The sequence below is a fragment of the Cnephaeus nilssonii genome (genome assembly GCF_951640355.1).
Source record: "Cnephaeus nilssonii genome assembly, chromosome: 2".
NCBI classification, from domain to species: domain Eukaryota; kingdom Metazoa; phylum Chordata; class Mammalia; order Chiroptera; family Vespertilionidae; genus Cnephaeus; species Cnephaeus nilssonii.
In genome coordinates this window covers 26,500,335-26,572,423 of record NC_137073.1, presented here as the reverse complement: position 1 = coordinate 26,572,423, position 72,089 = coordinate 26,500,335, and positions in this window count along the sequence as shown.

The window sequence follows — 72,089 nt, the reverse complement described above, 5'->3', positions numbered from 1 at the left end:
GCTGGACGCTCCTGAGGTCTTAGACATGGGGGGCTGGGTCTACCCCGAGGCCCTGGTTGAGTTGCTCTGGGCGAGGGCCCGGCACTGCACTTCTGAGCCTGCCGTAGGGACTCCAATGAGCAGCCAGGACCCAGGTCCTGCGCCGGATCCTCCCTGCTGCCTGCCTTCGAGGGCTCTTCCTGGGAACCCTCCCGCCACCAACTCTGTTGCAAAGCCCCATCCACTTCTGTGCAGCATTAGCAGCTTAGACAGTAACTGAGCCCTAGCCGGTTTGGCTCAGTGGATAGAGCATCGGCCTGCAGATTGAAGAGTCCTGGGTTCAATTCCGGTCAAGGACATGTACCCTCCAGCCGGAGTACGTGTGGGAGGCAACCAATCAATGTCTCTCTCTCTCTCTGTCTCTCCCCATTCTTTCCACTGTCTCTAAAAAAATAAAATAAAATAAAAATCAACGGAAAGATATCCTCAGGTGAGGATTAACAAAAAATAAAACAAAACAAACAGTAACTGAGAACCTGGACCCTCAAACCACAGTAGCAGGGGTTGCAATTCTGGGCCACGGCTCAATAGCTGGTCACTTATGCTCTGTACCTCCACTTCCTCTTTTGTAAAATGGGATTGTCCTTGTCACCATCCCCATTTTACAGATGAGGAAACTGAGGCACAGGGAGCGTAAGGCGTTTGTACAAGGGTCTAGGTTTAACGGGGACAGTTTCACCGCTGGGGCTAATGGGGGTGGGCAGTCTGAGCAGGAAGCTAGCTGCGGGCCAGGCCTGCTCAAGGCTGGGCTGTGGAGCGGGAGCGGAGCTCAGCCACAGAGAAGGTGCTCCGGTCCCGGGGAGCAGCGTGTGCGGGGCAGGAAGGAGCTGGGGCTTCTGGGAAAGGGACAAGGTTCAGGGTGGTGAGGGTGTCCTGTGGGGAGTGGGAGCGGTGAGGGGGGAACAGGACCCCCGGGCTCTGAGTGAGTGTGAAGGAGTGAGGTTTTATTCTGTCCACACGGGGTGGAGAGCACGAGGACACAGTCCCTGACTCGCAGCCTTGGGTCCTGCCCGCAGACCGCGATCCCGCTCTTGGAAACCACCGGCAGCTGTGACGTGTGTCCTGAGCGGTCGGGTGAGAAGGCTCTGGGGCCTAACCACCTACTCTGGTTAGAAGCCCGGCTCCCCCACTCTCCCGCAGTGACTCAGCAGTGATGCCCGAGTGCGCCTTGGTTTGTTCCGTTGTAAATGGAGGGAACCCAGTCCCTCAGAGGCTGGTGAGGACTGACCCAGGGAAGGCATCGCGCACACTGCCTGCCTCGGTGAAGCAAACACTGTCACCACCTCACTTCCTGGGCTATGTCCCTGCACAGGAGAAGTAGAGCAGATGGGAGCTATTCCTCTTGTGGTAAGGAAGGAGGGAGAGAGGGACAGACTGAGAGAGGGAGGGAGAAGAGGAGAGAGGAAGGAAGAGAGGGAGGACCAAGCATCCTGGTTGCCTGGGGACTGAGGGGTTTCCTCGTATAAGTGACTTTCTGCCATAAAGGAAAATTCCAGGCAAAGCGAGTTTAGTCACCCTAGAAGAAGGTCTACAGGGTACCATTTAGTTCTGGAAGAAGTAGGAAAAAAAACAGTAAAAAATGAAACAAAGAAATCGGTTCAAGCTACAGCACACCTAACGGAGGTTAGATCACACACAGGACTTCCCGGTTGCTGAACATAAGGCAAGAGTGGGCGTGCTCTTTAGCAACCCAGAGGGAAGCTCAGGGCCCAGGACGGAGCCTGAGACATGGTGATGCAGGCCTCCTTGGATGAAACGTCCGTGTGGGCGGCTGGCTGCTCCCTGTGATGGATTCAGCTCAGTCTCTGCTCGCCTGTGACCATCGTCCTCGACAGCCCGCTGCACATTTCCAAATTCCAGACATCAGAGGCTTACAGAGGATGCTCAGCCGATTCCGAGCGAGCAGTGGAGGGAAAGGCATATGCTTGGCGACATGCGGCCTAATCTCTGAGAGTGCGTTCTGATGGGAAGATTCATGATCGCCATCTGGGCTGCAGACACCGGGCCTGAACTTCCGATTCCCGGAGCCCTGTGGCACACACCTCTCACCTGCCCCATCGCTCTGCATCTGCTCTTGGACCGGGAAGATGTACAGCTATTATCTGCAAGGGAATGTCACAGCGGACTGTGCTTCAGGGGGAAGGAGAGCAGTGAGAAAAGGAGGCTTCGGGCTTCTGGTGGTCCTGAACCCCCTTGCAACTGGCTGAGAGATACAGGGCGGGCCAGGGGCAAGGATGAGCCTGCAACCACTGCCTACAGACGGCACCAAAACCTTCAGAGGGGGTAAGAGCAAGCGAGGGTGCTCCAATAAAACCGGGGAGCATTCTGGGCTCCCCGCTTAAGCAGAAACAGAGCTGGGAGTGGCCACTGCTCTGGGAAAGGACAATAGCTCAGCCTGATGTGCGGCCTGGGGGCCCTGCAGTGGCATCTGAGGCACGCCAGGGGATAGACTCTCAGGTTTCCCAGCCTCCCGTCCAACTTCAGGCCGTAGGGCAGGGTCACTAAGAGCACAAATTCTGTTTTCCCTTCCTTGACTTGATACTATGAAAAATTTCAAGTATTCGGCAAAGCTATAAAAGTAATGCAATAAAGATGGCTTCCATTCAAAAGCCAGTAATTTTTTATTATTTTATTACCCATGTAGTATCTGCTTGTAGGTACCAGCTGTGTATTTTTTTTTCTGATTTAAAGTCACAGACATTCTGATTCTCCAACTCTTCATAGTTCAGTCTCCTAAGAGCAAGGCATTCTCTCACACAAGCACATCATTATTTCACCAAAGACAATAAACAGACGCCATAGCATCTACCATCCCAGATCAAATTGCCTCATTTGTCCCTAGAAGGCATTTTTTAAAATTTTAAACCACTATCCAATCAAGGTCCATGCCCAATGTGTTCATTGTCTTTGTTGTGTCTTTTAACTTAGATGCACTCCCATCCCAATGCATAAATATTTTTATGACACTGACTTCCTGTACGGTCTGGACGCATTATCTTCTAGAACATTCCATATTCTGGATTTGTCTGATTGTTGTCACTTGACTTGCACCCCTGTCCCCTCTATTTTCTGCAAACTGGTCATTAGATTCAGATTTAATGAGATTCTCATTCATTTGGATTAGATTCATGTTTTGGCTTTTCAGCAAAAATCCTTTATAGGCGATGCCCTGTAGATCATCGGGCACCACAGGGAGAGGTGTCTGTCTTCAGGGCACCCACAGTCAATGAAGAGACGCTTGTCACTTGGTCAATTGTGAAGGCACACTCCCCCCTCCCCCACCTTCACTTTAGAAAGGCATCCATGGGTGAGGCATGGGCACTGGGCAAAATTTCTGTTCCCTGACAACCTTTCTCTTGGCAAGTGATAGCATCCGTTGTAAATTCTTGCCTGATTATTAAATAGCGAATTTAAAAATGATTGTTTTTCTAAGTCTTTCATTCTGTTATTCCTTCTGTGTCAGCTGGTATTCTTCTTAAAGTGGCTCTTTCTGTTTCTCTCTCTTCCTTTCCCTCTCTCTTCCTGCCTCCCTTTCTCCCAATGTTTCAAGAGTCTCTATGGACTCATGGAAGTATGGCCTTTCAACGTATACCAATCAACTTCCATCACTTCTCATGCTAAAACTGTCCCACATCTGGCCGTGACAAGCCCCACAGAACTAGATCCAGGCTCTTGACACAACTCTATCATTTGTGACACCTCCTGGCTTCCAAGAACAACTGGTTGGCCCAGGCTCACTTGTCCTTCCCAGCCCCAGACCTGGGATCGGCTCTTCTCAATGGGAAGTGGTATTTTTCAACCGAGATCTAGGCTCCAGGCATGAGAAGCATAGATTCTGCTGCCAGACAACTTGGGCTTAAATCCTAACTCTGCCACCTACTAGCTGTGTGGCCTCTGACCAGTCCTCACTGCTCTGTGTCAGTTTTCTCATCTGTAGAATGGGGATAATAAGGATGCATCCTACCTTGCAAGATTATTAAAGGGTTAACTATGCTTATATTTGTAAAGCCATGCAAGCAGTACATGGCATGCAGTGGGTGCTCCACAGATGTTTCCTAAATATATAATGCCGCACAGCTGATGCAGTTGGAGGGAAGGAGTGAAAAGACACTCAGGCAATCAGAGGCAGGAGAAAAACTTTTTAAAAAAGAATTATTCTATTCAATTAGGATGGGCATCAGTAAAAATACCATTATATTTACTTTTACTTTCTCTTTTTAATCTATTACGGAAGGTGATACTGATTTAATATCTGGAATCTTGAAATAAAGTTTCCTTTATTTTAAAAAAAAGCAAGTAAATTTTTATAAAAGTAAAATATAGATGCAATATAAAATTACCTTTTAAAATAAATGTGTTTTTAAAAAGTAAATGAGCCAGTGTATAAAATGATTAAATTCTAATTTCTACAGAGTGCAGCTCTGTCAAAAATTAATGGTGATGGCATGAGAGTGACCAAGGCTTGGCCTGGGAGAATCCCTGCTTCCATTGTTGAATGACTGTAAATTTAAAATAGAAATAATATTAATATTCTGTGGTTGCTTTTGTGCTGTGATATTCCCTAACATCTGGTCCGTCAGAGCTGATGAACAGCTAGAGAGCCCAGGAGAGCTCCAGTTATGATGGAAACGGAGCTTAGAAGTTAAACATTGCTGACTCTACTTACCCACCTTCATAATACTGTCCACACCCACTTTTCTGTGAATGGAGGAGTGAAGGGAGGGCTGCAATTTGGAGGAGGACTGCTCTTGAGAGAAGACCGTGTATGCTCTGTTGGGGCTCCCTGTGACCTACAGAGGCCGGATCAGAAATGCTTATCTTAAACCCAGCAATGGAGACCACAGGCGGTCTGCCTGGTGGAGTCTCTGTAAGTGGAAGGAACACTCCCTTCCCAGCCACAATGGCCTCTGACTTACTTCCTTTTATTGTTCCCAAGACCCCCAAGAGCCATGACTGCCACAGTGGGATTCACTGACCACTAAGCTCACAGAGATCTAAAGATCCTAGTCAGGAACCCAGGACAGAGAGGAGCAGGAGTCAAGGAAAACCACACTCAGAGCAAAGGTCAGAGAGAGCAGACTGCAGTGGGGTTTGCCTCATTAACTCAAAGATTGTTTTCCTCACTGGCATAGACTCATCTGCTTTTCTTAAACTGAGTGTATTGGGGAGACATTAATAAAATCATATAGGTTTCAGGTGTACAATTCTATAAGACACCATCTGTATATTCTATTGTGTGTTCACCACCCCAAGTCAAGTCTCCTTCCATCACCGTTGCCCCTATACCCTCTTTTACCTCCCCCAACCCCTGCCCCTCTGGTAATCACTATGCTGTTGTCAGTGTCTATATGAGTCTGGTTTTTTGTTTGTTTGTTTTTGATTAATCCTTTCAGCTTTTTCACCCAGCCCTGCAAGGTCCCTCCCTTCTGACAGCTGTCAGTCTGTTCTCTATCTATGAGTCTCTTCCTATTTTGTGCATTGCAGCATTATTTACAACTAGTGACCTGGTGCACAAATTCGTGCACATTGAAAGGAAATTAATTAGAAGGTGGCTGGTGGGGTGGGACTGGGCAAGATGGGCCAGACACGCCCTGGAGCCAACTTCCTGCAGTCCTTCCCCAGCAGGATCCCTCCGGCAGGTGGGGTCCCTCTTCCTGGCTGCAGGGATGGGGCTGAAACTGGCTCTCTGACATCCCCTGAGGGTCCCGGAGTGCGAGAGGCTGCAAAGTTGCTGTCGTACAGGGTGTGGAACGCAAATGCACGTGTGCAGTAAACCAGATTCGGGGCCAACAGTGCCCCAGCAACAACATAACCCACGGCCGAAGGTGGAATCACACGGCCCTGTGAGGAATTGGGCTCCCTCCTCTCTGGTTTCGGGGTGCGTCACCCGAGAACTGCCAGTGCCAAGTCACTGCAGTTTGGCAGCTCCTGCATTGAGCGTCTGCCCCCTGGTGGTCAGTGCATGTCATAGCAACCGGTCAGACAGTGGGAGGCACACTTAGCATATTAGCCTTTTATATAGAGAGACTAGTGGCCCGGTGCATGAAATTCGTGCACGGGGGTGGGGGGTGTCTCTCAGCCTGGCCTGCATCCTCTTCAATCTGAGACCCCTGTGGGATCGGGACTAAACTGACAGTTGGACAACCCCCTCGCAATCCAGGACTGCTGGCTCCTAACTACTCACCTGCCTGCCTGCTTGATCATCCCTAACCACTTTGCCTGCTGGCCTGATTGCCCCCAACTGCACCCCCCTGCCGGCCTGCTCACCCTCAACTGATCCCATCTGCCAGCCTGCTCGCTCCCAACTGCCCCCCGCCAGCCTGATCACCCCCAACTGCCCTCCCCTCCTGGCCTGATCACACCTAACCGCCTCTGCCTCGGCCCCGCCACCATGGCTTTGTCCGGAAGGACTTCTGGAAGGTCTCATTAGCATATTACCCTTTTATTAATATAGATAGGATATGACATACTGCCATAACTATAACATATGTACCAGTATTACTCTATGAGAATACATACTTTATGCAATAGGAAGGCATCTAATACATTACATTGTATATGTTGTAAGTAGTAGAAAATACTGTATTCATAGCAATAATATACACCCTGTGACTTCCTTTCCTGATTTGGGAATGGTTCCCCAGTTCTTTGAACGTTTCCTGTATTTTTTTTTTTTTTTGTCATTCAGTGTAACTTTATTTACTGTTTATTGCATATGATTTGAGGTCTTTAATTTCTAACCACCAAAGATTCAAAAGACTATTTTTTCCATGAAGTTTAACATTAACATCAGTGAATTCATGTATTCATGTGTTTTTATTATAAACATCTGAATTATTCACATTGTCATAGATCCTGAACTCATAAGCATGGACCATGCACAGGCTGGCAGCAAGCCAGGAAGCCACTCTGCAAGCAAACAGATACTCTGCATAAGGAGAAAAGTCATAGCACAACATTTAATGTCCAACCTGAGTCACCTCAGAATGTTATATATATTGACTTCTTAATTCATATAGTATCAGGAACTCAACCACTTGGTTGGTGACGGGGTTGACCTGGTTTCAGGAGGAGTATTCCTGAAATAATTAAGGAAAGGGGGGCTCAATCTTTTCTTGGTTGCTTGCTCCTCCCCAGCACCTTCATCTTTCTTCTCATCCTCAGCTTCTTGGGCATCTTCTCCTTCACCTTCACCTCCTTCTTCTTCCTCCTCCTTTGCATCCTCAAATTCTTCCTTGGCACCTTCTTCCTCTTCCTCTCCTTCCTCTTCGTCAGCCACTTCCTTCTCCTTCTCCTCCTCTTCAGCTTCTCCTTCAGAGGGGGGTTCATCCTTAGCTTCCTAATGGTCTCCTCCACCTCGATCTGCTCCTCCTGGACGTTGCTCGTGTATTAAGAAGGGAAGGAGCGAGCGGACATCAAGTAGGAGCTAGTCTGTAAACCACCTTAGGCAGATCGACCAAAGATCTGGGAACTCTGGGTGTAGCTACTGGCTATGCTTCCCACGCTGGTGAAACTGAGCTGGTCTCCTCACCTTCCAAGAGTTTCCTGTAAGCTGCAATGTCAGTGTCCAAAGCCACATTGAGGAGGTTCTGGTATTCTTTTAAATATCATGCCATTTCACTCTCTGTTATTCTCAACTCGTTTTCTAATTTGTTGATTGTGTCCTGCATAGCACTAACATCAGAGTTCTGTTTATCCTCCAGCTCTCGCAGCTGCTTTCCCAGAGCTTCCTTCACGCCCCGGCATGCTTTGATTTCCAGGGTCTTGGCCTTGAGCAGGCGGCAGTTTTCAGACACCTCCTTCTTGGTGAACACCTCGTAGGTGTTCTTGGCAGTGCTCTCGGTCAGCATGGTGAGCAGCTCTTGTACCATTCTTCTGCATTCTGCATGTCCTTGGCAGCCAGCTTCTCCTACTGGGCACCGATGTCCTTTAGCGCTGCAGAGAAGTCGGACTTGGAGAACATGTCCATCTCCACGGAGATCTGAGCGTACTGGATCTGCACCTGCAGCTCAGCGATCTCCTCTTCAAGCACCCTCTTCAGAAAGGCGATTTAGCCCCTCAGGCTGTTGATGTGTTTTTCAAGCTCAGCATCAGCAAGAGCCGCCTCGTTTGCACCTTTTCCCGCCTCTATCAGCCAGCCCTCTGCGTCATCATGGTTCAGCACCTCTTCCTGGTAGCATGCCTGCAGGTTGCTCCCAGTCCATTCCAAGCCCTGGTGTCTGCTAACTGCCCACTGCCCTCTCCTCGCCAGGGACTGGGCGCAGTGGGCTGGTGCACAGGCATCCCATTTTCATTAAAATGTTCAACCCCGGCCTGCTCCAACTGTGTCCACAGGAGGCCCTGGCCACCCCCGCCTACCTGGGTCCCCGATGGCGGGCTCGACTCAGCAGGAAGCATCAGGCTCAGCCTGCCTGGCCTGCTCAGACCCAGATGGCTGCCTGGACCCCGCAGGCAGCATCAGGCACTTCCCACACGGCCTGCCCGCACCCGGATGGTGACCTGGACCCCGCAGGTGGCGTCAGATGCTTGCCGCCATTCCTGCCTGACCCTGATGGCTGCCTCAACCCCGTGGACAGTGTCAGGCACTGTCTGCCCAGCCTGTCCTGTCCCCGATGGTGACCTGAACCCCACAGGTGGCGACAGGCACTGTCCGCCATGCCTGCCCACACCCCGATGGTGGCCTGGATCCCGTGGGCGGCGTCAGGCACTGTCTGCCATGCCTGTCCAGTCCCCGATGGTGACCTGGACCCTGCAGGTGGCGACAGGCACTGCCCGCCATGCCTGCCTGCACCCTGATGGCGACCTGGACCCCACAGGTGGTGTCAGGCGCTGTCTGCCATGCCTGTCCGGTCCCTGATGGCCACCTGGACCCCGCGGCGGCATCAGGCTCAGCCCGCCGTGCCTGCCGGACCCCGATGGCTGCCTGGACCCCGCGGGCGGTGTCAGGCACTGTCTGCCCGGCCTGCCCGCACCCCGATGGTGGCCTGGACCTCGCAGGTGGCGACAGGCGCTGCCCGCCAGGCCTGCTGGGTCCCAGATGGTGGACTGGACCCTGCAGCAGTGTCAGACACAGCCCGCCCCTCCTGCATATGCAAATTTATCCTCCATCTCTGTTGGCTTAATTTGCATATCGCTCCTGATTGGCTGTGGGCGTAGCGAAGGTACAGTCAATTAGCATTTTTCTCTTTTATTAATGTAGATAGCCAAGATTTGGAAGCAGCCCAGGTGTCCATCAGTAGATGAGTGAATAAAAATGCTGTGGTATAGTTACACATACCACTTTGCTGTAAAAAAGAAGGAAACTCACCCTTTGTGACCTGGAGATTATTATGCTAAATGAAATAAGCCAGTCAGAGAAAGACAAGTACCATATGATTTCACTCATATGTGGAATCTAATGACCAAAATAAACTAGCAAACAAAATAGAAGCAGACTTGTCAGCTTTTTAATGGGCATCTTATATGTGCCAGGTCCCAGGGAGAACTAAACACACATTGGGCAGCATGACCTAGTGGTCCAGCTGTGTGAATGCCACTCACTGCTGGTCTTCTCACCGATGGCCCTGGCTGGAAATAGGTTTGAATCAGGTGGCAATTTCTGGATCTTTAAGAAACCACTGTATGGGGCAGTCACTGAAGAGTGACTATTTCTAGGAATTTGGAGGTCATTAAAATGGGAGGGGCGCCTAGCCTAATCCTTCCCCTCCTCCCCTTTTCCTTTCTCTGTCAGTAATTATTTATTCTCATGCAATTCCAAAAAGCAGACGGTTTCTCTCTGTGAAAGTGACCTAATCCAGCTGGACAGCGACCCCCTCCAGAGCACATACGAGTCTATGATATATGTAAAGTGACAGTGTTCCCCAAACCAACAACTGGATGTACGTACAATCTGCCAAAAATAAGTGCCTGTGGGGATAGCAAGACAGGCTATTTTAAGCTGGACCCCCCTGAAAATCTGGGGTGTAAGCTTATGACAACAGCCAGAGGGGTTCACTCTAGTGCATTTTGCACAAGCGATTTCAGTGTCTGTCTCTGTGCATTTCTCACACGTGCACAGCGTCTGCAGCAGCTGTCTTCACGCGTGCTCTGCCTACGACTACTCATATTTTCTCCGTCTAATACCTGGCGTCTGAGAACCAGTACTCCCACAAGGGGTCTCACACTGATTGTCGCGGTCTATGTTGGAATAGCCATGCCTTACTTTAGAATAAAAGCCCTAAGCTTTGCTTCTGAATTTACTCATAGCATTTATGATGATGGCAGATGCTGTTTCTTCCCAATACATCCTGTAGAAGTATTACCTCCCCACCCCATCTACCTTCTCTCTCTCTCTCCCATCGCTCAGGTGCCCTGCTGCCGTATTTGTTCTCGTTGGCGTTAGAGTCTTCCCTGCAGAAATAATATTCAGATGGTTCTTTCCACCACATGCAGCCAGTTCTCCCCTAGGGTGCGTGGAGGACTGCACTGCCTCGTCCTCCTGAGGTTAGATGTGGGCATGTGGCTTGTTTTGTCAAATGAAATGTGAGCAGGAATAGAACATGTCCCTTCTGAGTGGGAACTTCCAGGTCAGCGTGTAATGTTCCATGCACCTTTCCTCTGCCATGTTGCTGGCAACACCCCAGAGTGGCTGCTGCATCCCCAGGTCCTGCAGACAGGGCACGAGCCCTGACAGCTTGGGTTCAGGCTGTGGGGGGGGGGGGGGGGGGAGGGTTTCCTGTTTCTACAGTGTAACTTAGCTCATCCTGATGGATATAATGGGATAGTATGTATGTGCAACATAAAACAGTTTCTTTCATGAATGTATTCATCTATCCAACCATCTGTTCATATAGTGTGCACTTATGCAAAATGTATTTCAATCAAAGAGAATGGGATTGAAAAGTTATATCAAAGAGGGCATGTGATTCTATATATATATACTAGTAGCCCATTCGCAGGAAGAATCCTGCAAGCGGCCGCTGCAGCCACATGCGCTGCCGCTGCCGCCGCCGCCGCCGCCGTTGCGGCCGCCGCGCCTGCACCTGCGCGCCACTGCCGCCCACCCCGCTCTGCCCCGCTCCGCCCTGCCCCGCCCCGCCCGGGCTTTCCCTCTGGCAGCCACCTTGCTTTCCGCTTTTCCTCCCTCTTCCTTCTAAGTCAGTGATGGCGAACCTATGACATGCGTGTCAGCACTGACACGCATAGCCATTTCTGATGACACATGGCCGCATGCCGAGGATGAAACATTTGCTGCTCCTGAGGATGAAACATTTGCGACTAGAGTCTTGGAGTTAGTTTTTTCCTCAAAGTGACACACTACCTGAGTTATGCTCAGTTTTTTGGCGAAGTTTGACACACCAAGCTCAAAAGTTTGCCCATCACTGTTCTAAGTTGTCTTCAGTCTTCACTCCTCCCTCCCTCAGCATATGCAAATTAACTGCCATCTTTGTTGGGTAATTTGCATACTCGCCCTGATTGGCTGGTGGGCATGGCTTGGGCATAGCAACTGTGCGGTCAATTTGCATATTACTATTTTATTAGGTAGGATAGAAATATAGCTATCTAATGTATATTATACATCTACCTATATATCTATATCTATCATCTATCTATCTATCTATGCTTCCAAATTAATAGGATTGAGTTCTGATTATGGGTAAGATATAGTACTAATACATTTGCATAAATTAGCTTGTTTTTTAAAAACTTAGAACCAGTCCTGGCCAGTGTGGTTCAGTGGGTTGGAGCATCCTCAATTCCCAGTTAGGGTATGTACAGGAGGCAACTGATTGATGTTTCTCTCTCACTCTCTCTCTCTCTCTCCACCCCTCTGTCCCTTCCTCTCTCTAAAATCAATAAACTTATCCTCAGGTGAGAATTAGAACCATTTTCCAATTTAGGGAAAAGAGCTCGAGACTTGCAGAGCTGCTGGCACTTACCCAGCACTGCATAGCTAGCACGTAGCAGATTTGGGTTTCAAACCCGGGTGTGCCTACCTCCAAACTACTTAACCACCAAGGTATACTGGCTCTTTCCAAACACTAAGATAGTTCTGTGTTTCTGCAGAGAACCACAAGAAAGCAAAAAATAAAAAAAGAGCTCTGCCCTTTCAAATCCCTGCAGCCAGCCAGGCTCTCGGCTTTGCTTTGACAGGTTGTCTTCCCTTCAGAATGAAAAGAGACAGAAATAAAGGCCAGCTGTTCGGTGGAGCGAGCTCCTGCGCACAGGCCAGCAGCCCAGCAGTGCCTGCCCGTTACTGCAGGAGCCCCGCAGTCAGCCGCTCGGCTCGCCCCACTCTGGGCTCGTTACTTGAGTCCGAGTCTCTGCACAAATTGCATGTTTTTATACAAACTTAGGAAAATGTGAGGGATTATGGTAAGAACATACTGATACCATCATTAATCAACAAGCAGGGAGAGAGAATGAGGCGATGAAAAGGTAGGCTCTTGGATTAAGAAAAGATTTGTGGGAAGAGATTAGAAGTACTGAGATGGAACCAGGGATGTTTTTGTGTTTGTTTTTTTTGCAAACACTTTTCCATTCTTTAAGTTTTAAAAGTTGTGTAAAAGTTTCCTGGCCACAGAGAGAGCCAATTAAGGCAGCTCCCCCACCCCTCCCCAGGGCATTCATTCATTCATTCATTCATTCAAAAATCACTTTCTGAATGCTCAGTTTATAGGCAGCTGAGATGTGAAGATGGAAACAAAATGTTATGTAACAAACTCTTATAGAAAACCTACTATGTGCCAGGCATTAAGCACTTTATACAGCTCATTTAATGCTCACAAAAACCTGAGAGGTGGATACTCTTATCATTGTCATTTTGCAGAAGGGGAAACTGAGTCTCGGGGAAGTTTGATGATCGTGCCCAAAGCCTTGCAGCCTTGGGGATTCGAACCCTGACAAGTCTGGTGCCAGCACCGTGCTCTTTACTGCACTGCTTCTCATGGGGTCCTACTCCTCAAACACACAGGTCAGCAGGGAGGAGGGACTTAGAAACAAATCACTCGTGTGTTTTTCAACCTTCACCGAGGACATGTTTATTGATTCCAGAGAGAGAGAGCAAAGGAAAAAGAGAGAGAGAAACATCGATGTGAGAGAGAAGTATCAACTGGCTGCCTCCCAGACCTGCTCCGACTAGAGATAGGACCTCAGGTATGTGCCCTGACCAGGAATTGAACCCACAAAACCTGTTGGTGTATGGAATGATGCTCCAACCAATTGGGCAACCCGGCCAGGGCACAAGTCACTCTCGTTTGCAGTGTGAAACCCATTTTGATAGAAAGCTCCAAGGAGAGATATTCCATTCTACTTGGGGACGTCAGGGAGAGCGTCACTGGGAAAGAGACCCTTAAATGCCTTCCATTTGTCAGCCAGGCGGGCCACAGGAGGGACCGGCCCAGCTGGAACAAATGCACGGAGGCATGGGCAGCTGAGGCTGAGCAGGAAATGCTGAGGCATGGGGTGTGCAGGGAGGGGAGGGCAGGAGCAGATGAAGTGGGGGGCGGGGGTCGACTGGGCCTGACAAAGGAGGCTCTTGTATTCTAACTAAGGCATTTCTGGGGCTTGGCGGCGGGAGGGGGGGGGTCTGCCTTCTTGTTATGCTGATACACACAGAAAAAAATATAGGGGTGCTTGGCAGACTTCTCTCCAGCTGTCCTTTAAGAAGGTGCCTGGCATTGTTGTGCAGGGCTGGCTGGGAGGGAGGGGAGGGAAGGAGGCAGAGCTGTTAAGAGAGAGCCCTTTAGAATCAGGCAGCTCTGAGCTTGACTCTCAGCTCTCGTTTTCTACCTGTGTGACCTTAGACAACTGACTCGACCTCCCAGAGCCTCAGGTGCCAAAGGGGCTGCTGCCAGGGCCAGAGAGAAATGGGCGGACAGCTCTGGAACGGGGAAGCTTTTCATTGGATGTGGTACCCCGTCAGAGGACATTGATAGATGAAAGGGGAGGGATGATACCACCCACTCGCCCTGGACAGCACTGGGCCCCCCACCCCGCGGCGGGAAGAATTTGTTTGCACTGATTCATCCCTCCCCTCAAAGCCAAACGCCGGGCCAAGCTGGTCTGCTGTCAGCAGAACTGAGGTGGGAAACCAACTCACGCTCCGGGCATCGTAACCAAGGGCTCTGCTTAACTGCCCCGTGCACCAAATCACCCAAGACCTTGTTCAAAGGCATCACGAGAAAAAAAAAAAAATGTATCTGTGTGGTGATGGATGTTAACTAGGATTATTGTGGGGGTTGTTTTGCAACATATATAAATTATCACATCATTAAGGTATAAAACTAATATACTGCCCTATGTCAATTATATCTGAATGTTTAAAAAGTAAAACAAAATAAGCTTTAAATAAATAAACGTATTTTTAAAGGCAGATTCTGACTCCGTAGGACTACGGTGGGCCTGAGATTCTATGTTTCTAACCACCTCCCGGTGGCGGGGGGTCGGGGGGTGGGTGGGGGGAGATGCCCATGCTCTGAGCCAGGGACCTCCCTTGGCCTGGCTTCACTGAGGTCACCGTCATCCTACAACCTCCATGACCCAAACCAAGATAAGAATGCAACCCGGTGCCTCTCATTAACTGGCCATTCTCTCCTGCTTCCATTCAATATTCTCAAAACGCCTGCTATACTCCCCGTCCTGGGAAAACAAAGATATCGCCTCCACGGGCCCTGTACTCGATCCGTTTGCTCCATGTGCAGAGAAGGATGGAGGAGGGGTCTGACCATGTTTGAACAGTCCATTCCTACACTTCATCTCATTTCATTCCCCCAACGTTCCGGGACACAGCAGCCCTTCTCCCCATGTTGGGGAGTGGGAAACCCTAGCGTGAGGAGGAAGGTGGGGCTGGAGCTGGGAGCCAGGCCTTTGGAATCCCACTGCCTCCTTTACACTTTACAGCCACAGACTTGATTTCATTCTGTTTTTATTTACTCCGAGCTTGACTGAGTCTCTTTAGGTTTAGAGAGTGAACTTTTTCCCCCCTCGTAAATTTAACTTCTGACGTAAAGAAAAAAAACAACACATATCCTGATGTAATTGAACGAGAAGATGTTTACAACCCTCTTCGAGCCATCGAGCTGCCGGCACACGATTTATGACAGCTGGGGAAGGGGAAATAAAAGGGAAGGCCGAGACAGATGTGGCCATGCAAACGTCAGGTTAACGTTCGGGTTGACATCCCCACACGGGGCGCACTCAGTTGGGTAACTTTTGGGAGACCATTTAACCAGCTAATAAAGATTTACTCCAACTGGCCAGAGCCAGCCTCCTAAAAACAGCCCTATAAATTAGAAAGAACGTGGCGTGATCAAGACTCAGTGCGAGTATTTAAGGATGGACGGAAGTCGCGGGGGTTACAGAGGCTGTTGTCCAGGAGCCCTGCAGCGGTCACCCGAGGGAGGGAGGGAGGGAGGGAGGGAGGGGGGGGGGCGGGTGCTGGGAGCCTTTCCCACGAGCCGCTCCGATGTTGGCTCCCAATCCAGATAAATGCGCACAGATGTTCCCTGAACTCGATCAACTCGCTTCTCAGCATGAATACACAATTGATTGGGCCAAATCACAGCTCGTGCCAGCGAGGGCTGGCTGCATACAGAAATAAAATCAGCCACCTCCCAGTTACTTAGAAGTCTCCGGCTTTAAATACACGGGAGGAGAAACGTGCGCTGCGCTTTAGGGCAGGAGCCAAATTGCACAGCGACAGAGTTATTCCCATCACCGCGACAGCCTCAGCCAATCGCTCCCTTTCTTAATGTGCCGAACGGAGGCAAGTTGGCATCATTAGAAGTATTTTTTTTTCCCCCCTCCAAAAATACATCATGAAATGTGGAGAAACGCGAAAGAGACGAAGGGGGCCCACGCTTAAATCTAAATCTGAGCCTGGACTCTTGGGTAACGTCTGTTCCGGACGCACGCAGTCTGAGGTCCCAAAAGGAAGAGGCTGGAGGTGTTGCCTCCTTCTCCCCTTGATGGCCCCGGGTTGGCCTGGACATGAATATTTTCCCTCTAATTCAGCTCCTCTTTTTCAAGTAGGGCCTCTTTCGCCGAAGATTATCCCCAGTAATCTTTAGAGAGGGAACCGTTTTTTCACTCTCTAAAAAGCATGCCCGTTACAGAGCTACCAGCCCGTTTCTATTCACGCTCGCTTGATGAACCACAGTTGTATCACGCCTTTGGGTTGGGTCTTTCTTAAGTACTTAGTCAAGGAGATAATGGATGTTGCACACTTGTTTCCTCTTCCAAAATGTGTCCAGTGTTCCTTCCCTCCTCCCCTCTACCCCCTTCTCCCATCCTTTATTCCCTAAGGAAGTCTGGAAGATAATCTGGGATGTTCTAATATGAAAAATCACCTGAAATGGAAAGGTTAACTCAGCTAGTACTCGGTCAGCGTCACCAAGAGATCCCTGTTCTTGAACTACAACATGATGCGTCTCCACCCCCATCGTGGTCCTTTATCTTCTCTCTGGAGGGAAGGATGTGCACTCAGCCCCAGCGAGTCAGCATGTTCCTCACTCCGTTGGAGCAATTCTGACGCCCAGATGTCTCGTGCCTTCTTACTACCTGGTTCAGACAATCACCCTCACCACTGAGAAAGGACAGCATGCATTTTTTTGCTTCTGTGTTGAATCGTATTTTGTTCTTTTTTTGAACTTCATGCTTGGAAATTAGACTTTTCTATCTTTGGTTGTTTCTAGTACATGAGGGAGACTTTCTTTCCATCACAGTGAGTTAATGTGACTTTCCAGAATATGACTTAAGGAGAAAAGAAGTACATTCTTCATTGACCCACAAGAATGTCCCCACTTGCACTTCAGAGGAAACTGGCCACCAGTGATTTTAAGGATGAAAGTTGCAGAGATGAAGGGGAAGCATATTATTCAAATCAAAGCCCAGGGATTTGAGGGTGATCAAAGGGTTCACCTTACACGTCAAGTCCAGTCCACTGCTAGCGTTTCTGGCACGCCGTGCTGGAAAACATTCGGAGGCTCCATTCAGACTGGCTGAGAAAAACATGGCGGGATGGAGAGTAATGTCAGCCGTGGGCTTGATGCGGAGATGCGCTAGAACATCCATTCACTTTTTAAAATGCTAACTGTGGCCCTGGCTGGGTGGCTCCGTTGGTTAAACATTGTCCAGGTTGGAGCACGTGCCCAGATTGTGGGCCTGATCCATGGTCAGGGTGCATGCTGGAGGCAACTGATCAATGTTTCTCTCTCATCTCTCTCTCTCTCTCTCTCTCTCTCTCTCTCTCTCTCTCTCTCTCTCCTCTCCCTCTCCCTCTCCCTCTCCCTCTCCCTCTCCCTCTCTCTTTTTCCCTTCCTCTCTCTCTAAAAAATATAATAAAATAAAAAATAATTAAGAATTTTAAATGCTAACTGCGGCATAAGACAATCCAGTTTTTTCTGATATATCTACCAGATACATGTACAAAATTTTTCAAGAAAAAATAAAAAAAGAGAAATTCCCAGAGCAAAGTAGCAAGTGATCTTCCCCCAAAGCAGTCACTTTTGTCAAAAAGTTTTACCAGACCTGCCGATTCTGATTAATTAGTGCTTTCTAGGACAGCTGGGTTAAGCTCCAGGATTGATTAGTAATGTCTGCCACAGATGAAGGATTGGACACGGTCCCAAAGGTATGCTATACTAGTATTTTGCTCTCCTGGTCTGGTCCAATTTGCCATTTACTCTGTCTTGGGAATGTAATAAAGCAGCAAAGCCTTTGAAAGCATCCCACAGAGTCAGGGCACGGGTTAATCTCATGTCTGTTAGAAACAATTAGAGAGCTACAAAAACAATCCAGAATATAAGAGACGGTGCTTGCAATGAATAAAACTGCAACATATAAAGAGCTCCTAAGGTCAATAGGGAAAAGACAAAACTGAGTAGAAAACAATGGCAACAGCAACTTATACTAGAAGGGACACAGATCAGCCATCAACATTTTGAAAAGGTATTTAGGGAACTGAAATTTAAAAAATAAAAAAGCTGTATCACCAAATTATAAACGTTTTAGTGGGGATGTGGAGCATTCTACACTGCCATTGGAAGTGAACGTTTTTTTGCAATCACTTTGCAAAGTGGGTTTGGAGGTATCTGCTGCACTGGTTTCAGATGCATCTCCTCGACCTCCACCCCTACCCTCACTCCTACATTTGAACATTTCTGAAATGCAGATCCATCTTAAAATTGTTGGCATTTTACGATTTTAAATGATAGCATTTTTGGTGTAACTTACATTGGATGCCCTCTTAATTTTAGTAAGATGTGTAGAAAAATCGAAGATGCTCACGCCCTCTGGTCCAGCACTTTGATTCCTAGACGTATCCCTAGAGAATCAGGGCCTACACACACAGACATACACAATGTTGCTCATTGCAACATTTTTACTTTAGAAAGTTTTACTCTGAGAAACCAGCAATGTTGGTTTCTTTAATACTTATATGGGTAAGAATACAGTTGCCAATAAAGTGGCTTACCCAGAGAAATGTATTACCTCCTGTTAGAAGAAGTCGGAGACAGTGACTGAATTTTGTGACTTAGTGGTGACCTCAAGAACCCAGGTTCTTTCCAGTTCTCTGCTTTGCCACCATTGGCTCTCTGACTCCTACTCTTTTACTTGTTCATTTCTTAATCACAACATCTCTGCCTTAACAATAAGATGTCTAGGGCCTTCGAGTGTACTCTTTATTCCTGCTATTTCTTTTAGTTTCAACTTTTTATTCTGAAATAATTATAGATGCACACAAAGTTGCAAAGATAATTAAAAGAGGCCCTGTGTACCCACCCCCCAGTTTCTCCCAATGGTTACATCGTACAAAAGTTTTAAATAGTATCAAAACCAGGAAATTGGCTTTGGTACAATGTAGGTGTGTGTATAATTCCATGTCATTTTATCATATATGTAGTTATATGAAACTACCATCATAAAATAGAGAACTATTCCATCATCACAACGATTTTTCTGCCCTGGCCACTTTTCTCAGTGGTTTGAGCATCGGCCCTTGGACTGAAGGGTCGAGGGTTTGATTCTGATCAAGGGCATATATCTTGGTTGCAGGCTCGATCCCCCATCCAGTTGGGGCTCATGTGGGAGGTAACCAATTGATGTGTCTCTCACATCGGTGTTTCTCTCTCTCTCTCTCTGCCCCTCTCTAAAAATCAATGGAAAAAATATCCTCAGGTGAGGGTTAACAAAAAAAAAGATTTTTCTTATGACACCCTTTCCAGTCACACCTTGGTCTCTCCACCAGCCCCGATCCCTGGAAACCACTATTTTGTTCTCCATGCCTAAAATTATTTTTACTAGTAAAACACAGCAACTTCCTTTGAAAAGCATCAAAAAATAAGATGATGGAGCTTAATGGATGAATGGATGGATGCATAGATGGAGTTATAAAGTAAATATAACAAAATGTTAATTACAGAATCTGGGTGAAGGTTATATGTTTCTTCACTGTACAACCCTTTACATTTGTCTGTATGTTTGAATTTTTCATCAATGCAATGTTGGAACAAAATCAGACTAAATGTCCAGCAATAGGGGGATGGAAAAGTAAATTATAGGGTATTTCTACAATGGATTCCACTACAGAATTTAAATTGAAGGAACTGAATATATATATATACATATATATATTAATATGGATAAGTTTCAAACCCTGTATATAAGGAATAAAAAGTTAAGTTCTAAATAATGTACATAATGCAATTTTAGCTAACACACAGGAAATATCACAAGGATACCCACTATTTAAAGTTGTCTTTTCTACTTTTATTTTTATAACCTATATATATAAAAGCCTAAGTGACCATCGCAACCGAACGGACAACCGAACAGGCTGCATGGGGTGACTAGGCTGACAGGGGGATTAGTAAGGGGCGACCAAACAACTGAACAGGAGGCTGCATGGGGCGACCAGGCCCACAGGGGCGACCAGACCCACAGGGGGTGCAGTTAGGGGTGACCAGGCCAGTGGGAGGGGCAGCTGTGGGTGACTAGGCCTGCAGGGGGGGCAGTTGGGGGTGACCAGGACAGCTACTGGAGGGTGGCAGCGAACTACTGGTGAGCTACTGGCACACGGATTCGTGCGCAGGGCTACTAGTACATTATAAAAGAAAATTTGAATTTAAAATGCCACATAGACCTGCACACAATAGAAGATATTGGCTCAAAATTATACCTCAGGAAAGTGTGTCACTTTATACACATGTCCTCTTACAGTTTCTTAAATTATGGCCACATTTGTCAATTACTTTACTTTGAAGAACAAGGTACTTTGGGGAGAGTACACATTATCCTGCAACGACCTCAATCGATGCTGCCTTTGGATGTTTACAGGTCCCATGACAGCATCTGTAAACGAGGAAGCAATACATTTAACACGAACTTTGTAATTCTTCCTGGGAGTATGCCCTTACCATGGCAAATGCTGGTTATCATTGTAAACAAAACTTGGTAAGCCACTGTAAAATGAAACAGAGTGAGAGCCTGGGTTGTGTAGTCAACTGACATACCCAGAACAAATATTGTGGGGTTTTTAAAATATATTTGTATTGATTTCAGAGGGAGAGAGAAAGAAATATCAATGATGAGGGAGAATCATCCATCTGCTGCCTCCTGCTCGCCCCACACTGGGGATCGAGCCTGCAACCCAGGCATGTGCCCTGACCCGGAACCCAACTGTGACCTCCCTCTTCATAGGTCGAGACTCAACCACTGAGACACACTGGCCTCACTGGACAAATATTTTTTAAAGAAACAAAACTTCTCATGCTTTTCTATCACAGAATGGAAGACAGCGTTACCTCTGGTGCGGAGAAATGAGTCTGGAAGTATTCTATTTCTTCATCTGGGTGTTGTGGCAAAAGTGCTCACTTTATAATCATCCATTGATCAAACCTTTCACATGTTCTTTGGTTTTATTTCACAATAAAAGAAGTGTCCTGAATTTGTGCAAATTAGGACTGGTGGCTTGGAATACAGTTTCTAGCTGCAGCATCCTATGTGAACTTGAGAACTACTACATATCAAGTTCTCTGGATGGAGGGGAAACCGACAGGCTCAGGAAAACTGTGAAACAACGCCATGTGGCTCCCCTCGTGCCGGAGAGCATCGCCCGGGAAATGCACGTGAAACGTTTGAATAAAATTGTTTCCTGAAAGGCGAGTAAGAGGGACCCTTATTTCTAAATTATGATTCCATATAGAATTTATAATATTCATATAACTAAACAATAAATGCATTATGCTAGTTAGATAATGGGATAATTTTATCTACGTACCACAATGTGAATTTTAAATGCAATTTGGCTAAAAATATTGGAGACTGGAGAATCTTCTCATGGAGAAATGGAATCCCCATCCATTCGGTGCCACCTTGTTTGCAGGCTTATGCAGTTTTTCATAAGTAAAAAAAAAGATGTAGCTCAGGATCTTTTTCTCACAGATGGTATATCTCACAGACTTGCAAAAAGTTATACATGAAAAGATCCTCACAAATCATCCAGTTTCTCCCCGCGCCCCCCTCCCCCATTCTATCATGTAGGAGAAGGGAAGGAGGGAGAGTTTGATCTCCCCGAAGGAAAGATTACCCCCCAAAGACTTGGAGATAAAGAAAAATAATAGAGTTGTCGGAGAGATTTCACTCTCCCCATGGTCTTGATAGATATTTGTCAACTCTTATCAGGATGGCTTGTCAGTCTAATGCTTTGTTCTTCTCTGAAAAACAAGAAGCTACTAGACTGCAGCACAGAGGCAATGATTAGATAGAACCTCCAGGTCCTAAATCCTTACAGGACAGGGAGATGGAGCAGGATAAATCAGGCGGGATGCAAAAGATCTACCATCTGATGAGAAAATATTTATTGTGGATCACTGCTGTATCACTTCAGGATACTGAGTGGGTGCACAGAGGTGAGAAGTAAATCCACCTTACAGAAAATGAAATTTCAAAGAAAACATATGCATAACTCACACAGGAAAAAATGCCAAAGAATTTCAAGTCTTGGAACAGTTATAAACTTACTTCACACAACGCCTTTGAAGACTAATATGGACTACAAGAACAATAGCCCACCACTGATTTCACAAAACAATGTTTGGAGAGGTGGGTTTTCTGAAGGTACAAAACAAACATCAATTGAGCACTCTGATGGTATTTTTGCACAACCTATTCTTATATTGCTTGTCAGTGATATGCAGAGAAAAGTCCCTTCTGGTGTTTGATTACATGACTGTGGCAAATTCCTATAGGACAACCACTTAACAAGGCGTAAAGATGATGTGAGGTCTACTTGAGTCACCTAAGAGGTTCATTATGGGTATTATGGAATCTCTTTGTCAAAACTCTTTTTTACATGTGACTAGTATATTTAGGACTCTTTGAAGACCATAATCAAAAAAGAGCTATAAAATACCATGTGTGGACCCAGGTAGTAGGAGGGTTGAGAGAAAGTAGCTTATGGGTCTAAGAAGTCAAAAGATTAAATGTATAGGGAGCAGTGCCATCCTAATATATAAAAACCCAGGGTCCATAATGACCGACCAAAGACTTGACCGAACACCAGAAGTCAGTCCTGCAGTCAGTGCTGGGTCGCCAAACACCGGAAGTCAGTCCTGCAGTCAGTGCTGTGGCAACCCAGCACTGACTGCCAAGAGGGCTGTAGATCAGGCCTGGAGAGAGGCCCGAAGAGAGGCCCAAAGAGAGAGGCAGGGTCTGATCCGCAGCCTCCGTAGCAGCTGTTGATCAGCCATTGCCTCTCTCTTTCTCTCCGGGCTTCACCAGCAGCCACGCCTCTGTTTCTCTCCAGGCCTCCGCGGGGGCTGCTGAACAGCCCCGCATCTCTGATCAGGCCTGGAGATAGGCCCAGAGACGCTGACTGGCATAGAAACCGACTAATCAGAACCAAATATGGGTCAACTGTGAGGAACCAATGCCTGCCTAGGAGGCAGAGCTTTTTTTTTTTTTTTTTTTTTTAATATATTTTATTGATTTTTTACAGAGAGGAAGGGAGAGGGATAGAGAGTGAGAAACATCGATGAGAGAGAAACATCCATCAGCTGCCTCCTGCACACCCCCAACTGGGGATGTGCCCGAAACCAAGGTACATGCCCTTGACCGGAATCGAACCTGGGACCTTTCAGTCCGCAGGCTGACGCTCTATCCACTGAGCCAAACCGGTTTCGGCGGAGGCGGAGCTTTTGACGCTGACTGGCACAGAAACCGACCAATCAGAACCAAATATGGGTGAACTGTGAGGAGCCAATGGCTGCCTAGGAGGCAGAGCTTTTGACACTGACTGGCATAGAAACCGACCAATCAGAACTAAATTGGCTGGCAGGGGAGGGAAGTTGGGGGTGAAATCAGGCCAGCAGAGGCAGTTAGGGGCAATCAGGCTGGCAGGGGAGAGCAGTTGGGGGCGAGATCAGGCCAGCAGGGGAGGGCAGTTAGGGGTGATCAGGCAAGCAGAGGCAGTTAGGGGCGATCAAGCCTGCAGAGGAGAGCAGTTAGGGGTGAGATCAGGCCAGCAGGGGAGAGCCATTGGGGGTAAGATCAGGCTGGCAGGGGAGGGCAGTTGGGGGGCGAGATCAGGCAAGCAGGGGAGGGCAGTTAAGGGTGATCAGGCAAGCAGTGGCAGTTAGAGGCGATCAAGCCTGCAGAGGAGAGCAGTTAGGGGTGAGATCAGGCCAGCAGGGGAGAGCCATTGGGGGCGAGATCAGGCTGGCAGGGGAGGGCAGTTAGGGGCAATCAGACAGGCAGGCAGAGAAGTTAGGGGTGATCAGGCAGGCAGGCAGAGAAGTTAGGGGTGATCAGGCAGGCAGGCAGAGGCAGTTAGGGGTGACCAGGCAGGCAGGCAGGTGAGCAGTTAGGAGCCAGCGGTCCCAGATTGCAAGAGGGATGTCTGACTGCCGGTTTAGGCCCGATAAACCAGCAGTCAGACATCCCCCAAGGGGTCCCCGATTGGAGACGGTGCAGGCTGGGCTGAGGGAACCACCCCCTCCATGCACAAATTTCGTGCACCGGGCCACTAGTAAATATAGTAAGAAGGTTGGATGAATGGATGGATGGATGGATGGATGGACGGACGGACAGATGAAGGGATGGACAGACCTAGCTCAAGGAGTAGGTCACCCAAGTTCATAAATACACATGGACCCAAGTGTCAAGGAGTCAACTGGCTTCTAGGATCTGGGAAAATTCAAGGGTTGGTCCACTCACTCCAGAAAAGAGGAAGCATAAGCCTAGTTTAGCCAAGAACAATGATGCATTTAGGCCATGGATAGTACTAAGAGGTGAAGTTTTCAAATCTGAGAATTTCACTCTTGGATTAAAAACACTCACTCAGTGGTACTCCATTTTCCTTAGGAGACAGTCCCAATGCTTACCATGGCTGTCTTTGGTCAGTTCCTTCTTGGAGCAGATCTCATGGCCAGGATTCTAGTGCATGTTATTAAGGGAGTGCTTTCAAGAGACTGGAGGACCAGAGAGGGAGAAGAGATAAGAAAGGGTGAAGTTCCAGGTCATTTCTGTCCTATCTCCAGACTGACGCTGCAGGGGGGCTATGCAACATAAGGTGCACCTCAAAGTTTGCATGGTTGCAAGACAAGGGGACTAGGTGTCTGTGCTCCCCACCAGTCAATCATCCACTATTGGCCACCCAAGAGGTTGTAAGCTCAGTTCTCAGTATATTGTGGGAGCTCCAATAGACCAAAAGTAACCCACCAATGAAGGCCACAAATGCCAGCCATTAGCAGCAAGGCACACAGACGCTGGGGGATATATGCACAGAATGAGTAAAAAGGATGTGAGAGGGCAAAACAAATGTTTGTTACAACAGTGATCAGCAAGGCCAGCGTGATCTAGCCCCTACTGACCTCTCCACCCTCATCTCTCCCCCAGCTCTTTGTATTAGTCAAGGTTCTCCAAGGAAGCAGAACCGATATAAAGAGATGTATTATGAGGAATTGGTTCGCGTGATTATGGAGACTGAGAAGTCCCATGCTCTGCCATCAGCAAGCTGGAGACCAGGAGAGCTGGTGGTATAGTGCCAATCCCAGTCTGATGGTCTGAGAGGCCATGGAGCCAATGGTGTAAGTTCCAGTCCGAGTGTAAGAGAAAACTGATGTCCCAGCCCCAAAACAGTTAAAGCAATTTCCCTTCTTCCTCCTTTTTATTCTTGCAGGCCTCCAACTGATTAGATGAGGCCCACCCACATTAGGGAGAGCAATCTGCTTCACTCAGTCTACTGATTCAAATGTTAATCTCACCCAGAAACACTCACAGACACGCCTAAAGTAATGTTACACCATCTGGGCATCCATGGCTCAGTCAAGTCGATACCCCCTTGGCCTCCATACACAAGTCCCAGGCTCAGTGCAGGGTGTATGAACGCACAGACAAAGGTGCTCCAAGGATAAAGAAGGATATGCTGGCCAGTTAGATTCTGAACCCTGAAAGTAGGGCCAGAGAAAGGCTAAAATGATCTCATTCCAAAAAGTAGTTGGTTGTTCTTATGTGTTTTCTCCCAATGAGTGTTGTCTTTTAAAGCACAATCTGGCTTTTTATTTCACAGAGCTCTAGAAGTCAAAGGAAGGGATAGCGGCCTTTACTCCACAGCATACTTTCTCAGAGGAGACTGTATCTTCCTCAAGGGGGGTGAAAATTGGGTCTCGAGGGGGCGGGGGAGGTGCAAAACAATCTTACACTTTTAATGCATACAGCGCAGGTATACATACAGTACATGAACAGATATACAGTATATCTATGGTGTTAACACTTCTTGGGAGACAATTAGAAAAAAATGTCTAAAAAGGATTGGGGTGTGGGAGGAAAAATATTTTAAGGAAAGTTTAAGAAACATTGTTCTAAAACCATACGTATCTAAAAGGTGAAGGCCACACCCTCTCCATCTACTATCCCCTGACAAGTACCGAGGGACCCAGATGCTCAGAACTGTCCAGAGGTCACACAAGGGTCAGTGAAAGAGTCTGGAGTGGACCACAGTGTTTTAGATACTAGACCAATGTATGTTCCACTCTTTTTTTTTTTTTAACACAAAAATAAATGTATCTGTGAGCAGGGCCCGCGTCTCCACATCTCCTTAGCCCATGTTCCCACCGAGATGATGCTTGGAAATAAATGATCTCTGGGCTAAAATGGGTGACTCCGGGGTCCTTAGGAAGAGCTACGTTGTCTGAGCGGTGTGACTAGAAACAGGCGGAGGAGACAGAGAACAGCCAGAGAGTCAAGGCCCAAGTGTGTCAGGGAACAGGAGGAATAAATATGGGGTAGGAAACAGGAATTCTTTCTGACTCCCACCCATCCTTCATGCCCCGATTTGGGTTTTTGAACTGCTACTTAAAATCCATCTGGAGCAGAGAGGGCAGACAAAATGATAAAAGAAGAAAAAAATCTTGTGAATGATACTAAGATTGTATTTATCATCCGATAACTCAGTGACATTAGACTCACCTGTGTGGCTGTCAGTTAGCTTCTCAATTTTCCCACGGTCTGTTTCTTTCACTCATTCATTCATTCATTCACTCACTCACGGACCTACAGTCAATCATTTAATGAGCACCTACTATGTGGCAGGCGTTTTCTGAGGCATGGGAGTTGGTGGTGAGGAAGCACTGACATACAGCAATAAAAATCTGATTTGGTCCAAACTCCAGGCAAAGTTTAAATTTCACAGTGGATCTAAGACTCTAAGACAAGCCTACATTTTAATAAAATTACCCTCCACAACATGGCGGGCACGTGAGGAGCATATTTTCTGACTATGTGGGAGGGAAATGGCTTGTGTCATGCACCCAGGTTCCACTCGGCTCTGGCAAGCTTTTTTTTTTTTCTCTCTCTTTCTCTCTAAGCTTCTTAATCCATGTTTAAAGGCAGGAGGGACTAAAGGAAATTACAAGAACAGAAAAGGAAAATGCAAAATAAATAAATAAATACAACTTTTAATTGGCTGACTCTAATCTCCCCGCTGCGATTGTATCACTGAGCTGGCAGCTTGTCCCTTGTGGTTGCTAGGCAACCATGTACAGGAAGGCCAACGTGTCAGCTGCAGTTGACGCTGCGGTTTCCTCGTTCTCCTGGTGTGAGTCTCCTGGTGTCTGAGGCTGAAGTCTGGCTTGACCTCACCCTCGAAGCGTCTGGGATGACCCGTCCAGCCAGCCCCACAATAAGCCTGTGACCTCCTGCTCAAAGCTGCCTCCTGGGCGAGTTCCTGATAAAACTTCACCCCTTTGTCAACAGCAGAGCGCTCTGGCTGTGACTTTGCTGAAAAGACTCCAACGATCGATCCAGGACAAGTCTTCCGAGCCCCTCGGGTACATCAGAGCAGGTGTGCGAGTGGAGACAGGAGACGCGGAAGGCCGGCATTCTCCTTTCCGGGCGTGCTGCACGCCGAGGGAGCCTCTCTCGGATCCGTCTTTGATAGTGTCCCTTTTGAAGCCTGCAGAGCATGGGCTTTGCAGACAGACAGGAGTGAGTCTGACTGTTACATAGAAGTTGTGCAACTTGAGGCACATCGCTCAGCCCCTCTGTACCTGGTTGCTCATTTCTAAGGTGGAGATGGCACTGCTTCTATGCCAGGGTCATGACAGGCATTTCCGGAGCCAACGCGTGTAAAATGTTCATCGCGATGCCTGGCGTCCAGTTAGTGCTCCAGGAGTTTCAGCAAAAGCTTACAGGCTTCCGCGAAGAGCTCGGAGGCATTCACAGGCAACTGGAGCCGGGACAGAAGTTAGCGATCTCTGAACCTTCTCATGCCTCCAGCGGGATCTGGGGAATGAGCAGAGTCAGAGGGATGTGCCCGAAGCCAAGTGGCTGGTGCTGAAACAAGGGCTCAGGGGCCACCACACAACTTCACCAGGTGGGATAAGGAAGAGCTCTCCCGTGTTAAACGCCTCTTGCAGGCAAATGGGTACCAGTATTTTTGTTGGGTAATCAGCACTCAGCGGACACAGTTACTCAGAAAACAGCCTGTTCTTTCTGAACAAGTGTCATGTGCTTCAGGCAGGGTTAAGGTCTTAAGGAAAAGATCTCGGCACTTCCATGGCAGCTGACAGAATAATCTGTCACCTTTAGAAGAAAATCCACCCTCCCTACGTGGCATCTGAGACTTACCTTGGCCTGGATACTGCTCCAACTTCAGTGCAACTCCTTACCCCAACCTACTGGTCTTTCTGCTGATCCTCAAACATGCTAGGGAGGCTGCCGCCCCAGGGCCTTTGCACATGCCACTGCCTCTGCTTGGAACACAGATATCCACACGGCTCCCTCCTTCACTTTCTTCAGGTCATTGCTCGAAGAATGTGATCTCCTCATCCAGGCCTTTCTTGATTCTTGTATTTCATATTGCAACCCTCTCCGTCAAGCGCTCTCTATGCCCCTTCCCTGCTCATAGGACTTGTCACCGCCTGACATGTTACCTGCATGTGTTTGTTTGTTTGTAGTCTGTGTCCTGCCCCACCTCTGCCCTGGAGCTCCAGGAGAGCAGCGGTTTTTGTCTTCGGTTCATTGCTACATGCCAAGTGCCCAGAACTGCCCTTGGATCACATTAAGTGCTCAGCAGACACTTTCTGACTACGTAATACCTCTGTCTTTTGTATGGGGTTCCCTCTGCCCTGCCCTTCCCCACTTGTGCCTTCCTAACGCCTACTCACCTGTCACGAGGTAGCTGCTAGCACCCTGTCCTTCTGGAAACCGGTCCTCACCTCCTCCGACTGGAACGAGGGCCTTGCCATGTGGGTCCAGAGAGCCCCGCCCTTCTTCCTGCACAGCCGCCCCCAGATTGCATCCCAACTATTTGTTTGCCTGGCGTCCCGTCAGAAGCGTGGCTGCTTCTCCAAAAGGAGGATCAACGAAATAAAAAGACGGTCGTCTTCTTTGACAGCTTCTCTGCGTGGTTTTCGGAAACCAAGCTCCCTGCACCCCCTTCTAACCCCAAAGCCTCATACTGTCTTCCCCTCTGGACTGAGGCACTTAAGAGCAGGGCCTGCTTGTAATTCATGTTTATTTACCTAGAATACAGTGTGGTTCCCGGCACAGGGTACGTGCACAAAACTGTCACTCAAATGGTAAGAGCCAACGCGTACTGAGTGCCTACTCACAGCCAGGGATCGGTCGTCAGGGTTCCCTGACCTTGGCACTCCTGACTTCTGGCGCAGGATAATTCTCTGCTGAGGGGGATATCCTGTGCATTCTAGAATGTGTAGCAGCATTACTGGCCTCTACGCACGTGCCAATAGCACACACTCCGGTTGTGACAACCAAAATGTCTGCAAACATTACCAAATGTCCCCTGGGAGGCAAACGTGCCCCTGATTGAGAACCACTGGTCTAAGTGTTTACTGTGAATTCATTAATTCAATACTCACAGAAATGCCACGAGGAGGCACTATTCAATCTTTATTACAGATGGCCAAAGTAAGGCTCAGAGAGACTGGGCAACTCGCTCCAACTCACACAGGGAGAAATCAGCAGATTTAGGATATGAACTGGGTAGTCTGGCTCCCAAGCCTAGGCAATTAACCACCTATAAGTTATGGTTATAGGGGATGGGGAAAGGGGGAATGGGACTCATATGTATTGTTTATTATAGTCAGGCACTATTCTAAACCCTTATATGGATTACCTCATTTAAATCTTTCTAGCTTTTGACACAATCACCATTATTTTTAACATTGCACAAAGGAGGAAACTGAGGCACAGAAAGTACCCCATTAATTGGAGACAAAGTAACCAGAATTCAAGCCCTGGCAGTTTGACTCTAAAGCTCATGGTGATGGTGGGGTTGGGGTTGGGGTTGGGGGTGGGGGTGGGGTTCCTACTCTGCTCCAAGTCTGCAAAGTCATGCCCCCTTCACCCAGCTGTCCCTGCCAGGCGAGCCTTGGCACAGCCCTCAGGTTCCCTTTAAAATAGTTTCACTGCTCCTCACACTCAATGTGCCTGACTCTCCAGGGCACCGAGCCCTCAGGGTCTCAGAGTGCTTTCATGTCCAAAGCCTTCTGATACACGAAGCCAATCATGTGGTTGAGGTGCCAGAGGCTTCCCCAGGGCAGGGGCTTACAGAATGCAGGCAGCTCTTGATGCCAACCAAGCCAGGCTTAATAGAAGAGCATGAGCAGAGCCTGGTGGGGAGGTCTCAGGGGTGTTTTCAGAATGGCATGAGTGTCTCCTCTTACAAGAAATAAGAAGATGCCCTACAAGTCACCTTCTCCGATGCTCTTCCTTTTGGTAGCTACCAAAGCAGCAATGTTCCAGCGGCTATGTCTCCTGCTATGATCACCCCGTGTTTGAAATAATGATCAGGACATTTCCCCACAGCCAGTTCTTCCAATGAGCCCAAACAGGACTACTGAGGAATTGCAAGGTCATGCAGGAACTCTCTTCTGACCTTGGGCATAGTTAGCCAGGCTGACTCAGAGCAAGTAAGACCCCCTTTCATTGTTAGAGAGACAGTTCTGCAGCTTCTTCTCCAAGTAGGGTGACCCCAATGTGGCAGAGAAGAATCACTCTTTTGTTTTGTTTTGTTAATCCGCACACAAAGATACTTTTTCCATTGATCTTTAGAGAGAGTAGAAGGGAGGAAGGCGGGGGAAGAGAGAGGGAGAGAGAGAAACATCAATGTGAGAGAGACACATAGATTAGTTGCCTCCTGTATGTACTCCGAATGGGGCCAGGGATTGAACCTGCCACCCAGGTACATGACCTTGACTAGGAATTGAACCCACGACCCTCTGTGTGTGGGCCAATGCTCTAACCACTGAGAACACTGGACAGGGCGAGAAGAACCACTCTTCATGGATGATAATTGATCAACTGTGCACCCAGACACAACTGCCTGCTATGCCCACAGGAGCGGCAGCTGCTGTGTGTGTGTGTAGATGTGCATGTGACTTTGTGACTTTCTGTGATTCTCCACAATGAAGCAATATTAGCTCCTCTTAAGCAAAATGCTCAGCTTCACCAAAATGCAGGGAAAAGATGATAGTAGACAGAACACAATCAACTGTGCTTTTGAAGATGTTTTTCTTAAAAGCCAGATTCATGAATACATAAATGGGAACAGTGAAGGCCACATTGAGATAAGAAAGAATGAGGAAACAATTGCATGTTCAGATACTGAATGCATGCTAAAGATATAATAATTATGATGATAAATAAGTGCATGTAAGAATTGTCAAAAAGATCAATAAATCAAAATATGTATATCCAAAACAAATACCACACACTTTCTCTTCATTCACTCTCCCTCCTCTTTCTTGTACTCACATATGTGCTTGCGCACGCGTGCGCGCGCGCGCGCACACACACACACACACACACACACACACACACACGATATACCTGGTACTGCAAGTCAATAGGGAGAGGAAGGTTTATCAATCAGTGTGGACACAGGAAAACAAAAAGCACCCAAGGTATTTCAAAGAGAGAGATTTAATACAGGGAGTTGATTATACATGTTTACAAAAGCCAGAAGAACAAAGGGGAGTAAACCATGTTGCCCATAGACGAACACTACCTCGTCTACTGCTGGAGGATTAAAACAGGGAAGGGATACTATAGGAGTGTGCATTCCTGCTGATGCTGTTGCCTCAAGCAGAAAACTAGCTTTCACATTTTTCCCACGTGGTAATCCCATGTGACTGACTCCCATTGGCAGAAACTAACACCAAGGACTCTGGGAAATGTAGTTTTCAGGCTCCTAGCTGTGGTGGGATAGAGAATATACAAGAACGGGTATGGATGCTGAGAGTCAACAGATAATACCTGGCACTGACGCGTTATTTGACAATACTTTAAAAAGCAATTGGTTAGAAACTGAGCAGAATCAAATATTTTCACTTTGTGCTGTTTAGCAAAATAAATTCCAAAAGCTATAAAGAGTTAAACACATACTGTACATAAGAGCTCAAAGACAGAAAAGGAAAAAGCCACAACAAAACAAAGAACATAATGAAAAAAATCTATTTAAGGGTGACAGAGGACTCTCTAGATAATGAAGCAATGAAGGAGTCAAAAAGAAAAAAAAATCATCTATTGGACTAAAACATCTAATTGTCAGAAAGGTGCTACATAAAGTTAGGAACCAAGTAATCCGGAAGGTATATTTACAATGCATATTCAACTGAAAACTGAACAGATTACCCAGTGAAGGTAAAGCTGTACATACTCAGTAACCCAACAATTCAACTGGAGAAACATGCGCACACATAGAGAAAAGGGATGAATGTTAGTATAAACATTAATGTGGGTGAGTATCAACTTGGGGTGAAATAAGCCACAGAAGTGTATTTAGATCATTATTCCATTTATACAAAGCTCAAAACTAGATAAAATAAACTTGGTTTTTAGAGATGCATGAATGGGTGGTAAAACTATAAGGAAAATCAAATAAATGATTATCACAAATGTCAGCATTATGGTTACCTCAGAAGAAGAAAAACATGCATGGGGGACATCCAGGAGATTTCTAAGGTGCAGAAATGTCTTATTTCACAAACTGGATGGTGAATAAGTGTTTATCCTATCTAATAAAACAGTAATATGCAAAATGACCATCGCTCTGCTACACCCACAAGCCACACCCACAAGCCAATCAGGAGTGAGTATGCAAATTAACCCAACCAAGATGGCTGCAGCCACGGAGCAAGCAGGAGCCTTGGGTTTCCCCGGCAATGGAGGAAGCCAAGCTTTCCACACACCCTGGCGGGCCCAGGCCTCCACTCAAGGCTACAAAGTTTCAATTATAGAAGATAAATAAATCCCAACAAAAATGGCTGCGGCCACGGAGCAAGCAGGAGGCTTGGCTCCACTCAAGGCTACAAAGTTTCAATTATAGAAGATAAATAAATCCCAGATACCAGGATCTCTGCTTGGGTCACCGGGGGGTGTGGCTGGCCTGCAAACCACCATCCCTCGAGGGGTCCCAGATTAGAGAGGGTGCAGGCTGGGCTGAGGGACACCCCCGCCCCGTGCTCGAATTTCGTGCACTGGGCCTCTAGTTGCATTATAATAATGGTGGTTTAAATTACACATACCCATACTTTTGATATATGTCACAATAAGATAGGAAAATAAATTCAGACATAAAGAAAATTCAAAAAATAAAATTATATGAATAAATATTCAATAACATTTTGGATCAAAGAATTGCAAATTTAAATAATGAGATAAAAACATTAACAATCCAATTAACAAAAATTCTAAATTTCATTAATTATCATTATTAGCATGGGTATAAGGAAAAATGTCATTTTCTTGGTGGAAATATAATTTGGTTAACATTTCCTGGAAAGCAATTTGGCAATGTACAGTATATCATGGGCCTTTAAAAATACCAATGCCTTACGGCCGTGGTTGGCAAATAGCGGCTTGCGAGCCACATCCAGCTCTTTGGCCCCTTGAGTGTGGCTCTTCCACAAAATACCACGGCCTGGGCTAGTCTATTTTGAAGAAGTGGCATTAGAAGAAGTTTAAGTTTAAAAAATCTGGCTCTCAAAAGAAATTTCAATCGTTGTACTGTTGATATTTGGCTCGGTTGACTAATGAGTTTGCTGACCACTGCCTTAGGGAAACGGCTAGAAACTTGGGTAAATGTTGTTTTTAAAATAGTGGTTGCCCTAGCTGGTGTGGCTCAGTTGGTTGAGCATCATCCTGGCACCAAAAGATTGCTGCTTTGGTTTGATTCTTGGTCATGGCACATGCTCAGGTCTCGGGCTCCATCCCTGGTAGAGAGCATGCAGGAGGCAGCCGATCAATGTTTCCCTTTCACGTTGATGTTTTTCTCTCTCTCTCCCTCCTCCTTTCTCCCTCTCTAAAAATCAATAAAAAATTCTTTTAAACAATTGTGGTCATCTTTGCATTTTTATAATAGTGGAAAATTTAGAAACAGTATGGAAGTAAATCATGACAGATAGTATGGAGCATTACACAGCATTTAATGATGATTACAAAGGGAGTGTCGTTATCGTAGAAAAATGCTTGTCATATTATTTAGTCGGAAAGGCAAACTACAAAACTTTATAGCCAATATGATCCCATCTATTTTTCTTAAAAGCAAGCATAAAGGAAGGAACAAAACATCAACAGCAGTTATGCCTTGGTGTCAAGATTATGGATACTTGTTTTTCTTCATTATTCTATATTTTCCAATTTCCTAAAATAAACACTTAGTACTTTTATGATAGGGCAGGAAGGGTGGTGGAATTCAATGAAAAATAAAAGTCCAGGTTGACTCATGTTCTCTTCCTGTCGCGTCATATTACATTGCACCTCAGCTTTCGGCTTGGCATCATTCCAAGAACATCCTCTTGTGGCAAGGAGGTGGGAGGCCAGGTCATTTCCAATTACCATTCTTCATTTCTACCTTGACTTACGTTGTGATACAGAAAGGGGAACTAGTACTTATTGAGTGTAGTCTTGGGCACCAATTTATTCCTACATGTCATCCCTGTGAGACAGGAAATATTATCCTCATTTTAAGGTTGAAGAAACTGAGGCCCAGTGGGCTCAAGGCACTCTCTCCAGAGCACACGGCTAGTCAACGGCAAGGAGATATGTGTGATCCCTGAGTTGTTTCTCTAAATTCCCTTCCTTCCAATATGATGAGCCACACATTTAAGTGTTCCATCACAGCCTTAATAACTGGGCCTGGGGATCAGTCTGCCTGGGCTGAGGGACAGCCTCCACTCACCAGCTATGGGACTGTGGGTAAGTTTTCTTTAACTTCTTGGTGCCTCAGTTTCCTCATCAGTAAAATGGGAATAAGAATGGCGTCTTTCTCATCAGGTTGGTTGTGAGGAATAAACAATAGGATGCATGTAAATTGCTTAGGACAGTTCCTGGTACTCAGTAAAAGTTAGCCAATATGGTTATCTCTCAGGGGTCTGATTCGAGTTCCTTTACACTCTCACTCCCCAATGCGCACCCCCCCCCCCCGCCCCTCGAAGAATGCCAGCAGAGATTCTCTGGTCCAGACACGCTTTCACGGATAGGAACTCTGAGGACCAGAATAGCGAAGTGACCCCCAGTGGTAAGTGATTGAGGGTGCTACCATCAGCCCCATATCTTTTCCAACACTGCATACAGCTTTTCCCTGATACCTGCCCCTAAGACAGCAGGGGTGGCCAGACTATACCTTGGAAGAAGTCATCTCTTCACGCACACACTATTCTTTAGGTACAGGTTATCATTTGGTCTCTCCACAGCCCCGGGAGGTGGGCAAGGCTGGAACGGTGAATGAGGAAATGACCTCAGAAAATTTAGGGTGGTTCTCCTTGGTCCATGGTGGAACTGGAGCTCTTTGTACAACAAAGAGCTTTGGTCTTTGCTGTATTAGATCACCAACCTCAGATTTGTGCCTCTTATGGAAAAGAAATTGGACTGGTGGGTGCTTTCACCCTGATTTCTCTATTACACCCCCCTGTGCAGGCTACTATTCACCAGCACCTCCTAGTCAGGGAGCAGCTTCATCCAGCCTTCGCTGGCAGGCTGATGCACTCAGTCTCTCTTTCAGCACCCAGGTAGCCAAGTGTGGGAACTGTGACAGAGGCCAGGCCAGTGGGACAAAAGTAATGTCACTCTCCTTTCCAACCTATCCCCTGTTGCCTGTATCCTTAGATTAACCTTTTACACTTGGATGTGGAGTGTGACTCGACACGGTTAGCATCGGTAGCAGCTTGAGAAAAAAGCAAGCGAGTGCAAAGGGTTAATATACCTACCTTACCTATATCTATGCGTGATTTTAACCTGTGATGCCTCAAGAACCCTGGCAGCAGCCAGAACTCTCAAGAACTAGAGTGTGTGGTGTGTGTGTAAACTGATACAGCCTCCTTGGAAAAAAGCCAGGCAGTATTTCCCAAGGCTGAACATTTACCTACCCTATGACGCAGCAATTCCAGGAGTGTTTATGATACCAAAAGACATAGATGAAAATGTTCACAACAGCTTTATTAATAACAGGCAAAACTGCAAATGACCTAAATGTTCACTGATAGGAAAATGGACAAATCAACTATGGCACTATTCACTCGGTGGAATTTTATATGGCAACTAGAGGCCCAGCATGTGAAATCGCGCAAGACCCCAGACCCACTGCACCCCACTGCACCGGCAGGACCCCAGACCCGCTGCACCGTGAGACTCATCAATGTACCTCCTGGTGACCAGTCGTTTGGTCATTATGGCGTTACGGCCACTGGCCTTTTATAATATAGATAGATGATAAAATGAAATTCTACTACGTACAATGGCATAAAGAAATCTCACAAATTCAATGATAAATAAGACAGACACTAAAGAAAACATGTTGTAATAATTCCATTTACATTAAGTTCAAGAACAGGCATAAGGGAAACTTCTGAGGTGGCAGACGTGTTCTGTAGCTTGACCTTGAATGGTGGTTGCCTGGTTGTGAACATATGTAAGAATGTATCCGGTTTTACACATAAGAAATGTGTGCTTTGGGCCCTGCTGGTGTGGCTCTGTGGTTGGGCATGCAGGAGGCAGCCGGTCAATGATACTCTCTCACCATTGATGTTTCTATCTCTCCCTTCCTCTCCTTTCCTCTTTGTTCCTCTCTGAAATTAATAAAAATATGTTAAAAAAAAGAAATGTGTGCTTTGCTCTATGTATATCTCAATAAAATACTTAAAAACAAATTCTATCCAATAGGTCACTAAGGATTTATTCACTAACAACTCAGACTAATTCCTAAGCAAGAACCCCTATGATAATGTTACTATTAAGTCAACCAGTGGATCCTGCATAGCTAGTAGGTTCTTCCTTCTCAAAGACCTGATCCCAACGCTTGGATAAATCTCTCTCCACTGCGCTGCCACGGGCATTGTACGTGGTGTTCTACTGCTGTGTGTCCATCTGTTTCCCCATCAGACTACATCCTCAAGGCAGGGACTATGATAATTCATCTCCTTGCCCCAATGGCTGGTGAGTGCCTGGCTTAGAGCGGACACCCAGGGACCATCAATAGACAGTAGGAGTAAGTGGATGGAGGAATGAATGTATGTCACACATACAAAGATGATCTATGATCACAACCTCCAAAGCTGGTGCTGGGCTATGAGCTGTAGAAGCATTCTTTAGGCAGAATGACAGAGACCTGTGACTCTCAGTCTGGGGAGATTTTCCCCCACAGGGGACACCTGGCAATGTCTGAAGATATTTTTAGTTATCACAACTGGGGAGTGGGTGCTACCTGGGATGAGCTAAATATCCTATAATGCATAGGATAGCCCCCTTCCGCACACACACACACACACACACACACACACACACACACACCATCCAACACAAAATGTCAATAGTGCTCAAGGGGAGAAACACTGGTGCAGAGGAATGGGTGCTAACACAGGAAGAAGCCTTGAGCGCAAATGTCAACTGGCTACTCATTAGTTGTGTAATGTCACAAAACTTGGCGGAGCTCTCTCCCTTGTTCAAATAGGGCTGATATCTATACCTCAAAAGCCGTGGCGCGGATTCGACAAGCTGAGCTATGTAAAGTGCCTGGCTCAATGCAGGAGCCTGGTGAGATCTGGTTCTCTTCCCTTCCGCACTCCCCGCTTCTGATCCCCTTCCCCAGAGCCACAGACGGGGAATGTTTAATAAGAGAAACAGCCTCCCAGCACTGCTCCTTCTCCCTCTGCCTAAGAAACGATTGACGAACGAGGCTGCCTGGGAAGGATACATTTTATTTGCTGGGAACATCAATAGCCTGTGTTCCTAATGAAATTCATTATTAAAAGATAAAGTCAACATATTCAGGATTCCAGCCCACATCGCATCCCAATGTGATCTGCCATTCCCCCAGCATTGCAGGTGTCCTGTAAGCCTGCCTCTGAAACACGGGTTCAGATTCCCCCCTCCCTCTCACTGTTCTCTAAGCCAGCATAAACCTACTGGGTTCCCGGAAGACAGGGAGCAATGCCTCACAAAATATCAGCACCATGGGCAAGTGGCAGGGACACCACAAAGAAAGAGCCCTGCCTTGTTCTTTGCAAGTAGAAAGTGGAATTTCCCATTGGTTTAATCTAAGGCCTTTGTCCTCCTCCACTTTATGTATTTATGAGAGTGACCAGCCCCTCAGTGATGGGCAACCTTTTGAGCTTGGTGTGTCAAACTTCGCCAAAAAACTGAGCATAACTCGGGTAGTGTGTCACTTTGAGGAAAAAACATTATTTCGCACATGTTTCATCCTCAGGAGCAGCAAATGTTTCATCCTCGGCATGCGGCCGCCTCCGCGGCTGCGTGTCATCAGAAATGGCTACGCGTGTCAGTGCTGACACGCGTGTCATAGGTTCGCCATCACTGCTTAGGCAGTCCTATGCTGAAATCCTGTGTGTGCTGATTTTTATTAAGTTTGCTGTCCTTGGTGCTGAATAAGTCTCAAAGTGCTAAGAGTGTCTGGGTCACTTTTACATTTCTATTACTGACATTGACCCAGGAATATGATAAGATGGGACACTATATATAAATACATACTAGAGGTCCAGTACACAAATTTGTGCACCAGTGGGGCCCCTTGTCCTGGCCTGCGAGATCAGGCTGAAATCGACTCTCCAACTCCCCCAAGGGGTCCTGGATGCGAGAGGGCGCAGGCCAGGCTGAGGGACCCCACCGGTGTACAATCGGGGCCAGGGAGGGAGGTGGGAATCTGAACAGGGGAGGGACTGTGGGAGGGCTCCAAGGCGTGTCCAGCCCTTCTCGCTCAGCTCAGTCCCTATCGGCCAGACCCCAGCAGCAAACTCACCTACCAATCGGAGCGTCTTCCCCCTGGTGGTCAGTGCACGTCACAGCGACTGGTCAACTGGTCAACTGTCTGCCCCCTGGTGGTCAGTGCACATCATAGCAAGCAGTTGAGTGGCCTTAGCATATAATTAGCATATTACACTTTGATTGGTTGAATGGACGATCGCACAGCCGGACATTTAGCATATTAGGTTTTTATTATATAGGATATATATATATATGTGTGTGTGTGTGTGTGTGTGTTTGTGCATATATACACACATATATACATATAAACACACACATTATTTTAGAAAATACTTAGTGTAAAATATTTGGAAAACACATAGAATGAAAATAATAAAAATGACTAATATTTACAGAGAGTATGCTACTTTCCAGGCACTGTTGTTATCTCATGAGGTATGTACCACAATTCCACTATATTTTAGTTGAGGAGAGTTTAGGTCACAACAATCCCATTCCCTTAGCCTTCCAGTAACAATCACATTGAGAATGGAAGAAGAGCTGGGATCCTACCAAGGCAAATCCCTCCACCTGGCTCAGGACCCCATCTTCTCAAAGACTTATCTTGTCTTAGGTCATGGAATTATTGTTCCTTCTTCTGCACCACCAGTTTTTCTACTTCACCATTCCCACTGGCATACAACATGCCCCAAGATTTATAATCTTACAGCAAAGAAACAAAAGCCATTGACCATTATATGGCTCTAAACATTTCCTCCTTCCCTTCATCCTTTTTAAAGAGAAACTCCTTAAAAGAGTGATTTTTAATCACTGTCTCTACTTTTCTTACCTCCCATTTTACGTTCTTCCTTCAGACTCTCATTCAAACCGTGGATGGCCCTACTCTAAATCAACCGGGCACATCCATAGCCTGTGTTCCTAATGAAATGCACTGTTCCTAAATCAACAATGGCCATCATGTTGACCAATTCTATGGCGGCTTCTCTGAGCTCTTGTTTTACCTTTCAGCAATATTTGACATTGTGAACCACTGCCTTCTCAAAATACCTTTCTCCCCTCTGGTCACTACTGTGCAAAATCTTAGTTTTCGTCCTAACTCCACAGCCCCAATTCGGAGTCTCTTTTCCTGGATCTTCTTGTTCTGCTCAATTTAAAACATTAAGTGTCACAGGGCTTAGACTTGGGAGGCCTTCACTTTTCCATCTCCACTGCTCAGCCAGTGAGTAATATCATCCAATCCCTGGCTTTAAAAATCATCTACATATTTATGCCTCCCAAGTTCATATCTCCAGGTCCAATGTCTACCTTCATCTTCAGAGTCCTACATTCGATTGCCTACCTAATCTCTCATCTCAAACGTAACAGGAGTGTAAAAGAACTTCTGGTTTTCAGTCCAAATTGCCTCTTATGCCAGTCTTCCCAATTCAGGAATTATCACAGCCACCCAGTTTCTCATGATGAAATCCTAGGAACCATCTTTCATTTCCTCTCACAGCTCACAACCAAACCCCCACTCATACTTTATATACTTAGCTTATAAAACACACCACAATTCTATCAGCTTCTCTCCACCTGCAATGCCACTGTTTTAGCTTCTCTATTACATCTTCCCTGGATTACTGTAAAGTCTTGTTTTCTATTCTAATTTTATCTGAACAGATGGTGCATGTGTTCAAATATCAAAACATATAAAAAATATGTACATCTCTGTCTTCCTTTGGCCCATCCCCACCCCTACCTACCTTTCACAGGTAAACAAATTTTAGTTATTTGGGGTGTCCTTACAGAGTCTCCTTATCCAAATATAAAAAATATTTATTTCCACATCCCCTTGTTTTTACATGAATGTTAGCATGTGATGCATTCTGTTCTGCTCCTCCCACTTTACCACAGGACTTAGTTTCTTTCCATATCCTTGGAGACAGCTTCCTCATTCTTTATCTAATTGCTCAGTATTCCATTCTATGACTGCAAGAGAATTTATTTAACCAGAACCCTATCCTTTGAAAACTGAGTTATTTATGGTCTTTTTCTATCTCAAACAATACCCCAATAACTTGTATATAGAATTTTCATACATGCAATTATATCATGTGATAAATTACCAGATGTAGGTTTGCTAAGTCAAAGGGAATCTGCAAGAGCCATTTAAATGATGTCTCTGTTTTCTCTCTTTAACGTAGATTATATTTCCAAAGGCATCTATAGAGGTGTTTTAAAAATGCAAATCATATTGCAGCTCAAAGCCCTCCAATGACTTTCTGCTGAATACATTTAAAATTTAAATGCCTCACTCTGGCCTCCCAAACCTGCTTGCTCTGGACTATGACTATTCAGCCCCACTCAGTGGGATCCAGCAATTCTTCTTTATATTTCTAGAATGTACTCAACTCTCTTTGCCCTGGTACTTGTTCATCCCTTTAGTTGGCAGTCTTTCTACCAGAACATCATATTTCTCAATCCCTCTCTTCAGATCAGCTTAAATATCACCTCCTCAGAGAAGCTTCCTTAACACTTGATCTGAAGCCCTCACCCTGCCCCTGCCTGCTGGCAAATCTCCAGTATGTTGTTGTATTTTATTTTCTTTATTACTCTTATCACTACCAGATAGTGCCTTGATTTTATTTTATTTTTTATTATTTATTTATTTATTTTTGCCTATGTCTCTTACTGTAGTGTAAGCTTTGCAAGGGCAGGGACGTGTCTGGTTCATCACTATGTACCTGACAAAGTACACAGACAAATGTTTGTTGAATGAATGACTGTTAACATCCCAGTGTATTAACTCCTAGATCTTTTCCAAAATGTATATTTTACATAGGTGATATGATATTATGCATATTACTTTATATCTTGGTTTTGCCATCTAACATTACATTTAAACATTTTCCCAGGGAATTACAAATTCTTTTGCAAACCCCCCTTTTTAATGAATTTGGGTTAATTTATCATAGAAAGAGATTATAATTATTCAATCATTCATTTTGTTAGATATTTAGGTTGTTTCCACATTTTCTGTCACTTGAATTAACATGACAATAAATATATTTACCCATAACTTTAAATGTTCCCTAAAACTGAGGTGACTAGGATAAGATCATCTTAAACCATCAGGTACTTTTATGAAATAGCTTTATAGAAAGATCGCAGTAATTTATTCACCTCCGGGCAGTAAATCTCCCCATCCTCCGCAGCTTTAATATTTTTCAGTACTTATTAATTTGATAAATTAAATTGTTGTCTTTTATAACTAATAAAGTTGATATTTTATAGGGCATCTTTTACTGATTAATAGCATTATATGAATGTTCATTTTCACAGGCTTAGGAAGAGTTCAGACCATCAAATAACCTACTGTGAATTTTCTGCAATGGAAAAAAAATAAACAACCTTGTGGGGTTACCCCATAAGTACTGCTTGCTTTTCACCTACTTTGGGGAAAGATGAACCTCCATTATAGTGCAATTTCCAGGAAATGCATTACACTCTCCTTGTTTTCCTCATAAAATGTAATGTCTAGCATTATTGCTACATCTTCCAAGAGAGAGGCATTTTTGAATCATCGATAGATATTTTGAAGGATCCATAATGAAGCTTCCAGGTAGGGGGCCTCTGGCTTTCATTTTCTTGGACCATGCTTCTGTCTAGAACCTACTATGAATTTTGATAATTTACTTTTATTCCTCCCCAGGAATGGAATCCGTGAATGTGTATCAACAGAATAACTCAACACAGCATTTCTCTTCTATAGATTAAGCTAGCCTTTAAGTTCATCTTAAAATTTTCAATAACTGTCTTCCCAAACTAGGCATTTTACCCAATGATATCAAATTAGCATGTTCTAAGGGGTGCTGCACAAATAGCTTACATTGATTCACAGATCACTTTAAAAATTCAGCAAGCCAAGAACCCCACATTATTGATTCATGCTAACAAAACGATGAAGCACAGCTAATCTTTACAGCACATGCTGGGCAGAGTGGCATTTACAAATGCAGACAGACGGAAACCAATTGGACATCATTCTTTAAGGTTGAAAGTGATGGCTGCAATTAGACGTGAAAAGGTGAGCAGTCTTGCTGTTGGGAACTGAGACCTAGCCTCTGGGGTCCAGGTCTAATCTGGCTTTGTCCTTGGTTAACCATGTTATCCTGCTGACCAGCTAGTTGAATGGAGTTTCCCATGACTACTTAGGTTAATTAAATTGGTTTGTGAAATACGGTGTATTACCACCTGGACTTGCCTCTTGGACTTTTAATCGCAACTGCTCAGAAGGAGGCCACGCGTAGTCAGGACCATCACAGTCGAAGGCTATCACTGTAGAATCCCCAATGAGCCCACCAAAGGGCTTGATGGAACAGAATATGGACATATCCCCTCCCATCTGATTTGATATTAGAATTAAACACCATGAATCTGGGAGCTGGGGAACTCTGGAAATATGACTTTTAAAAATGTTTGTTTACCCAGCCTGCGTGTCTCAGTGGTTGAGCATCCACCCATGAACCAGGAGGTCACAGTTCGATTCCTGGTCAGGGCACATGCCCAGGTTGCAAGCTCAATCCCCAGTAGGGGACGTGCAAGAGGTAGCTGATCAATGATTCTCCCTCATCATTGATGTTCCTATCTCTCTCTCTCTCCCTCTTCCTTCCTCTCTGAAATCAATAAAAAAAAATTTTTTTAATGTTTGTGTGTGTGTGTGTGTTTTTTTAAAGAAATAATCAGGCTTGGCTCATAACTCCCAGTCCTAGAGAACAACTCTGCCTGCTTTTTCTGAGTAGCTTCAAGGTTAGCCTGATAAACATCACCCAAAGAACAGGAAATCTAGTTGATAACCTTCAAGATAATTCTGATCCTCTTAAAATTCAAAATGACTCGGCTTATCAGCAAAACAGAACAGTAATGGAGTGCGAAGTGCTTTGCAGCCATGGAGTGTAACAGAAAACACCTGTGTTTGGAAATCAAATCCCATCCCTGTCACTTGCTGACACAGTAAGGGTTCAATATGTGTTGTTTTTATGCCCCAGTTTCCCCATCCCGCCCATATCCAGGAGGGTTATTTTGAGATTCTAGTAGGGTGGCTTCAGGAAGCTCCTCTAAAGATTATGAAACACACAGTCTTAAATGAGTGTGGTCCACGTTTGACTATTTCTTCCCCATCTTTCCAAAGGATTCTATACCTTCCCTATTCAACACTATGCGCTTACATTGGGGAACCAGTGAGAATATATACCCAAAGAAAAATTCCAAGAGAGGACAGTTTTAGCAACATTGCACTAACATTTCTATAACAGTAAGGACTCTGTTGAAAGTGAGCAAAAAACAACGAAGCAGGCAAACAAAAACCTTGAATTATCCTGAGAAACAGTGTTAAGTGTTGGTCACATAAAACACCAGCATCGCCCAAAGAGCATAAAATCCTCTAGACAGACTCACACACAGGCCTGCCAGTTTTAAAATTCATAAGCTGTTCAGTTTAACGATGGCAAGGGAATACAGCAGAAGTTCCCTACCTTTTGAAGTCTGACCTTCATGGAGCCACGTCCTGTTTCTTCTACTGCTGAGCGGTGGAATTTGAGGCAATTAAATCTAACCTGACCTCGCCTCACTTTCCTCATCTATGAAATGAAAATAACAATGACCATACAACTAAATTCATGGCTCAAATGATGGCATCAAAACTCAGTTTCTCTCCATCTTTAAACCCTACCTTTCCCTGTGTAATCTTTATTCTAAGATCCAGGGTGACCCCCAAGCTTCTCCAGCCTTCCCGAAGGTTAAAATCCAGGTGAAATGAGCAAGTGTCCTAAAAAGTCCGGTGCTTTCTGATTGGCTCGGAGAACGTGGGGCTGATGGAGAGTCCTGTTCCACCTGGAGCCACGGAGCCAGCGCCTCCAAAGCTGCATGGATAGAAAGACGGGAGGGATGAATTCCCAAACAAAATAGGGGGTTGAGCCCAAAAGATGGACAAACTGATGTTCCAGAGGCAAAGGACAAATGTTGGCCACATCTGGCGACTGAAAAATCACTGATAAAATCCTCTACGCCGGTGATTCTTAACCTTGGTTGCAGATTAGAATCACCTGTGTGGATTATAAAGCAGGCTGCCTGGGCCCCAAGCCCAAAAAGGTTAAGTCAAACTCCCTGAGTGGTAACTAGACATGGGTAATTTTTAAAGCACCCCAGCTGATTGTAATATTCAACCAGGGATGAATATTAGACTTGTATAGACATAGACAGATCTTTATATAAACCTCATATCCAGATGAGGTGCTTGGGCATGGAATTTTATTTTGAAAGCTACTCTAATGATCCAAACCAGAATTCCCATCTAAGAGGTTTAAGAGACTATACGTTTAGAAGAGACTAGGATCTTATCAAAGTCACTATTTCTCCAGTAAGTACAGACTTATTACTTACAATTAATTACTGGAGAAATAGTGACCTTGGTAAGATCCTAGTCTCTTCTAAATGTGTAATCTTTTAAACCTTCAGAGTTAGCCATCTGAGGTATCGATGAGTTGTAGCCTCTGTTCAAAATATGAGGCAGCTTAAGTGTGTTCTGTTTTTCTTGAATATCCCTAATGATGGTGAACTCACGACTTAATGGAGGAACAGAGTCCAAGGGAATTTTTTCACAGCTCTGACTTCTTGAGACCTACATATTATTTAGAATTCTGATCTAGAAGCCCTACAAAATCACTCTAATCTCTCTATTTGGCAAGTAGCTTTTCAACTTTTCCCCCAGGCCTAGTTGTTGTGTTTTTATTTTTTATTTTTTTAATCTAATCCTCATGTAAGAACATGCTGCAACTTTTACTGGGGTCACGGGGCTTTAGCTGCCCTCCAGATGATCCGTGTGTCTCAAGATGCACTCTGCTTATTGGACACAATGCCCACAGCTAGTCAGAGAGCTGGGGGTTGATCCAGGGTCACCTGAAGCCACTTCATTATTATGCCACCCTTAGTGAGAAAAAAAAGATCAGGGAAGTTAACACAACTGAGGAAACTGGAAAACAAAATGATCGAAGTAAACGCAAACCAAGGTGTTATGGCAATAAAGGCAATTCTTTTAAGCTCCCCAATCAAAGGTCAGAGCATAAGACTGGATCTCAATTTCTGAGATTGGGTCAAAAATTGAAATCCAACCTTATGCTGTTTATACAAAGGTCAGAACTAAAACAAAATTACATATTTGGGCTAAATGCAAAAGGATGAGCAAAGGGGTGTGTGTCCCTTGCAAACTGACGCTCAGCCATGCGCTGCAAAATGAATATCAAACACTGTAGAATTCAAGTAAAATATCTTAAAATAGAACAACAGAATTATTTATACTGACAAATATGCAATTCACAAGGCCGATCAACAGTTATACATGTTTACTTGGTGAAATCATTAAATACTTAGAGCTAAAATTACTAGTAACACAAGAGATAAATGACATAAACACATTGGTGCTGTGAGATTTTTTTTTCTTTAACTTATTATTGATCTTAGAGAGGAAGGAAGGGAGAAAGAGAGAGAAACATCAATGTGAGAGAGATACATTGATTGGTTGCCTCCCTTACATACCCCAACCAGTGATCAAACCCTAGATATGTTCCCTGATCGGGAATCAAACCCGAGACCTTCCAGTGCATGGGGACAAGGCTCCAACCAACTGAGCCACACCGGCCAGGGCAGTGCTGTGAGATCTTAACAGAGTTTTTTACAGATTACGTTGAGAAAAAGAACTAAGGATAGAAAGGATTTACATAATGTAATGAATACTGATTGAATAGATATTTACTAGTAAAACTTATATCAAGAAGATAATGGAACTTTTTTCAAGAGGTCAATTAGTACAATTTCCAAAATTTATATAATATTAGGTCATACACACTCAAAACAACAAAGTCCAAAAAGTGGCAATTCAGGACACATCCTATAGGCAGATATAGAAAATACTAATTTAGAAAAGTATATTAAAAAATACTATTATCTGGGCATATATAATAGAAAATGCTATTTAAAATCTAAATGAACAAACAACAAAAACAGAAACAAACTAGAAATAAATCAAGCCTTTACAAATCTCTCCCTTAAATAACATGCTGGTCAAAGAGAAAATTAAAATATCGGTTATAGGTTACTTAGAAATTAACGAGCTGAGAAAATACAGTAAACAACAATGTGATGGTGTAAGATTTCAGCCTGAAATATTATTATTAAACAAGAAAGAATGAAAAGAAATTAACTAAGGGAGACACATTAATGAGATTTTTCTTCAAAGGCAGCAAGTGAAAAACTAAGAAAAGTATAAGGAAGAAATGAAGGGTAGACTTTAAAAAAACACAGTAATTTAGGAAAGCAAATAAATAAACTGTATAGTTAATATATAAATCTTAATGCTATTTTCTTTGTAAACACAAATATTAAAAAGTTGAAAAGAGTATAATAGTTAATATTTATTGAGCACTTAGTATGTGCCTCGCAGTGGTGAAGTATGCTATTAACAATACTACAAGGAGGGTGCTAATATTATTCCCTTTCTACAAATGGAGAAATTGAGGAAGACAGAAAGAAACTAATGAGCACAAAATAGTAGCCGAGGTGAGGTTAAAGTACTGCCAGCCTGCTCCATGATGAACTTCGAAGGGGTGCTTATACAGCTTCTCAATACAAACAGGAATAGTAAAATACAAAACCATAAATTAAGAATTTACAACATAATGCAGTTACTAAACAAACAGTATAGAGGTTCCTCAAAATGTTGAAAATAGAATTAGCATATGATCCAGCAATCCTATTTCTGAGTATATATCTAAAGGAATTGAAATTAGGATCTCAAAGAGTTATCTGCACTTCCATGTTCATTGTAGCACTATTCACAACAGGCAAGAATTAGAAACAACCTAAATATCCGCCAGCTGATGAATGGATTAAGACAATGTAATATATTGGGGGAAGGGCATCTCAGGACAAAGTACAATAAAGGGTGACATAATGAAATAGTATTCACCCTTGAAAAAGGAAATCCTGTCACCTGCAACAACATGGATGAACCTAGAGGGCATTATTCTAAATGAAATTAGCCAGTCACAGAAGGATGAATACTGCACGATTCCACTTATATGAGGAATCTAAAATAGATTCAGTAACGGAGAGTAGAATGGTGGGTGCTAGGGGCAAGGGGGAGGAAACAGGCAGTTGTACTCATTAAAGTTTCAGTTCTGCAAGATGAATACATTCTAGAGATCTGCTGTACAATACTGTGCTTACAGACAACAATGCTGTGTTGTACAATTAAAAAATTGTTAAGAGGGTAAATCTCATGGTAAGATCTCATGTGTTCTTACCACAATAAATATACATTTATATATAATTTTACATATAATATAAATTACATTATATGCTATAATATAAAACCTATAATATTTAAATATAATTTCCTATTTAATAAAAGAAAATAGAAATTCTTGGGTGATTTCACTTTCAGTATAAGGGATCAAGATGAAATATAAATTTTTAAATGTCAAAAAATATCAGGTATTTTTATGCCAGGTTGGATGCACGGACATAGCATCAGACCTGGGTTTGAGTCCCAGCCTCCTCACTGGCAATTGCACACCGCTTGGGTAATGTACTTAGCTGGTACAGTGTCAGTTTCTTCTGCACCAGGAACGGTGAAGCCACCCCACAAAGGACAGCACAGGCTGCACAAGCAGAAACAGGCAGAGCAGAGCCCTTCTCATGGTACCTGACACACGGCGATGGCCGAAGCCACGACTGCTCTTTGCTCTAGAAACCCCAGCAAAGTCACCTGAAAAATAGTTAACAGTAAAAAAGAACTCCACAAGATGGCCAGTGCTAACATAAAGACACACAGATGGCAGTGAGAAGGCCTCCTGCTGTCTGTTGCTGGTACTTGCCCAGCGTCCCTGCTCCTCCCATCCCTGCCCCATGCCTGCCTGGTGACAACTTAGAATTATTGTTTAGATCACCTTGTGGAAGCTTTTCCTAACCTCCAAGTCAATCCCTCTACCATGTGCTCTTTTAACTAGAGCACCAACCTCCTTTGCAGCAATTATCATGGCAGAAATTCCATATTTATTTGTGGCATCATTGGATCAATGCCCATTCTGCCCTCAAGGCTCAAGTTCTCAGACTATGCAGCTATTAGAAATTATGTTTCCATAAAAGATTTAATGTCTACATATTATTTGTATTATTTTTAAATGCATCTTTTAAATCAGTATATAACCATAAAATTCTAGTTTTTAAGGGTACACATCAATATATGCAAACATCCTATCTAATAAAAGAGTAATAGCAAATTGACCGTACCTCCACTACACCCATAAGCCATGCCCACCAGCCAATCAGGAGTGAGTATGCAAATTAATCCAAACAAGATGGCTGCGGCCACAGAGAGAGCAGGAGGCTTGGGTTTCCCCGACAGTGGAGGAAGCCAAGCTTTCTGCCTGCCCTGGACGGCCCTGAACTCCACTCAAGGCTACAAAGTTTCAATTATAGAAGATAAATAAATCCTAACAAAAATGGCGGCAGCCACGGAGCTGGAGAGAGCAGGAGGCTTGAGTTGCCCCCGGCAATGGAGGAAGCCAAGCTTCAGCACCCCTGGCCTGCCTTGGCCTCTGCTCAAGGCTACAACATTTCAATTGTAGAAGATAAATAAATCCCAGATACCAGGGCCTCCGCTTGGATCACTGGGGGGCATGGCTGGCCTGCAAACCACCACAGGCCCCTCACCCAGGCTGCCCCATACCCCAAGGAAACCCCCACCCTGATCCGGGACACCTTCAGGGCAAACCAGCCGGCCCCCACCCATGCACCAGGCCTCTATCCTATCTAATCTGATCGAATAAAAGAATAATATGAAAATTGACCATCCCTCCAACACACAAGATGGCTGCCCTCATGTGGACACAAGATGGCCACCACAAGATGGCCAGCAGGGAAGGAAAGTTGGGAGGGACCAGACCTGCAAGGGAGGGCAGTTGGGGGCAATCAAGCCTGCAGGGGAGGGCAGTTAGGGGTGACCAGGCCAGCAGAGGAGGGAAGTTGGGGGCGACTAGGCCTACAGGGAAGGGCAGTTAGGGGGGACCCAGCCCTGCAGGGGAGGGCAGTTGGGGGTGACCAGGCCTGTAGGGGAGGGCAGTTAGGGGTGACCAGGCCTGTAGGGGAGGGCAGTTAGGGGCAAACAGGCTGGCAGGGGAGCAGTTAGGCATCAATCAGGCTGGCATGGGAGTGGTTAGGGGGTGATCAGGCTGGCAGGCAGAAGCAGTTAGGGGCAATCAGGAAGGCAGGCAGGCGAGCAGTTGGGAGCCAGCAGTCCTGGATTGTGAGAGGGATGTGCAACTGCCCGTTTAGGCCCGATCCTAAAGGGCAGTCGGACATCCCTCGAGGGGTCCCAGATTGGAGAGGGTGCAGGCTGGGCTGAGGGACACACACCTCCTGTGCACGAATTTCATGCACCGGGCCTCTAGTCATAATAATAAAAGGCTAGAGGCGTCACAACCGAAATGACCAAACGACCGGTCACCATGTAGTGCATGGACCACCTCTTAGTCCCTCCCCCATGGCCCACAGGCTCTGATGGCAGCAAGGCTGGCAGCTGGCAGGCAGATGGGCAGCAGGTGGGTGGGCGTGGCGAGGCGCGTGGGGGTAGGCGGGGCCGCGCGATTTCGCGTGCTGGGCCTCTAGTAAAGTAATAAAAAGATATACATCAGCATATTAGCATATTAATAGATACTAGATTATTTTCACATTTAAATATTTAGTATAAATTAATACTTTCTATCCTTTAAGTGATACACAGGGAATTATTAAATATCTACAAATGATGGAGAAACATTTTAATCTCTCAAAATATAAGAATGAGCCCATATCTCAGCACCCACAGAATCACACTCCTAGCACCCATTCATTTACACACACACATGCACATCACCACCAATAGGTCATTGAGCACACATTGGGCATCTACTATGTAGCTCAGACCTCTGCTAGCTGCTCCAAGGTGCCTCCCTGTCCTTGATGAAGTCCGAGACCAACACATGAGACAAGGAAAACAACGGCAAAAATAGGAGGACGATACTGAGGAACAAGCGGTGGGCAGTAGGCTCGCACATTTTCAGAGCTAGACCTTCCCGTCCATCATGGGCTGCCAGCAGGACCCTGGCGGTGGTGTGATCAACACCCTTGCTATTTCCACTGCAGTAGCATAGGCAGAAGAATGGCTGGAGGAATTCCCCATGACAAGAAAATGCATTCAAGCACCTCAACTGAGTTCCACTCTCTTGCCACCCTCCCATGTGACACACTGCCCTCTGGCCCCTCACCACAGAGCCGTATGCACACCGAGCTCCCCTGGAAACGCACTTCCCTCACCTTTGGCATTTGATTCTGTTTCTCCACTTGCAGGAAGTCTTTCCTGGCCTCCCACGCCCGAGTCACGTGCCCATCCTCTGCTCTCCCTCAGCCTCCTGTGACCCTAAGACTATCATTCTTGTCACCCTTTATTGTACTTTGTCCTCATCTGCTCTGATTTGCCCACTAGATAAAACTCTTTGAGGTCTTGTTTTATGCCTCTTAATATGACCAGTTCTTAGCTCTGTGGCCCTGATCATACTCTGTGCTCAGTAAATTTATGTTGCTTTCAATGAATGAATGAAAGAATGAATAAATAAAATCCAGCTCTGGACACCTTCATAACCTTGACTCACCTTTGCCCAAGCTACTCCAGGCACCTGAGAGGCCCTTCCCCCAACTAATTCCCACATGTTCATATTCTAATACCCCTCCTTCAAGGTCTAGGATAAATGCCACCTACACCAGGGAGACTTCCTTGGAGTCTCAGCCAGCAGTGACTTCTCCACTGTCCAATTCCTCTAGTCCTTTATCAGGAATTCCCATACCATTCCACCCTGATATTTGTGGACGTATTTGATGCGTCCCATCTCCATGAATCGGTGCACTCCATGATGACAGAGCCTGTGTCTCCTGTATTCTGGGCCCCTCCCAGTGACCACCATACTGTAGATACATAAAGAGGTGGGCACATGGAGAGACACAGAGTTGGGGGCTTGGAGGTGTTAGCTGGTGTTCATTCCTCCATGGTTGGATCTGGCAAACGTGAGCAGAAGCGGAAGTGGTAAAGGCAAGTTGTTGGATTGCATTCAGAGCTCATATAGTTAGTTCCAACACTGTCATCGTTTAGACGTGTTCTGACTGGGGCTAGCAGGAAATGTGTGTGATTTCTTGTAAGTATCGGAATGCATTTAATGTGTCAGAAGAAACAGAAGACTATCCTCTGGGGAAATGTCATTAGGGAAATTCTTCCAGGAGAGGGCACAGTGATACGCCGACATTGTCCCACTGACACACACCACTGAAGAGAGAAGAGCTGGAGGGGATGGGGATGGTTGTGCCTGTTCACCGCAGACTCCGGGGCCTCCCCAGACACTCTCTCCCCTCGCCTGGGCTGGTCTCGGCAGCTCCTGCGGCAGTAAGGGGAGTTATTTTGGGGAGACAGTGATACTTGGCAAGTCCTCCCACAGATCAGCAATGGCTGCTGGAAATGTTAAATGCCTCCCAGATGGAGACACTTAGCATTTGTGGGAGGAATAATTTGGAGGAGAAAAATGCATTTGTCTTTTTGGCATCCTGTGGATTCCGTTAAGAGAAGACAGGGAACACCGCAAATCCTGCCGTCCACATGTCAGTGTTTTCTTGGAATTTCACAAGTTCCGCTGATAATGCTGCTGCCTCTCCTAGGGGGAGCACCTCATGAGGAGGTGCCAGAGCTCAAGGGGAAAGCGTATGGAGCCAAGTCTCAGAGGTCAGAGAGTTGCCAGAGTTCCCAGAAACCATCAGGTGCAGCCTCCTGCCTGCCAGTGGCAAGTGCTTCAGTCGTGTGGACCAGATGGTTTTTGCTTTGGGTGTGATCTCTGACGTACGAGGAGGCTTGAGGAATGCAGTGCAGACTAGCAGACAACACCAGAAATTAGGACGCATGAGTCCTGGCCCTGCCCCTGCCACTCACTGTTTCTGTGGCCAATGGGCAAAGCACCTTGCCTCAGAAAGCCTTGGACATTGCATTAGATCATCTTGAAATTCCCCTCTAACGGACGAGCAATGCTATGGCTCCGCTGGCACGGCTGTGAGGAGCGAAGGTACATTATTGCAGGGCGACATGGGGTTGTCCTTCCATGTAAGCGCCCAGGTGCTAGGAAGGGAAGGTGTCACTGTTTGTTGGTCACGCCCCACTACGCACGGTAGGAACCATGGGGTCTTCATGGCCTACCCATACGTGAGCACCTGCCTGTGGTACCATACTGAATTAAGCCGAAGAGGAAGCTCTGAAATAGCTCTTAAAATGCGCCCCAGGTTTGCACATATGTTCACACTACGCTGAGATGTGCAAAGAAGAGAGTGCCTTCTGTATCTTCTATGACTAGTCTCACATCAGGAATAACTCCATCCCCTTGGGTGAGACAGTGGGTCCAAGTCCAGTAAGCTCAGTCCTGTTCAATACTGTCAACCATTCCCAGAGGGAACGAAGATCTTTTGGGTAATTCGGACTTTCCAGTTTCCTTCCTCTTTTCCTGGTCCTTCCTGAGACAGACTCTGGTCCTGGGGCGGCGGAAGAAGACCTTGCATCTCCCGTACTGCTGGGTCCCGGGTTCTCCGCAGCAATGCACTCTGCCTGCCTGTGCACTGCTCACCTTGTCAGGACGTGACGAGAAGCCGGGGCCCCGGAATCCACGGTTTCCAGGACTGTGAAAGCTGGAAGACTGAACATGGTTACACATGCACACACCAAGTCCACTCCGAAGAAGCGCTCCATGGCCCTGGTTGAGGGAGTGATGAGGGTTCTCTGGGTTGAAATTGCCTCCGTCACTCTAACACGTGCATGTACTCACCCCACGTTTATGCACAACCCACACATTGTCCAGGATTGTTTTTTAACAACAACAATAACAAAATTATGGTAAGCATGACTGTCACATTTCAGCTACTTTAACACAATGGGAGGGTGGACCATGCCACTCAGAAAAAATAAAGAAACATTTTGGGAGACTATACTGCTGAGTTACGACATAGCTTTCCTTGGGACTATCGGGAAATAGTTATTAAGGCTGCTCTGTGCCAGGTAATATGCCAAGTATTACTGAACAAGACAGGTGCAGTCCCTAACCTCTCAGCGCTAAGATCAGGTAGGAAAGGGGGAGAAATAAGCCACTTGTACTTCAGCCTGGTTAGTGCGCACACGGGGAACGTAGAGGGGGCGCCCCTGGGAGCCAAGCACTGGATGGAACACCTAACCTGCCTCAGCGAGGGGGCAGTGCGGTCCGAGGAGGCCTCCGAGAGCAAATGGCCTCTGCGGAGCAGAACCAGTGTTCCGAACTGGCCTGGGCAAGGGCTCTTCCCACCAAAAAGACACAGATAACAGCCTCCCATCTTCGGATCCCCTGCCCTCAGTCCCAATTGTGTCCGAGTTGTCAGACCCCAAAAAGTAAGACATGGCATGTCTTTCTCAAACTCTTTCTCCCTCTTAATCGATCACTCTCTAGAAACATCTAAATTAAACTTTTAGCAGCCCTGGACTAGCGCCTTTCATGTCAGCATAGAAAACAAAGGGTTGCCTCTCTCGGGGCTGCCCACACTGTGAAAAAGCCCGCTAACACTGGCAACAATAGCCTTTACAAAGACTTGGATTTCGAGCATTGAGCCCACTTTGTTTATTTTTTTAAAGGAAAGGAGATTTTTTTTTAAAAAGAATGCCTCCAAACTCTCTGGTTCCCAATGTAGTCAGACATCAATTCTGCATCTTAAGGCCGTGGTTTTGTTCCCTTCCTTGCTGAGCTGCCTAGTCCTCAGGGGCCATCGTATTGAGTTTCAGCAGTAACTCCCGTGGCCCCAGCAGAGCCGGAGCCTGGAATCACTCCGTGAGTAGCTGATGCACCCAGGGCCCCCAGCTCATTCCCTTAATGAGGGACTTGAAGAGTTTACTGCACACCAGACTCACTCTAACTGACCTCCAAGGAGGCTCGTAAGAGAATATTATCTGCCAGGGGCCGATTTTCTGGAACTGATTTTTACATAGCAAGCTAGGAATCACTCAAGAAATAGGCACATCCTGAGGTTTCAAGACAGACACGCGTGGGTTACATCCGGCTCTGTGATCTACTTGCTATGTGATATTGGGCAAGTCATCTAACCTTTCTGGGCCTCAGTTTACTCGTTGGTTCAATGGGAAACATTCCTTCCTTGTAAAAACATCGTTTTAAAATTCAATTTTATGTTTGCCAAAGTAATACACACTTTTCTTTATCAAAAAAGTGCTGAAAGTCTTATACTGAAAGTCAGCACTTTCAACCTTCCTCACCCCCGAGTCCTACTCCCTGGGGCGACCTCTCTCTGCTCCTTTAGCTGGTTCTTCTAATATTGAATCGCTGTGGGCTTCTCTTTTCTCTCTGTGTTTCTTATTGGTTGGGTCTTGCTCTTTCAGGTTAGAGAATGCCCACACTGTGTGGTGTCAGACTGCTGAGCGGGACTCCAGGAAGCCCTCTGTGAGTCCCGTGCCCATGGGATTCCTATGGAATTCCCGCAGGGCCATGAGGCAGTGAGTCAGCCTATATACATTTAAAGAACCGCAATATGCCGCAATCTTTATGTCTCCTCTCACGGATCTGTCAGTTTCTCCAGATAAAAACCCTCCAAGCATCTGTGTGAGAAGGAGAAGGGGGCTGAGAAGTCCCAGTGTTCACTCATTTCTCCTCCCAACTGTCTGCTGACCCTGTGAGTGCAGAGCCTTGCCTGTTCTTACCTCGGAAATCCCACTGTGTGTGGTTCTGGCAGGCATGGGAGGAGACGGAGTTGTCTGACTATGTCAGGGGAGGGAAGGGGACACAGAGAATCAAGAGTTCCACGAACAGTTTCTAAGTTCCAACTCAAACCCACCTGTCTCAGTCCTCCGCACCTTAAAGTGCCCGGATTGCAGCTGACACTACTCTGCCTGTCGCTCACCGCCTCTTCTTTTGCTCTCCACCCTCCAGACCCAGCTAAATCTCTCCTGCTCTGCTCTCTCCTTTCTGTGCTTTTTGTCTTTGTGAGATAGCACTTTCCATCCTTCCTCCATCCCTCCTGTCCATCCTTCCCTTTATTCCTCCCTTTTTATCTTCCTCCCATCATTTCTTCCTACTCCCTCCCTCCCATCTTTCCATTTGCTGCCTCTCCAATGAGGTTTAAGGTGGAAAAAAGATACATCATGTGGCCAATGTGCTTCCCCTACCCCCAACCCTGCCTCTATCAACATAAATTGGGGTGGAAGACCTACCTGAAATGAAGAATGTGGACCTCCCTTGCTCAATACCTGGCACCTCTTTAAATGCTCAGGCGCTACACCATGCCCTCCAGAGTCACCTTGGACATTCCTGATGTCCCCAAAGGAAAGGGCCCATGGCCTGAGAGTTGTAAATATTTAGTCAATCCCAGGAATTCAGGGTGTCCCAGGGGAGGGTGGGGAGTCTGAAATGCTCTGTTAATCCAGGTCAATCAACTCCATTAACTTAATTAATCCTCAATACAACTTCAGTAAGCAGGTATTATTAGCATCATCCTCACTTTCTGCCCATGGTTTTACTATCACAATGGCCATGGCCTGGAGCAGTCTCTTGTTTGGGAGGAAGAACAGAAAGGAGAAAAGTAGATGAATAGATAAAAAAGCTGTGGGACATTTACCCTGTGGAATACTATGCAGCTGTAAAAAAGAGAGATCTCTTACCCTTTGGGACAGCATGGATGGACCTGGAAAATATTATGCTCAGTGAAATAAGCCAAACTGAGAAAGACAAATATCACATCATCTCACTTATTTGTGGAATCTAATGAACAAAATGAATTGACCAACAAAGTAAGACCTGAAGCAGGGAGGCAAGGACAGACTGACATACCTTGATGTGGGGGTGGGAGGACAAGAAGAGATAAACCAAAGAACTTACATACTTATATGCATATAGCCCATGGACACGGGAAATAGGGGGGTGAAGACGTGGGGGGTGGGTGGGAAGGGGTTGGGGGGAGGGAGGTGAAGAGGGGGAAATGGGAAATATCTGTAATACTATCAACAATAAAAAATATTATTTAAAAGGAAAGAAAGAAAAGAAACATCCTTGGACCCTCTGCTAGTGACCAGACATTGAGGGAATACATCCGCTTGCTATGTGGAAGACTTTCCTCCGTCAAAGGCAAACACGACAGGACATCATTTAAAGCGGTGAAAACAGATTCTATCCAGCAACCGCTGGTGGCAGGGGGAAGAGCTGGGCCCCATCCCAATGTGTGCAGAGGGGATTCGGGCATTTAAGCGGGCGGGGGGAGTGGGGCACGGGGTGGGGGGGGGGAAGAGGCTGAGTTGAGTCATAGAAGAGAAAACTAACAAAGGGTTGGCCCAGAAATGGATATGCGATTAGGCCTTCCTGTCTGCCTGCTGACAGCTGTGGAAGTGAGGATGCTCACCTCCCACAGCCATGGAGAGGGAGGCCTGTCCCTCTAGGCTCTCAGGCCCTTGAGAAAAACACTTGTGTTGTAGGAAAACATATTTACAATGGTAAGACCTTCTTAGTAAATGGTCTAAGAAAAGGAGGTCAGGGTCCTGGGGCCAGGTGTTGACTAGAACAAACAGTAAATGTCCCTGAGGCATTGAGTTATCTCAGCAGGCATTTTAATGGGGCCCGGGGTATCCTAGGGGCAGGGCCTCCTGCTGCTGGAAGCCATGTCTGGCCGGATTCCTTCCTGCTGAGAGCTCAGCAGTTCTCACCACCAGGTCCCACAAGGACCTAGAATTGTCCTCGCACAATGACACACGTGTACACACACACACACACACACACACACACACACACACACTGTGGAAAGTGGCAGCTAATAGGTGAAACTGTGTCCTTGGGCCTCCAGGTGCCTGAGCTCCCTGCAGGGCTCCCAATCAATACAAGGTTGTCTGTCTGCAGGTCCACTGAGTTACTAAGATTACAAATGAAAAGCAGTCCCGGAGGGCACAGAGTTCCTGTAGCTCAGGAGGCAAGCATAATTCTTGCTTACACTCTGCTCTGTGGTCAGTTCCTCCCCTGGTAGCTACTCTTGTAACTTCTTTTTAGGACTGTCAATCTTATAAACACACACACACACACACACACACACACACACACACACACGGCCCCAAACTCCTGCTTCCTGCAGATCCAGTCTCTTGTCTCACTATGGTGTTCTCTCTCCAATTGCAGGGTAGACTTTCTTTGTGGCTGTTTCAAATGGAACAGATCTTCTTATAGTTTAAACAACATATTGAATAAATCATAATAAAACTACAATAACTATTGTGTTAATGTCTTACTGTTATACTTTCTAGTTCCCATGTCCTAACTCTGTCAGGTATTGTGCAAGGCCTAAGCCTCCCCCAAACCATATCACTCATGTATGGATATTATTTCCTGATAAATAAGGAAACAGGACTCAGAGAGAGTAAACAACTTACTCAAGGTCACACAGCCAGCTAAGAGGGATTAAAACCCATATTTATCTGCCCAAAGAACTCAGGTTCTCTCATGACAATAAGATGCTTATGGGAGTGGATTGAAGGGACAGGAAGAGCTGGCTTCTTAATTGGGCATAGTCAGTATTAACAGAGGTTCAAAATCCCATCAGATACAGACTCAGAGAATCTTCTACCAGCCCAAGAAATGCTATCTTCTGGAACTCTCAGGTTTATCTCTTTAAAAAGGTGGATGGGTAGATGGATAGATGAATGGATGGAAGGAAGGAAAAGAGGATGGATGGATGGATGGATGGATGGATGGGTGGATGGATGGATTTATGGATGGATGGATGGATGGATGGATGGATGGATGGATGGAAGGGTGCTGGATGGATGGATGGATGGATGGATGGATGGATGGATGGAAGGGTGGGTGGGTGGGTGGATGGATAGATGGAAGAGTGATGGATGGATGGATGGATGGATGGATGGATGGAAAGGTGGGTGGATGGATGGATTTGTGGATGGATGGATGGATGGATGGATGGATGGATGGATGGAAGGGTGCTGGATGGATGGATGGGTGGATGGATGGATGGATGGAAGGGTGGGTGGGTGGGTGGATAGATAGATGGAAGGGTGATGGATGGATGGATGGATGGATGGATGGATGGATGAATGGATGGAAGGGTGGGTGGGTGGGTGGATAGATAGATGGAAGGGTGATGGATGGATGGATGGATGGATGGATGGATGGATGGATGAATGGATGGATGGATGGAAAGGTGGGTGGATGGATGGATGGATGGATGGATTTGTGGATGGATGGATGGATGGATGGATGGAAGGGTGCTGGATGGATGGATGGATGGATGGATGGATGGATGGAAGGGTGCTGGATGGATGGATGGATGGATGGATGGATGGGTGGATGGATGGATGGATGGATGGAAGGGTGATGGATGGATGGATGGATGGATGGATGGATGGAAAGGTGGATGAATTGAAGGGTGGATGGATGAATGGAAGGGTGGATGGATGAAAGTAATGACACCAAGCTACCTCTGAAGATCAGATTGCGGGTAAGCTCTTGGAATAGTAGCACAACTTCAGAATATCAGGTAACTAAGAAGCATCCCTGATGATTTAATAAAATGTCCTTCTTCAGCATCCCTCCCTCATGGAAGGAGCCTAAAGTGGGAATCTCCTCTACAACACCCCCAACTGATGGTCATCATGTTGATATTCAATGTTTTTAGTCTGGAATGCTGATAATCTCAGAGGTCATTCTATCATCTTTTATGAGCTCTAGCAATTTTTTAAAAGTTCTCTGCTCTGATAATCAAAAGTCTTCCTTTCTCCTCCTTGTAATAAAAATAATAACAGCTAGGATTTATTGATAATATATGTGTCCTAAATGCTTTATGTATTATCTGACTTACTGGTCAACAACTCTTGAATGTAAGTGTGATTGTTCTTTTTTTAGGAGTTGAGGAAACAGACTTAGAGCAGTGCCATGCTTGGCCCCGGGCCACACTGAGAGAAAGGGCACAGCTAGGATGAGAGCCTGGCTACCAAAGCCCATATTCTTGCCCTCCATGCCAAGAGTGTGGAGCCAACACAGTCCTTTCTTCTACCGAATGCCCTCCAGATTGCTTAACCATGAGCTCATATGCTCTTTCTTCCCCTCTCTCTTCCCTCCTGGCTCTTTCAACTGTCCATTTTCTGAAAGGATTGACAATGGCAATCATCTGAGGTCCACATGCTAAGTTGAGTGAGAGTAGAAAAACCAGGCTTATTTTTACAGCATTTGATTGTTGTACTGGGGATGGCAAATGGGGACTATCAGGACAGCCCACCCGGTCCATCTGGAGGAAGAACATCTAGCTTTTGGAGCCTTGGGTTCTTTGGATGCTGGGGAACAGAACAATGCTATCGCTATCTCTGAGTTTAGAGAATTTAAGGAAACCGTGGAAGAGCACGCTGTAAGTGGCCATGTCAAGATTTGCAAGCAGGTCCATGAGTGCAGCGCTGGGCACAATACTGGGCAGCACATGGCAAATGCAATCTAGTTGACTGCACTCCAGGCAATTGGTTGCTGCATTACTGCTGAGGTCCCCTAAGCAACTCAGCCTCACCCATAGTTGAAGAGTTGCACGTGATCATGGTGACGGCATTTCCATCCATCTGCCTTGGAGACATAGATGAACGTGGATTTGTTTTAAGCAGAGTCCTGCAGATGAGTTGCAAAAATAATCATGTCGCAGAGGCAGGCCTTATCTGATATCACAACACACACAAATAGCCTGTGAGACCAGCAGCCTGCCATAAATTACTAGGGGCCCTTGGAAAGCACAGCTGTATGAAAAGCACATGATTACAGAGACACAGAACCAAGCACAGTCCCTAAATTAGGTACACTAGAAAAATGGGTCTATACCCTGCCGAGAAAATGAGTAACAGTAATGATAACAATTACATGTATTTAGCAATTAATATATGTCAGGCACGTTGCAAAGCAGTTTACATGCATTGTTTCATTTTCCCTGTCAGCAGTTCTTTGAGTTGGATACTATAATTCTCCAAACTTTTCATTTGGGCAAACTGAGGTTTAGAGAAGCTGAGTATATCCACTTAATAACAGGCAGAGCTGAAGTTTCATATAAGGTCCATATGAGCCACAGTCTTAAAGGCACATCATTCTACTAGTAAGCTTGACACCCACCATACCTATATGTATGGAGAGACAGATGATCCTCAATCCTCCCTACCCCTATTACCATCCCATCCCCACCCACCCATGGTGCATTTTCTCCCCAATTCATTTCTCTGTCCAGGTCACCAGCGGCCACATCCCAAAAGAGAGCAGCTTTCCTGCAATGTGACCCTTGGGCATGTGTTCCTAAAACATGTCCAAAGTGTGCCCACACTTCTTCACATCTTCATGTCTACGCAATCCTCTCCAGAGGAACTGAATCAGAAAAATACTTGGGAAAAGGTGTGTAAACTTGGGCAAGTCACTTAACATCTCTGAGCTTCAGTGTCTTTATCTGTAAAATGGGGGTGTTGGTATCTATTTTCTAGGGGGTCTTATGAGGAATACATGAAAGATTTTATGCGTGAAAATTTGAACAACATGGGAGTACCTAACACTATGAGGCAAAAAATAATTGTCATTCTTCTGTTTACTTCATATGGAGAACACATACGCTTCCTAGAAAGCCCAGATCAAAGCCTCTTCTTTGCAGGTGGATTTTGTCACTCCATCCTCTGTGCTCTGGGAATTCTTTGCATTTCTCTCTAATTAGCACTTTTCATATTGGTTTTTTTTAAATCTGTTTACCAGACTATCTTTTCTATTAGAAAGTGAGTTCCTCCGGGGAAAAGGCTTTGTCTCATTTCTGTGTGTATCCACGGGCTCTGTTGCTGTCTCTCCACAGTGTGGAATAATCCATTATTTGCCAACTGAATGCATTAAGCTGCATTAACACTCACTCATCCACACAACCACCTGGAGGGGCATGTCTTGGAGAGCAGACCTGCGGCTCTTCTTTTTCTTTTGTTGTGTGTATTGTCTCACATCCAGGATAAGAGCATCTATACGAACCTAAGAGGAGCCAAGAATAACTGAACAGGATAGCTGCCCTCTTTTGAGCCTGTATCCTATGCTATGCATCAGCTATTTTACATAGATCGTCTCTAATTCTTGGTGCTCTTGCATAGGTTCCAAATTAGGCCACTATGACCTCTGAGCAGGAACAATCTCACAAGCCAGCTCACCTCTGAGAAGGCACCCCAACCGTCCTCGGCATTCCTGAAAGCAAACAGCTACGGAGCTCCTCTGTGGACCCCGAGAGGAGCAGTGGAGGTACCTGCATGACCAGGCCCTGCAGGTCAGGTCCTGTCACATATGGACCTAACTCAAGCCAGCTGTGTGGTCTTCAGGCCAAGTCTCAGTTTACAACCAGGAGGCATGACACCACCTATTGAAATCTGTTATGGAAAGAACAGCATCAGGGGATTCAGTCACTGGGGCCTTCCGGCCAGAGATTTTTTTTAGTCCAGATTTTACTTTATTTTGCTCTGAACAGAAACAGACAATTAAAGTTGTCCGGAGAAATTTGCTTTTCAGCTAAAAAGATGCTAAGATGGTATTGGAATGTCTAAAGCACTCCAAATGTCAGATAGTAATGGTCATAAATGAGAGAGATGTTACATTAGCCCATGTCTTCTCCACTGCCTGCCTGTGGCGGGGGTGGGGGGTGGGAGATCTTGCTCTAGCTTGTGAGATTTTGTTTATTGGGCAGTGTGGTGGTTAATTTCATGTGTCAACTAGACTGGGCCATGGGTTGGCCAGACATTCAGTCACACTTTCTAGGTGTGTCTGTGAGGGTGCTTCTGGGTGAGATTAACATCTAAATGGATAGACTGAGCACAGCAGATTGTCCTCCTTAATGTGGGTGGGCCCCATCTAATCAGTTGAAGGCTGACCCTTCCTAAAATAAGAGGGAACTTCTGCCTGTTTTGAGCTGAGACATTGGTCTTTTCTGGCCTCTGGACTCAAAGTGAAGCCAACTCTTGGGTCTCAAGCCTGCCTGCTTTTGGAATGGAACTTACACCATCAGCTCTCCTGGGTCTCCAACTCGCCAACTGCAGATCTTGGACTTCTCAGCCTCCATCATAGTGTGGGCTGATTCCTTATAAGTCAGTCTCTCCCTCTCTATCTCTATTTATCTCTCTCTCTATCTTCTATATTTAACTTCATTTGGATTCTGCCAAATAAACAGAACCAAAAGAGCATATATATGCTATTGTTTCTCTAGAGAACCCTGACTAGTACAGGCAGAATTTAATGGTGCTAATAAGAGAGGCTTATTTGAGCCCTGACCGGTTTGGCTCAGTGGATAGAGCATCGGCCTGTGGACTGAAAGGTCCCAGGTTTGATTCCAGTCAAGGGCATGTACCTTGGTTGCGGGCACATCCCCAGTGGGGAGTATGCAGAAGGCAGCTGATAGATGTTTCTCTCTCATCGATGTTTCTAACTCTCTATCCCTCTCTCTTCCTCTCTGTAAAAAATCAATAAAATATATTTTAAAAAGAGAGAGGCTTATTTGATATATAAAAGTAAGTTTTAAAATACTAAGGCAGAAAGAGAAGTAGGAAGAAGTAGAGCTTCCTAGGTTGTGTATCAAGAAGCATTTGGGTCAGTAAAAGAAATAGGAAAGACAGTTCTGTAAGGAATTATTCTTAAGCATGAAAGAGACTGAGATAGAGAAATAGAGAAGTTTTAAGAAATAGGTGGGGACTTGGAATTTATTCCCTTTGTCATTTTCTCAAGAGTATGAACGAAGCTTTGCTTGTTTTCAATTATATTCTCTGATAAAAATGAGACAGTATGTAAGACAGGACCACACACGGCCCTAGTTATATGTGGGTTATAATGTGTATTCATATTCCCATGTGTAAGCTGAGCATTTGAAGTGGGTTATGGGTTTGTGAGAAAAATCTCTTTCCCATTCTTTCTCTCTCCCTCCCTTTTGGTATCTCCATCTCCATTTAATCTTTCTCTCTTTTTCTTCCTCCCTCCTCTCTGATGTAACTCATTTATTTAGTAAAGATACAGAATCCTATTGGAATCAAGGTGGCCACACAGAACAGGGGCCATTGAAACATGTCTCCATTTGGCCCCAAGGTCTCTGAAACATACACATTTACATGCACCAGATTTGAAAAGTCTCCTTCTTACCACAATCCTTGATTTTTATGAACCCAAGGTGCACATCAGAATTGCAAACTAACTTTCACTGACAAACCATAGACCTGACAAGGCCATATCCTTGGTAATGGGTAGGGGGAGCAAAGTCAATTCTTTGATCTCCTGGAAAAAAATATCTGCCCTTAGCATTCGAGGATTCCAGAACACTCCTTCCCTGGCCACCAAAGCTTGCAAAGACATATGAGCATCATCAAGACAACTCCTCCTACAGAGAGCTGAGACAGGCCTGGAATCCAGGTCTCCCTGACCCCGAAGCTCATATGCTTACAGTCTCATCTCTGCACACCAACGCTCAGTACGTAGGTATCAAATTAGGTCACTATGACATCTGAGCAGGAACAATCTCACAAGCCAGCTCACCTCTGAGAAGGCACCCCAACAGTCCTCAGCATTCCTGAAAGCAAACAGCTACAGAGCTCCTCTGTGGACCCCGAGAGGAGCAGTGGAGGTACCTGCATGACCAGTCCCTGCAGGTCAGGTCCTGTCACATATGGACCTAACTCAAGCCAGCTGTGTGGTCTTCAGGCCAAGTCTCAGTTTACAACCAGGAGGCATGATACCACCTATTGAAATCTGTTATGGAAAAAAAACAGCATCAGGGGATTCAGTCACTGGGGCCTTCAGGCCAGAGATTTTTTTTAGTCCAGATTTTACTTTGTTTTGCTCTGAACAGAAACAGACAATTAAAGTTGTCCGGAGAAATTTGCTTTTCAGCTAAAAAGATGCTAAGATGGTATTGGAATGTCTAAAGCACTCCAAATGTCAGATAGTAATGGTCATAAATGGGAGAGTTGAATGTTTAAGAGGAATTGCTGCAATTGAAATGCCATAAAATGTGACAGCCTCTTTCTGAATTCTAACGTCCCTCGAGGATTGGAGCTGCGCACAGAGACATTCTCCAGCAGCCTCTTCCACACATCCCCAAATGGGAGAAACTGAGGCACAACCCAAAATGGGAACCCCAATTCCTAGACTCTCAGGCCAGTGAACTCACTCATTAGTTTGCAGGGTAAGAATTACATACTTATGATGGATGGCTTACTTTCTACCTTGATGTCACATTTCACTGACACTTAAATATTTCAGAAACAGGATCATCAGAAAAATACTCAGCACCCTCCACAAGGGAAAGAATTCGGGATGGGATCACAGCGGGTGTCTGGGGATACTGTCTAAGTCAGAACGTGTTCCTAGAATATGTCCCCTGAGCAATGCATTTGGGTAACATTTCATACTATGTTCCTTTCCCGGAGAGTCTCGATCCCCTCTAGCTTATTAAAAATTCTGAGAAGTTCAGCCCAAATAGCAGCCTAGTGAGCAAGTGGTCCTTCTCCAACTAAGCCTGTCCAGGTACCTCCTCAACACCCCTGAATTCCCAAGCCTATGTCCACATCTCTCTTTTGTGAGAAAAAGGGAATTCTTCGGAAATGGGATATGACATTATTCCCTCTATCCCAGATAACGGGGTATTTCTGGGGCCAAGGAGGTAAACTTCATACGGAAATCCTGCAGGAGAACTGCTCCTGTACATGCGAGTGAGGCTGGGAGAGCATTACATTCTAAAGCATTTCAATTATGGTGAAGCCAAGAGTGCAGAAGCAGTGTGTGTGTGTGGGGGGGTGGGGGGGTAGAAAGAGAAAAGTTGGAGGTGGAGGAGTAAAAGCATTGCTGGACATTTGCCTAACATTCTGCGCTACTGACACATCAGTGATGTTCAAACTTCATGTGCATCAGAATCCCACGGAGGCTTATTAGAACAGAGCGCTGGGCTCACTTCCAGAGACTGCGGTTCCAAAGGCCAGGGTGGAGCCTGAGTGAGAAGCTGCATTTCTAACAAAGTCCCCGGTGGTGCTGATGCTACAAGTTCAGGGGCCACACTTGAAGAACCACTGGCCAAGGCCACTGGCTTGCCTAAAGTCTCCATCATAAAGGCCAGACCAGTGGTCTGAAAAAAAACAGCATCAGGTGATTCCGTCTTCTTTTTAGCAAACAATCCTTTTGGCATGACATCTCTGTTGTCATCCTGGTGGTTGTTGGACCCCACCCAGCATCCATGGTCACCTCCTTTAGCTCAGCCTTCCTTTAGCGAACCCTTCCCCCACCCTAGCTTGGTTGGAATGCCAGGCAGGTATTGTCACTATCCCTGGGCATAGTGTGGATGCCTGAACCAAGCCATGGAGAGACCTGGCTATAACCTACTACCAGCAGAGACAGGCGGTGGGTCAACCTGGAGGGGTGGGGTGAAGAAGGGTGGCAGAGATTTCATTGCTTGCTGCCAGAAGATGAGCACAAAAATGGTGCCAAATTTGATCATTCTTCATGCCTCCCAAGGTCCTGATTCTTTCAGAAACATCCAATACAGTCTCATCACTGCTACCAATATATTACCTTAATATATGACCAATATATTACCTTAATTTTTAAAAACACTTATGAATGAGACTATTTACCCAATCCAGGAATGCTTCTAATCCAAGCCAATCAGACTCTTGCTCCTGGAAATTTGAACACAAATCCCAAAAACATTTTCTAACACCAAGACCCAAAACCACTGGACCCCTAAAAAGAGGACCCATTAATTCCTTCGCCTCGACCCCGGCGCTGTCCCAGGTCTTAGCGTCCGGCAGCTGCTGGTCCAGCTTCCCTTTTCCTTCTCTGTGCCCCTCATTTCTCTTTACTAAATTCATTTTTTTGGGGGGAGCCTAAGTAAGTTAGTCTGCTTCTGTGTCTAAAAACCTGACATAAGATTCTTCCAAAATAAGAGATCTGGGACTCTATATTTAACACAGATCAAAACAAAACAAACCCGAGAATATCTGTGGTTAAAGAAGGGAGTTGGAATCCAAAACCCATGCTGCTTTCCACCCATAACTCACACTCCCCCTGCCCCAGAAACACCCCCGGGGAATTTCTGAAGAACCTTATGGTGTGTCCAGACACAAATAGGCCTTGAACTATCACATCGGCTTCTGTTTGGGTCTCACTTTGGCAGCCAACAAGAGGTAAGGGCTGGGGTAAAGCTGGTCATCTTAAAGGCCAGCCTCCCTGAAAGCTTTAAGTGCAAATTCCTATAGTAGATCCTCCCCGGAGAGCCCCCCAAAGGCCCCGTTCATTCATGTACAACACATCCCCCTGACCCCCGGCTTGTATTTCTCGCTTCAGCGGCATAGATGGAATCGGATCTTTGGCTCCACCGTCATAACACACATCTACAGTTTAGTTTGCTCCCAAGTTATACAATAGGAAATCACAGCGGCAATGAAGCCAAAACATGTTAATTTCAGCATAAACTGTTAAAAAGTAGACATCAGCGAAGACACAGCCCTTGGGGAGGCCCACACAGCAGAACCAGCAGCCTGCCTTACAGCCTGGCTGCAAATAGGAGTCGCCTCGTGGAGGTTTCAAAGAAGGAAGGACATGCATGTGGATAAGCTTTGTCTTAAAAAGAGTTGCCCATCCTACAACTTCCTCTGCAGAACAGCTCATCTGACCGAAGTCACTGCCTTCAGGAAACAAGGCTACTTCACCAAATTTGGGGCAAGTTTGCCTCTAGAGATGGACACTTCACTTACGAGCATAAGGACTCCGGGAAATTAGGATCACTCATGTTGAGGGCCAGACCTGAGGTCAAGAGACTGGGGCTTGAGATTTTTGAAATGCTAAACAAGTCTATTCTCAGGTATCACTTCAACTGAGACAACCCACTCAAAGGAGGAAGGTCCTAGACATTCTGATCACTAAACCAGTCCAATCAGGCAGTCCGGGGGTAGACCCTTTAAGGATTAACCAGTTAATTCAGAATAAAAGGGACTCCAAATCCACACAAATCCACCTGGGGACAGGATTTCAGAACTAGAGGGCCAGATGAGTCTACATGGGAGATGGGCTATTTAACAGCAAAAAGGGCCAGGCAATCCCATGAAGGAAGATCAAATACGCTGAGGGCCAGTCAGTCTTTACAAGGAATAGGGGGCTTGCACCCACTGGAGCAGTTCAATCATGTTAAAGAGATGAACATTTTCTGCAGAAAAAAAATCCCAGCTTGGTACACTAACTGTAAAAGTAACATTAAGGCTGAATGAGTTAATAAACAATTCATCTCATGCTTATTCCCAAGTAAGCATGAGACTAAAAACATTCCTGACCCCACCCTGGAGATAAAAGAAAATAAGACAGCCCTTGAGTACTACTGGGGGAGAGTGGAATTGTGGGTGCCCAGGAAGTCGGACACACACCGAAAAGGAATCACTGATCCATCAACCCCTCTACACAACACCACCCCTTCTTCTAAACTTACCTCGGCCTCTGTCAAGTTAGTTCTCATATCACCGAACACATGTCCTGAGATACCCCATGGTTCCTATATACTGCCATTTTGCTTAGACTTGAATTCTGTTACTTGTAGCCAAGGAAGTTGAACAGACAGTTTCAAGGTTCTAAAAGTCCCTGGTCTTCATTGTCTTATTCTATTTCCTATTGCTGCAAAATGCCTCCAGACACCTGCTGCTCCAGGGGCCAGAAACAGAATTCCTCCAGTTGTGTTTTTGTCCCAGACATCTGCATTGCACTTTACAGTCCACAAGCATTTTCATAGCTTCACCAGTTGGGGGTCCTACATACTTGTGAAGTTAAAGAAAGGAGGATTGTTGAAGTAGTTAGCACAAGCCACAGATAAGAAACAGAAAGTCTGAGAGATGAATTAATTAGCTTATTCCTGAGATCTCATAGTTCATATATGGTGCAACCACATTTAGAACAAGGTGTGTCTGGGTCTTCCCTAGAGTCCTAGCCTTGCCATCCATCTTTGGAACCTCTTAATTTGATGCCCCCAAACTCTGATCCCCCTCACCCCAACACTGTGTATCTAGGAATTGAAAGAACTGGATTCTGGCCCACATCCTTTCAAGGACCTGTTGTGTGAACTTGAGTTAGCTACTTAACTGCTCTGAGTCAAATTCTGCATCTATATAAATGTCCCACAAAACAGATTTTGTGCAGCCTGAAAGAAATCATATGCAAGAATCTATATTGCACAACAAAGTCATTCAAACGTGGAAGGCCCTGAGGTCATTCATCGATCCCCATCCCTCCACTGGGCCAAGGGGATTGCCTTTTCGTAAAGGCACACAGTTACTCCTGAAATGTCAATCTTTTGTGCTTTCCCTAAAAAGGTCAAAGTGGAAGATGCTAATACTTCGGATGTGCCTGAGATACGTCTTACTCTAACTCACTAGCACAGGTCTTCCCTGACCACACTCTCCAGAGCATCTTTCTCCCAAGGCAGGACTGAAACTTCAACACCTGCAGTCAACAGGTTTGAGGCTGGGGCAGATGCTGTTTTGAAAATGTTACTGAGCGAAGGTTAATGCACTGTCAGCTTATCTTCATTAAATTACCACATTAACCAAATCAGAAAATATATATAAGAGAACAGAGAACAGGACGTAGTGTAGATAAGCTTTGATTGAGACAGATCATCTTAGCATTTTTCTTCCTGAGGGAGGATAGGATTTATCCCAAAGGGAAAGGCTGAGCAACTGAGAGGACCCAAAAGGCCTTTTAGGGCACAAAAGAAGAGAAGGGGGGATAAAGAAGGAAACAGGCCCTGGCTGGTGCGCCTCAGTTGATTGGCGCAATGTCCCATACATGGAAAGGTTGCTGGTTCCATCCCCGGTTGGGCTGTGTAGAGGAGGTCACTGATCTCTCTCTCTCTCTCTCTCTCTCTCTCTCTCTCTCTCTCTCTCTCTCTCTCTCTCTCTCCATCTCCCTCTAAAATCAGCGACAGTGTATTTTCAGATGAGAATTACAAAACAAAAACAAAAAAGAAGGAACCAACAGGTTCCTGATCCAAGATGGTGTGCTGGGAAGAACACTGGCCCATTGACTTCTAAATCCTGACAGTCATTAATTACCAGTGGTTATGGGCGTCTTAATTTCTTATATTACAATAAAGAGATACAGATCCTGCTCCCCCTGCACCTCAAGGCTTTTGTAGGGACCTGATGAGCCCCTGGAAGAGGAAGCGCTTGGAAAGGAGCGGTGGCTGTTTGGCAAGGAGCAGGCGGTCATTGGATGACTCCCGGGTCTCTGGCTGGAGACACTAAGTAGACGAGACAGGAGACCCTGGAAGAAAAATACTCTTGAGGAGGAAGCACTCGATGTGATTGCACTGAGTTTCCTGCGCCAGTGAGAAGTCCACGTGCAGGTGTGCAGCAGGTCACCGGACATTCAGAACTGTTGAGCCAGGTGTTCCCAGGAACTGGACCAATAATCAGACATCTCCTCCCTCTCAGCAGAGCTGCTCTGGCTCTGACAGCTGGGCCTCCGGGTGCTCTATTTATTATTCCTAATCCTCCGGGGCCGAAACCCTCCACAGGGTCCTCATCCTTCCTGTCCATAAATCAGCGGAAGAGCCGTGCTAAGTCCCAGGTGATAAATGAAGCCCTTCCCCGAAGGGTCTGGCCCAAGCCCACAGCAGCAGCTTGCCTGTCGGTATAATTGTCCATCTAAATCATCCTTTGCCTCTGATGACAAAGTGTTAATGACAAAATATAGGTGATCCTCCAAGAGAGGAAAAAGCTATATTTTTGCAACTGGAAATTAGAGATGTATTATTAATAGTGAACATTAATTATATATTTTAATGCCCACCTGGGACAGGGGACGGGGACATAATTTGCAGAGAAGCGCAGGGGGCCTGAAACCTAGCACGATCCTTTTATTAAGCGTGGATCCTATTTCCTGCTCCCATGAATATTTCATTTGGAATATTCACTCCATTCTACCTTTTCAGCCATTCCTCCTTGGCTAAGCTGCAGTTCTAGACAAGTCTTTTATCTTTCCTGATCTTGTTCTTGAGAGAGCAATGCTTATCCAGAAAGGATGTATCATTCTGGAAAAGGAGTATCCTGGACACCAAATTACAATGCAACTCGGAGTCCAGGAAAATCCGTATTAGTAATGGCGACCCCATGATCACTTAAGGCTGTGAACAGCTCTGTGGGAAAAGAATGCGAGGTATTTTCCTTGTTGACATCACTGGTCCCAGAAAGTCTTTCCAAAAATCGAATTCCTGGGGCCAATCTTCCTATGTTCTCCCACAGCACCCCATCCTGCCTCCTTCAGAGCCCCCACTGTGATATCCTAATTGCCCGTGACACACGCCCCGCTCCAAATGTGCCCATATTCTGGATGGAAGGCCAAGCACAGCTTTCAAGAAGTTGCACAGCTCATCAGAATCAAATACTTTAACAACCAGGCAGAAATGTAAGCACAGGCGACCTGCACTCGGCAAAGAGGATGGACTTCCTGAGGGCGGATGTGCCGCCAATCTCACAGCTGTGTCCCCAGCAAGCACAGCACACCACTCCTGCTGCCGGAACGCATTATATTAAATGACATACCTGCCTTCCTTTTACTTACAGACTATAGCATTCCATCCTCATAACCTCACAGCACGATACCCTTCTTTATACAAACTTTTGATAAAAAATAAGCTGACCTGCCCGGCCGGTGTGGCGCAGTGGACCGATGTACTAGAAGGTTGGTTCGTTTCCCAGTTAGGGCACCTGCCCTGGTTGCGGGCTCAATCCCCAGTAGAGAGTGTGCAGAAGGCAGCTGATCAGTGATTCTCTCTCATGATTGATGTTTCTCTCTCTCTCTCTCTCTTTCTCTGTGAATTCAATAAAAATATATTTAAAAAATAAATAAGTAAACGGACCTTCAGAGATGCTAAGAAATAAGTCCTCAAAGGCACATGCTGGAACGTGCTAGAACTGGTTCCAGGAGGCTGGTTCCAAAGCGGATGTACTGGACCACTGTGTCTAACTATTCAAATGTTCCCACCACTGGGGGAACTTGGGGAAGACAGTGATAATCTATACTAATAAAAGGGTAATATGCAAATTAAACCGGATAGACCAGACATCTTCCGGATGTCCTTCCGGACAAAGCCGCAGTGACTGCGAGGGCTGAGGAGGGCCGGCAATGGCAGCGGCCGGCAGTGGCAGCAGCAGA